This window comes from Chenopodium album, chromosome 14, assembly GCF_948465745.1.
Source record: "Chenopodium album chromosome 14, dcCheAlbu1.1, whole genome shotgun sequence".
Taxonomy (NCBI): domain Eukaryota; kingdom Viridiplantae; phylum Streptophyta; class Magnoliopsida; order Caryophyllales; family Amaranthaceae; genus Chenopodium; species Chenopodium album.
In genome coordinates, this window is record NC_137847.1 from 49,479,394 (window position 1) to 49,551,482 (window position 72,089).

Consider the following 72,089-nt stretch of genomic DNA (forward strand, 5'->3'; position numbering starts at 1 on the left):
CCCGATCGGGCGCGTCTTCGGGCAGAGACCCTTGCACCGGGCGGTGACACTTTGGGGTACTTGGACTCCTTGTTTGGGCTTGTAACTCGGCCTAAACCAAATATCCTCCTTGGGGCTTTAATCATTCGGTCCAATGCCTCATCTTCTCATAAGTCGAGCCCTTAATCACCGGTTCAATGACTCTAACCGATCTTGGGCTACGAAAGATGGTCGTGCTCCTCCAATGCTCGTAGTCGCTCCATAAAATCCCGGGAAAATGCTCCAAGAGTGAAATTCCCTATAAAACTCAACCAAAACTATGAAAACACTAGAAAACACATATTAGTAATAAAAGTAGCTCTAAAGAGCCAAAAGCACTAATAATTATGACCAAGGAATGGGGGTAAAATGCTATATAAAATAGACATATCACCATCCCGGGCATTGAAACGTTTAATGTTAAACGTATCACTACATTCCTGTATGAGGTATACCTTATTCCCCTTTGCTGGAACTAAGTATAATTTATCCCGCATGAATGACACCGTTTGTGTCTACAGGCCATGCTCAGGGTTGATGGACTCAAACGGCCATATGCCCGGAAGAGGGAGGAGGTAAAGAGAACCACTAGATCAGCTAGGGATTCTCAAGATGTTGCTGAATATCAATGTACAATTAAAGAACTTGAAACTAAAGCTGAATTGATGCAACAAGCGGAACAGATTAAGGGTCTTGCCCCTGGCGGCAATTCAGATAGTTTACCGGCTACTCTTGCCCCTGGCGGCTGTGTGGTTGGTTTCAGTACTTTGATTGATTGACTTTGAAATGCTTGATACTTTAAAGAGTATGGAATATTCCTAAGTCAATCAATCACAGTAGTGATTTCCCCAAACCAAGTACACAGCCGTCAACGACAGCCGTTTTACCCAACGGGGTATTCGTATATAACTTTTTTGTGAGCTAGACGGGATATCGCCGCCTGATAGTTAGTGGAGCAAGGAACATATTGTCCGCCTGCCTGATGGACCCTAGACAATTTAATAGTCGCCAGGGATACCTGCAATCCATTGCACCCGATTCGTTTGCCCTATTGGGGTGACTGGTACAATTTCGTTGAACAGCTTAACTGAGAACTTCAGTAATTAACCGGCTGATGTCACTTGACATCTGGTGTTAAGCTTAATCATTCTTTTAGACTGTTTTGGTCAGACAGCTATGAGTTGACCAATTTGGTCGTTCAATCTCTGTCGTCTGCATATTCTTGTAGAGCAAACGATAGGATGCCCTCTGCGACGATAACACCCGGAGGGGCGTTGCTGGACGCCATACTCAAATAGGAGCAGACGAATTTATAAAATAAGTTTGCATCCGGCCATTGGCCTCGGTTTGAATGTTATTTTAGCCACTAAATCTCTTAACTTAGCTTGGTTTTACTTTTTATAGGGGCCGTCTGTGCATTGCACTGGTTGGTCTACCAATTTTTAAATATTAGATTAGCCGCTATATTTTTAACTAGCTTATTCAATCAATAGACCGTTTGTGTTTTCAACAAGCGGTAGCATATTGGTTGTGCATGTATATATACAAAGCAATTAACATTGAAAACAAAAGGCAACTTTGCATTCATAGGCTTTTTATTTACAAAAATTTACAAGTCTTAGAAGTAGTACTTTTTCAAGTTATCTACATTCCAAGTTCTAGGCAGCCGCCTGCCGTCTGGAGTTTCTTACTTTTTCATAGATCTAGTAGGGGCCTTCCCAATTAGGAGTTAGCTTTCCATGCTCATTGGCCCTACCGGTTGCCTCCATTTCTTGTAACACAAAGTCCCCAACTTTCAAGGGTCGTTTGTGCACTCTCTTGTTGTAGGCACGAGTCATTCTCAGACGATAAATCTCATGACGCAAGGCAGCATTGCCCCTGCGCTTCGGGAGTGAGTCCAATGCTAGCCACATGGCCTCCCAGTTTGCCTCTTCATCATATAGCATGACTTGTAAAGTCGGCTCATAATGCTCGATGGGCAAGACAGCTTCAGCACCGTAAACCATGAGAAATGGGGTTTCACCGGTTGCCCCTTTTTCAGTTGTCCGGATGGCCCATAGGACATGAATCAACTCTTCAGCCCACAAACCATCGGCTCTTTCAATTTTCTTCTTAATACCGTCAGAGATGAGTTTGTTGAAGGCTTCAACTTGGCCGTTTGCTTGGGGTCGGTCGACTTATGCAAAACAATGTGAGATCCCTTGATCTTCCAACCAAGTTTTGAGTTGAGGCGTCTCAAATTGAGGTCCATTATCAAATACCATAGACATAGGTATCTCGAACCGGGTGATAATGTTCTTCCAGATGAAGGAAATGACATCTTTTGTCTTGATGCCTTTGACCGCCTCTGCTTCCACCCACTTGGTGAAATAATCCACAACAATAAGAATATAGCGTTTTCCGCCTGTTGCAGGCATATACGGACCTAGAATGTCCATGCCCCATTTAGCAAATGGGACTAGGCTGTGGATTGTCGTCAGATCAGTAGCCGGGCGATGGATTAGCTTGCCAAATCTTTGACACTTGTCACACTTTTTAACAAATTCCATGGCATCTGACTCAAGAGTGGGCCAGAAGTAATGCCGCCTGGCCCTGACAGCTAGGGATCTGCTGCCTGAGTGAGAGGCGTAGTATCCCGCATGCAACTTTTCGAGAACTTCTTTCCCCTTTTCCGGGGTAACACACTTCAGTAAGGGCTTCAGAAAACCCGCCTTGAAGAGCTCTCCTTCTCTTATCTTGAAGTTTGCTGCACGCTTTTTCAGCACGGCTGCCTTCTGGGGTGAATCAGGGAGCGTGCCGTCTGCGAGATACGCCCGGATGCCATCCGTCCAAGTAGAACTGCGGTCCAGAATTCCAATGGGCTCGTCATTAGATATGCTTTGCTTTTCCATTACTTCCCAAAAGACTGATCGAGGCGTATCGCAGGAGGCGGAGGATGCCAACTTAGACAGAGCATCCGCCTGGTTGTTTTCTGAGCGGGGCACTTGACTTAGATGAAATTGTTCAAGTGTCCCGGCTTCATCCTTGATGCCTGCAAATATTTGATCATAGCCGGATGGGTGGCTTCATACTCACCATTGTATTGGCTAACGACCAACTGAGAATCAGAGCAGGCGTCAATTTTTGTTGCCCCTGCCGCCTTATACATGCGGATACCGGCTAGCAAGGCTTCATATTCCACCTCGTTGTTTGAGGCCTGGAACTTGAACCGTAGTGCATACTCGTATTTGTCCCCTTCCGAGGATTCACAGATTATGCCTACACCACAGCCGTTCATAGTAGAGCTCCCGTCTACATGCACCTTACAAACCTGATCAAGGTTATCCGGAGCAACCGGCCTTGTCATTTCGACAATGAAGTCGGCAAACGCCTGACCCTTCACTGCCTTCCTTGGTTCGTAAGCGATTTCAAGAGTTTACATTTCAATAGCTCATTTGAGCATTCTGCGGATGAGTCCAAGGTTTCATTGGCCGCTTGAGCGGTTGATATGTGTAGATCACCACCGGATGTGCCAAGAAGTATGGTTTCAACTTCTTGACAGCTATGTAAAGAGCAAGGCCAAATTTTTCAACCATGGGGTACTGGAGTTCAGCATTTCTGAGCACATGGCTAATGAAATAGACCAGGAGTTGATTGTCGTCTCCCTCAGCAAGGAGAACAACACTAAGGGCATGATCTGAGACGGCTAGGTACATATAGAGCATCTCCTTTGGCAGAGGGCTAACAAGCCTTGGCAAGGAATGTAAGTGTTCTTTTAATTTTTGAAAGGTCGCCTCAGCATCATCTCCCTATTCAAATCTAGTCTTCTTCCTGATTGCTTGGAAGAAGTAAAGGCATTTGTCACCTGACCGGCTGAGGAATCTCCCAAGCGCAGCCAGACAACCGGTAAGCCTCTGAACTTCTTTAACAGAGTGGGGTGACTTCATGTCAATCACCGCCTGTATCTTCTCGGGGTTAGCCTCTATCCCCCTTTGGTCAATCAGGAATCCGAGAAACTTCCCAAACTCAACACCAAAAACACACTTTTTGGGATTTAACATGACCTTATGCCGCCTGAGTGTGGTGAAGGTTTCTCGGAGATCAGCAAGGTGATCCGTCTGTAGCTTGGATTTGACTATCATGTCATCAATGTACGCCTCTACATTCCTTCCAATCTGATTAATGAAGACTGTATTAATCATCCGTTGGAAATTAGCCGACGCATTCTTCAAGCCAAACGGCATCACCGTGTAACAGAATAACCCCTGATCAGTGACGAAGGCCGTCTTTTCTTGATCTTTTTTCCACAGGGGTATCTGATGGAAGCCGGAGTAGGCATCCATAAAACTCATCAAGGCATGCCCGGCTGTAGAGTCGACCAGACTGTCGATCTTTGGAAGCGGGTAACTGTCCTTTGGACATGCCTCGTTGAGGTCTGTGTAATCAACACACATATTCCAGGTACCATTCGGCTTCTTTACAAGCACCACGTTTGCAATCCAGTCAGGGAAGTTACATGGCCGAATGAACCCAGCGTCCAGCAGCTTTTTAACTTCGGCAGCTGCCGCCTGACTTCTTTCCTCACCGTGATTTCTTTTCTTTTTCTTAATGGGCTTATTTTTTGGATCCACGGCGATTTTGTGGACAGCGAGATTCGGGCTGATGCCTGGCATCTCCTCCACTTCAAAGGCAAAGATGTCTTTGAATTCCTTCAGCAGATGGTGCAAGTCTGCACCAAGCCTTTCAAAGGCAGTCGTCCCCACCTTAATAGTTCACTTTGGACGACTGTCGTCCAGAGGAATATCGATGTGTTCACCAGCCGGCTGGGGACAGAGATCGTCTGACCGCTCCCTAGTCAGTGTTTGCTATTTCTTCTCCTTTTTCACCTCCACCAGCTTTTCAGTTTTTCTTTTCTTTGCGGCTGCTGGAGGGGGTGAATCAGGGTCCTTGACATCGTCAAGGTCTATTGGCTCCTTCAATTGACCGGCTGCAGCAGCAAACGGCTTAACGTTTGAGAGATAGCACTCTCTTGCCGACTTCTGATCCCCGTTGAGGGAGCCAACGGTGCCATTATCCCTTTCATACTTGAGAAGCATGAGGGCTGGGATTATGACGGCCTTACACTCGTTCAGAGTGGGTCGACCAAGAATGATGTTGTAAGCGATCAGGTCTTTGACCACCAAGAATCGGACGACCATGTGCCGCCCTTGTCCAATCTCCCCCAGCCGGATGGGAATGTCAATTTGTCCGACTGGGTGCACGACTCCTCCCCCAAAGTCAACTAATGGGTGGGTGACGTCGCGTAGACTGTCCCGCTTGTAATTAAGCCGGGACAGACACTTGTAGCTAATGAGATCAGTGGAGCTACCCGTGTCTATGAGGATCCGACCAACCAGCTGGTTGGCGAACTTGCATTCAATGACGACTGGGTCATCATGCGGTCGGCGAACTTTGTCCCGATCCTTCTCAGTGATGAGGACGTTTGGGAATGTTCCACTTGAGAACGCTTGTCCATCATCAACTGAGTGAATCATCCTCTTCAAATGATCCTTGGTGCCCCGGATGGTCGGGGCACCACTTGCGAATCCTCCTGCTATAGTGTAGGCCGGATCCTTGTCGGTATCCGAACTACTAGTAGGCTGGACAGCTTTTGACGACTGCCCCAATTCGTCTTAGAAGCCACTTTGGATTTCAAGACATAGGACTTCAGCAATCCCTTGTTAGCCAGACAGTCCAACGTCCGCTTAAGGATATAGCATTCGTTGGTGTCATGGCCCACCTCCTGATGGAAGTGGCAAAATTTATTCTTGTTTCGAGACTGAACGGAACTCTTCATATGATTCGGCTTCTCAATGGTCAGCCGGTTCTTCACCTTTGTAAAGATGGTGTAGCAGTCTTTACTGAATTCATACTGCGAGACATATGATTTGAATTCCTTCTTCTTCTTTTTGGACGGCTGATCAGGTTCCTCAACAGCCCAAACTTCTTTTCTCTTTTTGCTCTCTGCAGCTTCCTGAGCCGGCTGAGCAGACCGACTCTCCTTTTCCCTGTCGGACTTCTTAGAGCCCGACTTGTTGCTGGACGAGCAGAGGTCGGTGGCTTGAATAAAGCTCTCCGCCTCTATCAACGCCTCTTGGAGGGTGAAGACCCTCTTTCGTACAAGGTCGAACTTAAAGGTGGACCCGTCCTTCAGACCCTTGAAGAAGTCTGTATAGGCTACCTCGTCAAATAGCCCCTGGATTTGAATTCTCACCAGGTTGAACCGCCTGATATAGGAGCGAAGCCCTTCTCTATCTCCCTGTCGGATGGTACTCAAGTCAAGACTTGTTTTCTTGGCAGGGATGTTCATTGAGAAGTTGGAAGCAAACAGGAAGGCAAGCTTCCTGAAGATGTCGATACATCCGGCTGGTAGGTTGCCAAACCATTGTTGGGAAATGCCCTTCAATGTAGCCGGGAAGCACCGGCACCACATAGCATCCTCCAGCCCCTGCATGTGCGTGAGGTTAGAGTAGGCCATGACGTGGTCCTCCGGGTAGGTGGTACCATCATAAGCACCAACCAACACATTCTTAACCTTGGCCGGCTGTGCCGCCTTGGTTATCTCCTTGGTGAAGGCAGAAGTCTGTTCACCAAGTTTGAGCAGACGGAGCTGCCAGTCCAAAGGCTGGACGTTATATGCCGCCTAACCCCCAAAGAGGGCCGGCTGCATGAAGTGAGAAGAATACAGACCGTAGAGCATATGGGGTACATACGGTGCATTCCCAATCATCCGAGGGCCAAAATGGACGGTATTACCGTCTGTATGGCTCTCATGCAAGGATTGAATATTCCCTGCAGATATGTTTTTGAAGCTGTCTGGAAAGCTCGAAGTAGAGGCTGACTCAGACAGCTGCTGACTTCTCCTGCGCTCGATGATTTGCCGAGCATCAGGGATAAATTTTTTGCTACCCACCGTTTGATTCTCCCGGCGAGGACTCCTTGGACCCTTCTGGGGCAGAAGGATCTTGGACCAGTCAAGGGTTGCGGCTGCCTTGTCCTTTGGATGCGGAGTTGGCTGCCTGTCCCTGATTGGCTTCTTCCTCGTAGTTCGAGGAGACTTATTGGCCGGCTGACCCTTGCTAAAGCCAGCCGTTTTCTTTTCGATCAGGTCCTTGATCTCACCCTTGAAACTCGTCATGAATTTCATGAGCTCGTCTCTGGTGACTGGAGCCTGACCTCTTGCCAACTGGGTTCCCCTTCTGGCTGACCAGGGGACCTACTGGTACCCGCCTGGCTTTCACCACGTTCCAGTGTCTCTCTGGGACGGATGCACTTAGTGATGAAAGAGCCATCTTTGGCTATGTACGTTTCAACCTAAGGATCATCATCCTCATCATCTGTAAAGACCTCCGCCTGGATAGCCTTGGAGTCAGGAGGCGGTACAGACTCTTGAACCATCCTTGAGGTACACTCCCCACAGACGGCGCCAAATGTTTTGGATGTTTTTGTCCCTCGGGAGAGTTACAGCTTGAGGACTGATCCGACTGCGCCTGTACCTGCAAAACAACGGAGACTCCGGGTGGTAGGAGCTCCACCTCCAACGATCAAGTTAGTACTTGAATGTGGGTAGGAAAAGGTGCGGAAAATGAAAAGTGAGATCTTCTCGGATTTCGAGATCAGGTGCTTCTCTGATGTAAGAGAATGTAGGGTCTGTTGTAATAATTAATTCCTGCCCCGAAAATGGGGGAATCTCCCTATTTATAGGGTCATGGGGAAACGTGCCCCTGATTAGGTCACTCTGACCTAGCTCTGCTGGGCTACGCCGTATTACGGCTTTCTCGGGATTTGGGCCCTTGAAGGCCGCTTTTTTCTCCCAAACTCTAGGAGGGACACGTGTCAAATGGAGACTGGTCCAATTCAGACCAACCAAAGTATGACACGTGTCAGGACTTGATTGGCCCACGTGGCATGGGTAAAATTACCCAAAACAACCATAATACTTTTTCCGTTAGGCAAACCAACGGGAGATAAAATATCACACAAATCAAAAAATAAATTCAAATCACCCGACATATGATTTGATGCTCCGGTATCAATTATCCACTCATTCGAACTATACATACATGAGAAGTCTGATCAGAAGAAGAATTAGTGGGCTTTGCACTTTTAATTGCACTCATAAATTGCTGCCACTGTTCATCAGTTAAAGTAGGAGCCGAGCCACAATCATTGTCATTAACATCTTGAGCACCTAACTGTCGATAACCACTCACATTCCCAGCAAAACAACGGCCACCAGAATCTGTCGTACTACCACCACGGCTGCCGCGGCCACCCCCACGGCCAAACCTGCCACCACGTTGACCACCGCGCCCACCGAAAGTGAAAGAATCAGGCCAGCCATTTAAATCAAAGCACTTTTCCTTTAAATGACCTTTTTTTCCACAATGATCACAAGTACGAGTGTCACCACTACTACTACTCGACCAAGCAACTCTGCCTTGAGCAGAACCCGAGGCCGCAAACCCTACAGCCTCTGTACGTGAGTCTTGAGAATCAGAAACGGTTTGTTTTCTCTCATCCGACACCACTTTCGCGTAAGCCACGTTCAAGGATGGAATTGGGTCCATCATGAGAAGAGTCGACACAATACTCCCAAATTTTTTTGAGTCTAAGCCAATACAAAATTGATGAAGTAATTCACTTTCAAGAATCTTGGCATATTCAGAGGCAGCTTCACACTTACACTTAGGAAACTTACAATAACTTGCTAATTCATCTTGGAGTTTCCTCAATTCACCAAAATATACGGCCACCGGCCTACCATGTTGCTTACAATCCACAATCTGAGCCTTCAACTCAAGAATACGAGGACCATTGCCAAGGGAATATCTATCACGTAGATCATCCCATAAAGTTTTGACATGGTCGGGAAAACGAACCATAGAACGTACCGAAACATCCAAGGTATTGACAATCCAAGCAACGAGCATAGAGTTAACAATACCCATTGATCAAAATCCGGAGACTCCTTGCCCAGCACTGCAATAGTTCCATCAATAAAACCAAGTTTGTTCTTAGCACGAAGATTATTGTGCAAAGAACGAGACCACTCCTCATAGTTATCTCCTTTCAACATAATAGGGCTAATCACAGCCCCTGTACCTTCACTCGGATGAAGATAGTAGGCAGAAAACGGTTCATAACGAGGTGTCTTCGGAGGCGGAACATTATCATCACCACCACCAGTCATCACAACACAATAAAAGAGCAACACAAGCGGAAGCACAACAAGAAGAAAAAAAAAACAGAACAATAGGATTTGTGATTAGGGAAAAAGAAACTGAAAAAAAAAGAACGTAGGAAAAAGAATATTCTCTAAATTAGAGGGCTCTTGATACCATGTTAAACTCACAAGAATTTTAGGAGAAAACGGCTTAATGAGCATTTACCATTAAACACACACACACACACATATATATTATACATATATATATATATATATATATATATATATATATATATATATATATATATATATGCTTACAACATTAACCTAACATGTCAAAAACTCCTAACAAGATATATACAAATATATTCACAAAATATATCTTACTTAACATAATTATATCCTAACACCACCGGCCTCCGTTTTACTATGGCATTATAAATGGGCTAAGTTTTAAAGAGGATTATTAATTTATTAGCATATGCATCCATGAACGAATATGAAACAATAAAGTCTACGTGTTCTGTTCACCCGTACTAAATTTGTTTTCTTTGTAAGTTGCCTCGCGCATTGTTATATACTTATATTTTGAATATAATACTGAAATGTTTACACGTATCGGATAGGAAAGTTCTACCTATTTCATTTTATGTGTCTTGTATCATCTTTTTAGTGTTTGTTGCATGTACTTTATTTTGGGGTCATTTGTATTTGTAGAATTACACCAAATATCTTTTATGTTCTATTAATTATTGAATGAAAAACATGATGCATATGTAACATATGGAAAACAAAGATTTTATTGTTTTAAATTAAACCATCTAGTTGTTAAAATAACTTCATAATTTCAATATTTGTAAAGCTATACTATAAACAACTTACCAACAACGGCAACAAGCTTCAAAGCTTGTGTAATACTAAAATCAACTTATGGCCAAACAGTTCATGTGATACTTGGTCTTACGACCGAATTAAGTCTGTGATTTGCATTATACAAATTGTTAAAGCAATGCTATTAGACATTATTATTGCGTCAATTATATTTGCTACTGTAAAAGACTAGTAAACATGTAGTAAAGTATATCCTTAAACACTTGGGATATTATCTTAGACAACTCCCAATCTCCCACCTTATAAGCTACATACAAACTGGTTAGATCAAAGGCCTTTATTTTGGCAATATTAGACCGCAAAACTTTTGTTACCAAATTGATGTATTCAACTTCTACCAGTATTATTCATTGTAATCTTATCATGCATTATATTTAGCGGGCTGATGGAAGGGATTCTGCTTGAAGAAAATGTGTAAACAACGCGAGTGAGCTGCTCGGTTTGAATATAGGCACAGCATGGCCGGCTCCTCTGAACGTAGCGAACGTAAGACCCGTATATTCTTGATACCATCCACTCACCTGTAAACAACAAAATCAATGCATTTTATTAGGAAGGCAATAAATAACTTGTCGAGAAATCTAATCTTTAAAAAAAATGAATATCACAATACTAACATTACAAAGAAATACTACCTCCGTTAAATGTTATGTGCAACTTTAGGGTATCATTTGTGAGATATAAAATATTCCAAAGTTACACATAATATTTAATGGAGGTAGTATAACTATTACAATATTAATTTTACCTGTTTTTCATGGTACCATGGCCTCCAAGGTTTAGTGATGGGTAATCCAAGAGCATTTAGGCTGTATCTTGTAGACAATACCGGAACTCTTCCATCTGTATCTCCACTGGTAAAGCCGACAAATGACAAAATTTATAACTTTGGTTAAATGAGACAAGTAAAATGAGACGGATTAGTATAATATATAAATAAACTATTTACCTATAGACCCATATTCTAAGTCCAGCTGAAATTAGTTTCTTGTAAATGGGAAGTACTGATGGCTTTGAGTCTGCCCAGTTGCTAAATATTGTGAAGCTGCATCAAAGATTAGAAATTATGTCAAAATACTTCATACTTAATTGTATATAATAAGCTCCTCATTTTATGGTAATTAAGAGTTATTATTTGTAGTTTAAGATAAATAATTTTGGTAATTACTTGCATATGCTCCAGTTCTTTAGCTGAACACCATCACTAACATGAAGAGCCTTTTGAACATCTGGTCTATTATAGTAACTTCTTGCATAATCATCCAAGCAAGGATCATAACCACCCATGATTCTCGGCATCTGCAAGTGTATACACCATGAGTATCCTTTAAAGAAAATTATAATGCGGAGTATTCTCTTTCGTTTCAAAATAATCTTAGGATATGCGATTTGGGAAAAAGGTATATATAGTTTCAAAAGTCGACCTATAAAAACCTTATACCTCAAATTAAATTGACCTGAACTAACATTATCCAAAACAAATTGACCACTCGGCTTATTTGTCACCTCTGATCTAGACAAGGTTTTTTTTTTTTTCATTTCGAGATATTGGAAAATCTATTTATAACATCCCAAAATAATTACATGAAGATTATTTTGGAATAGATGAGGTAAAGTTTTAACTTGAAAATATTCATTCTTGTAACTTGGCAAATAATTTTTATTTCAATCTTACCATTTTGGAGCTAGCTTTGAACATGACTTCCATTGACCCTGAACTATTTTTGGTAGATTTTGCCATGCAAACTGCCGTGTACAAGCTGTAAATATCAATCTCTTTGTACTGTTTTAGGACCTCGTCGACACCTTGGCTACAATCGGGGTTGTTCCAAGTGTTATCGCTGTTGAAATCACAAGTCTCTCGTATGATTTTGTGTGTTTCGTCCGACACAACAGCGTGACTCCAAGCATAGTCCACTAACCCTCTCCAATCATCAGGATCTGATGTTTCAGGATTTCCCATCTGCATACATATTCATTTTTTAGTTGTCACGTGTTTAGTTCAAATTTCATTGACTTGACTATAACAACAAAATCCGTATAAAAAGGACTAGAGAGAGTATACATATAATTTTGAAGTAAAAATTAGTCCTGTGAAAATAAAAATATATAAATAAGGGAGTATATATACCAAAATGCCCTTTAGGTCAATGTAAATAGAAGAGTTATTGTTTCTGTCATGAATGAGCTCAGCCAACTCTGGGACATATTTACCTGCCATTTAGTCACCAAATTACAAAAATAAATCAGAGCACATTTGAGATAGAAGATATATGTTACAAGTGAATCAAAGACCAGACAACTCGTAAGCTACTCGAGTACTGCTCGAGATATTCATGAGCTAAGCTTAGTTTGACACAGACTCGAGAGGCTCGATGACCAACATGAAAATTATTTAATTGAAAAGTTATGGTGCACTCCGTATAAAATTTAACAATAGTAAGTTTATTAAAGTACGGAGTAGTATTTAGTTGTCAATACAAAAATAAAAATAAAAATCGGAGTAGTAATTAATTATTTATATGGTAACAAGACTAACAACTTCATGTTTTTCAAATGAGATCGACAAGAAGTTGGAGTACCTGCATAGCTTTCCCCTGCAATGTAAAATGCACGATTTCTATATGTTGGAAACTTGAGGAACCACTTTTGGAGAAATTCATAAGAATCGTTTGCTGTTCGACGAAAGATATAAAGAGATTAATTATATTAGAGTTAGAAAATATATATATATATATATATATATATATATATATATATATATATAAACTTAAATCCGAAATAGTCAAATGATGGAGTCGAATTGAATAGGCTCTGGATTGTACCGTTGGGATAAAAAAAATTGAACTGAAGAGATAAAAGATCAAGAATTATACCAGTAAATACATCCCCAAGATTATCAAAATCACTAGTGGTATGCGTATAGGAGAAACCAACTCCAACAGGAGATTCTAGGAACAACATGTTGGCTTCTGCGAGATTATGTGCATAATACAAAGTCAAGATAATAATCTTATGGAGTTAAAATACATGGTATTCATACATTACATTCGTCCTAATTAAAAATCTTATTTCTCTTGCCACGGCGTAATAGGAGAGGAGTTGTAATAATTGTTGATTAAAGTTGAATTCTATGGAGTAGATTAAAATAAAAAATAAAAAGACGAGGAATATATTATATGGTCATATGGAGTATTAGAGGAACAGACAGAATATATATAGTGACGTTAGACTAATTTGCTAAGTAAAACAAACTAACAAAAAATAGTGAATGACAATCGACATCTTATATTATGTGAGAAATGCGACTTTTAAGTAGAGACACTTTAGAGAATACTTAATTTTAAATTAATTTCTTTAAATAAGCATAAAGAAACATGTTTATTATGAATTAAGCACTTACCTTTATTCCAAGCAAAAGGGTTAAATTTAAGAGCACCACCATCGGTGTCCACTAAGAAAGGACCAATTTCTTGTGTTGCTCCATAACCAACAGAGGAACACCCTGGACCTATGACCAAAGTAGAAATAATATAAAATTAAATAAAATATATAAAATTTAAAATAAATTGGTATAAAAATAATGTAAAATTGATTATTAACATTTACTTATAGTTCAATGACTGGGTTAGTGAGACTTTCTAAACACAAGGCAACAAAAAAAGCATTTTTACTTTTAATTGGAATATATGCTTGCCCTTTTGCTACCACTTCATATATTTGTCTGTGTGTTGAGGTGAATATATTATTTAATTTCTCCACTAATTATAAAAATGTTCAACTTTTCTCCAATAAATGTAATTTTTCAATTAATTATGTGGTCATGCTACCATCTTAGCAGCATGGTGTAATAGGTAATTATATTATCCCACATTCTTTATTATTCCACAAAAGGATTAAACAAATTAGTTTGTCAAAATGTGAAACAGTAATAGCTAGGTTCGCGCTACAAATATTCTTTATATTTAATTAGTATTAGTTCATAGAACTAATAATATATAAATACAAAGTAAGAAATAGAGTGAAAAGATGTACGAATCATTTTGACACATGCTTACCTCCATTCAACCACAATACCAACGGCTTCTCATCAGGTTGAGATGAGGCCTCATAGAACCAATAGAACAACGCCCTCTCTTTTTTTTCATCAACCGTTATATAACCGGCATAGTGTCGAAAATCGACCTCCGGTTGGCCGGGAAGATTTGTCACAAGATGGTTATTTTCCAAGAGCTTTTCCTCCTTGTCATTATTATAAGGCCTTAGTTTACGTCTAGAACCTTCTAAAGGCTCTATACAAAATAATATGGCAATAAGAACCAAGTTAAGGACCATAAATAATGCCCTCATTGCAAAATCCTTGTTAGAGCACCACTCTACAATATTGTTTAGGGACACTTTGAGTTTGACTAGCTACAATGTGAGGAGATGAAGAAGAACCACTTGGGCTATTTATAGTGATATTTTTTGCACTAAAAAAATTCAAAATGTGGGGTTTGCAAAGAAAAATATAGGGTTGGTGAATTCCTGACATGGATTATTATATCAAGGGTCCCTTGCATTATGTAGGTTTATAGGTATGGTAAGTGGATGTTCCATTTTCATTAATTTGCAATAAGGTGTATACTATATATTGAAGAAAATTAAATGAATAAAGACAAATTTGAGGCAGAAAAAGATAATTTTGAAGAGGACAACAAATAGCAATTGGTGCAACATTTTGAGATCTAGGATGGATTCCATCTTTCCTATTGTTTTTGTCTTGTAATTACTACTCATATCGACATACTCGTATCTCTATGGTCCAAATTCATTCATTATTGTAGTGAATCGTAACACTCATCGATCCCTAAAATATTGTTTCTTTGTTCTTTACATAATGTTCATAATAGATTGTCTTATGTTAAGGTACGGTCCAAATTATATTTTCTGATTCTCTTTATTTTAATTCTCTCATGTACAAATAAGAAATTTCCCTATATATTCAATACAAGACTTGATCTAGACCAGCCTTACTTACATACACAACTAATGATAATATTAATTGTGCCAGCTTGAAGCACGACACACGACCTAGTGTGAAAAAGTCACAATATGACACAAGAACATTATAGGTATGGAACATCACGTTATTGTGCCTGTTGAGCCTAAACCACCTTTAATTAGCAAAAGCTTGACAAGGTACAACAAGATGACCTGACGTACAATATATTGTACATATGGGACTTGATGGTGCTAGAGCATCGGAAAACTCACAATTGCTTCAGCTCATGTGATAGGATTGTTTTACCCACTCGGATAAACCCATAATGATTACTTCCTTTGGTTTTTTATACTTGCAACACAGCCTTGTGGCACATATTTTAAGGTCGAGATTATATAATGTAAATGATCAAATTAATTTTTACACATGGTACCTAATTATTCTCTAATCCTAGTGTTAAAATTATTTTGAAAAAGATCATTTGGTTACCTTCACTAATCAACTCCTAAAGCCGTGTGCTTAAAGATTGTGTTGCAAGTAAAAGAAAACAGAGGAAATATTTCCTATATAATTTTTAAAGTATAATGCTATAGTCTGAATTTTATAAGTCTCCAAGTTAATTAGCTCGGTAATTATGTCTTTCACCATTATTAAATTGTACCAACATGCATTTTAACCCAAATTTCAGCAAATTCATGATTGCTTCTCCATCAATAAACCATAATGCTCCTTAGCTTTATGATTGTCTCTTTGTCTTGATCATGAACACATCAATCTTCTAGAGTTCGAGTAATGGATGATTATGACGCACACTACGTATATTGGTGACTCCCTTATTGAGCACCCTTGCAACCATGTTACACCTTACGCACATATTATTTTGTAAAATGTTTCGATGAAATCCCTTAACCCTAGAGAATGTAACAATAAACTTTAGGTATGTTTTTGGTATGTCGTTACTTTATTACTCTTTTTAGAGGTAGTAGAAATGCCTAACGAATAAGTGTCACGACAACAATTTGTGAAATAAAACATATTGGATTATTGCACCTGATACATAATACAAGTATGAAAGAAGAGTACCACCACTTACCAGGTGTTACTTTCTAAAATCAAATGGTGATAGAAGTAGCCAACTTGCACATTTTAATTGTGTGGTGTACTAGTGGTGGTCATACTTCCACTTATTTTTATATATATAGGAAGAATTTTTATAGACGAGAAATTTTATTTTACTAAAAAAAAAAAAAAAACTAGTCAAGTATTTTTCGAAATGTATCGGGCCAAAATATAAGTACGTGACCATCCTATTAGCAATTTCATCTTTCTTTTTGGCTAGTACATGAACAAAATATTATCGATTGAGTTCCCTGTGTAAGTTGAATGATGCTATAGTTTATGCTAGTCAAATCAATAACAGAAAATATATAGGTATATATTCTCACCATATATAATTTCGTACTGCTTTCACTGTCCCCTAAGAAAAGAGGTCATATATAAGATAGAATCTTATGATGGAATAACAGAAATTAATTAGTTTCTTTTGTGGCGAACCTTACAAGTGATTGATAAATTATGATATATATCATAGTATTAAAATCTTTATATTGAAAAAGCGACAAAAAAGATAATTGGCCAATTGGTTTGTTGAATAATGACACGGAATCTAAACCTTGCACAAGTTGTACTATATATGAAATATTGAGATTGATATCATCACACCATTGAATGGATGGAATTGGATGTCAATCATCACTAAATGTCCTTCATCTCGAACTACTTGTTTTAAGAAAATTTAAAAAGTAGAGAGAAAAAATTGGTTGAGTTAGTGAACTTTAGCTAAGACTTGGAGAGATTGTTTATGTTATGCATGTGAAAAAAGTAACTAGACAAAAAGACTAATAAATGATAGAATGAAACTATAAAAGTTGAGAATTTGTTAACTAATAATGTTATGCAACATCTCTATTTGAAACTTTCTTGATCTTTCACTATGCTTAGGATAGAGGAAATTTGATACAAATGGTTCTTATGCTGGTATATAGGTTAAAGCCCAAAATTGAGTTATATGATCTATCAGTATTCATAAAATTTTCATGCATTGTAATAAGGTGAGTTTTGCTTGAGAAAGACGACTTCTCTCTTAAATTTTTGTATTTAAATACTTTATTTATAACATATAATCATGATTACTCTTGTACCAAACTTATAGAATTAAAGCTATTACTGTCATACAAGTTTGTACTGTATCAAATCGATCATGTAAGTTATTCTGGACACGAATGTAGATGATAGGATCTAATTTATAGAATGAAAAAGTCATAAATCATGTGAGTTACTCAATAGTGAGTTATATATTATGCTTACCGATTATAAATCAAAAAAGTGAAAGATTAATTCTAATTGATGAGCATTTTATTATTCTTTAAATGATTTCATTTTATCCAATTCAAAGAATTTCACTCACAACGTTTGTGTTGGCCAACATTGACAAGATCACCCACGCACATACACTTTTTTCTTCCTTTAAGTTCTTCGCCATTAAATTAGTGGGAAATTCTCCATTAATTAATACAAAGTAAAGTGAAGTGACGTTCTTAGCAAACAAACAAAAAAGTACAATTATTAAATTAATGCAAAGCATCAAAATAGTACTCAATTACTGTTTTTTTTTTTTTTCTTTTTACTCAAGCATGAACTTTGCTCACGCCCATTCCATAAATAAATCACTTTAGATTAATGCAAAGAACCAAACTTCTCCAATATATACTGGATAATGGAGAATATATGCTTATAAAATACCATTTGTCATCTGCTAATTTAAATGACGTTCATTTTTATTTTATTTTTGATCCATGTTTGGGTGACAATATTTTGATTAGTGTACATGTCAGATCAATTACGACCATTGATTAGTTGTAATTTTTTAATTTAATAATATGGAGTACTAATTTTTTATTTGTCTTTTGTCTTTTCTTGGAAAAAAATTTGGCAAATGGGTTTTACCGCAAAAGTCAAAAGTCATACTTAAATTAGTTAAATTTTGGAAAATTTTCAATTTATTTGGCCCGACTTTAAGATTGGGTTCATCCCACTTTTGGTTTCCAAGGATTAAAAATGTCTCTTAACTCATTGGGAAAATAATGCATATAATACCTAAGCTTAATTATTTGACCTAAATTGAGGTTGTGATTGAAATGCATGCATGACTCATTATAAACCCAAATTGGCCAAATATAGTCCAATGGTCAAAATACGAGTAATAATTAATTCAAATGACTTGTTTAATGAGGTTTTTATCTAATCGTGTCAATTGAACTATATCTTCATATATATATAACTTTAATTTGATGATGAGACACCATATATGAATGACTCGTTTGATGAGGCTTCTACCCGATCATGTTAATTGAAACTATATCTTCATAAATAACTTTAACATGATGAGACACCATATAATGTAGTGCTTCAATAGTAACACTACTACGTACATGATATAGAGGTTGATTAAAATTTTGACCTTTGGCTTTGAATTTGTAGTGTTACTGTACATGAAAATATGAAATGCATGATAATACTCGTATATTGACTAGATTCTTTAAATAGATACAAGTAACTTGTTTTCTTTACTCTAAATCAAGTGCTGTGATCTGATTTAATAATGTTTGGTTTAATTTGAATTTTCTAATTTAATCTACTAGTCTTACAAAATTTTGGACATACATTCACACTAATAGATAAGGGACAAAATAAATTATTAATTGAGATCTTGTTAGATTCGTGCGCAATTATAAATTTTAAATAGGACATTTTGTAAAAAAACTACCTTATAAAACACTTTTTTTCGAGAAACTAACTACTCCCTCCATTCCTTATTGATAGTCCCTTTTGGCCAAATTTTAGTCTCAAAATGTTCACCCCATTTGCTTTTCTAACAACCATTGATATTAAGTTTTTATCAAAATTCCCTTCAATTAAAAGTCACGTGATTGGCACATGATGTGGTCAACGTCGGAAAATGAAAGCTAACGGTGACTTTCCGACCAATGGTAGTCTCGTACAACATTTACCCTTTTATAAAGTTAGTTTTTTACAACAGTTTTTTTGTTAGGTAGTTTCTCGCAAAAAAAAAGTGTTTTATAAGGTAGTTTTTCACAAAATATCCTTTTAAATATGTAATTCTTAAATTAATTACTAATATGTTATTAAAGATATTTAATTTAGTAATAATGAAATAGATATTGAAAGTGCTACCAGATCTAATCTACTGTAATTAATTCTTATACGAAGTATTACCTCGGTTTTTAATTAGTTGACACCTTTCTCTTTTCACGCTTGCTAACGCACTATTTTAATGATTAATATCTCTAATTCTCGACATACTAAAATTATAAAAAGTGGATATTAATTAAATATACATTGAAACGATTCAAATAAGATCCCACTTAACTATGTTTTGTCGTATGTAACTATAAATCATAAATACTAGTCAAAGTGTAGTTTGTGAATAGTATAAAAGTCAAATGGTGTCAACTAAAAAAAAACGAAGGTAGTTTAAGTATATGATATGATCAAGTTTTGAATAGATGAGTGACATGGGTCAATGTTCAAAGAAGGCCCATTTGACACCGCCCATTATTATATATTCAAACCACCGCACACTGTAGCCCAGTATGGTAGCATGCTTAGTCCCCAACACCTTCTGCTATATTGTCAAAACAAAAAGTATTAAGGTCAAATGTTCTCGTTTTCATGATCAAACATCAAAACACAATCCCCTCTATTGTCGAAAGACTCAAATCTTAATAAGACATTGAGGGGGGTGTTTGGTATAAACATTGTAAATTAAACGGAAAGGATTTAAATAAGTTGGGGAAAGAGTAATGATAAATGTTACCTTTATAATTTGTTTGGTATCCTATTGAAATGGAAACAATTTGAGTAAATTGTGACTGAGTAAAGAAACGTATTTTGTTTCCACTAGTTTGTTAAGAGTAACAAATTGGAGGATTTTGTTACCCTCCAGAAAGGGTATTTGTTATTTTTAACCCATACAAAACAATTAGAAATGAAAACACTTAATTGAATCCGTTTCCTACATCTAAAATTAGTATACCAATGCAAAAGCCTCCTAAGAGCAAACTAAGAAAAGTAACGAGTATTATGTAGTCTCTGTAATAATCAATGCATGGTTATGACTCTTATGAGATGCAATCTTTATCACTAATATTTGACTAGTGATGAGTGTTTGCAACAAGATAAGTACTTCCTCCGCCACGCATTATGTGCAACAATTACCAAAAACGGTTGTTTCACATTATGTGCAACAAAATGATAAATTTCCTTTTTGAGTAAGTTTTTTTTAGTGAAATTACATTTCTGCCCTCACTTTACTCTCACTAAATACAATCAATTTTCATAATTAGATTTACTTAAATTATAACATAACTTATTATACTTAATCATTCCCACCAAAATTAATTCATCCCCACCTAACAAAATCGAATTCAACCGTCAAAACCCATTTGCATCCCACATTCCACAAACCCTAAGTTTTCCCCAAAATTCCAGAAACCCTTCTTTCTCCCTCTTCTCAGCGATTTGCTTCAACTGTTCATCTTCTCCACCCATTTCGTTTCTCACTCTTCAATTTTCTTTCAAACTCTTTCATTTTCCTTTCTCACTCTTTAAATACATAACTCGTTCTTCCCTGTTCTACTCAGATATGAAATTGAGTCCCTAAAAATGGCAGATCTTACCCCTATGTACGATGCCTTTTTCGAAAGTGAGGACGACCATGAAACGAAGGTCCTAGCGAAACTTTTGAAGTCATTGGAGGGTAAATCTTCTTCACCCAAGCGTTTTTACAAATCTGAGGAAGCTAAGAAGGTGTTATCCGAGAAATCTTTCGAGGCTCTTAGTACGGTCCTTAAATCAATTGAGGACGACGAAAATGGTGTGGATGATATGACCGATGCTGAGTACTGTGCTTGGATGAAGACTTTGCCTAGGCCAAAACCTAAGCCTAAAAAATTGAAAAGGGTTTCTTCTGATGTGATGAGGAGATTAAGGGGAAAAGGGGCGAAACTAGTTGAAGAAGATGAAACTTCAACGGTGGCTGAAAAACCAGATGAAACCCCGGAGGAAGAAGAGTTGTACGGCTTCAAATTGTCCGACCCTCCCCCCAAGATGATTTTCCCTTCTGAAGAGGCCAAACTCGGGTCCAAGAGGGTCCGATCTGGGATTGTCGTTGATGAGGAGAAATTTGATCCTTGTCTCCTTGGATTTGTAAAAGATCTGGACCGCAAATTTCATCCCTCCAACTGATTGCGTGCAGCGTAACGGTTTCTTAACCTTAATCTTCTTTTTATTTTAATGTGCAGCGCATATAATTGCTGAAATTGGTTTGTGTTGGTGTTAATTGGTTGAAATATCCATTGCTGGAACTTATTAAGGAGTGTATGTTTTATATGATGTGGGGTGTGAAGTGCTCTTTGTCAGATTGTCTTTGAAGTCACCTAGAATTTTCTTACTTGCGTTTGGCATGATTGTTTTGCAAGTAGTTGGCTGATTTTGTTGGTACCTTGTTTATTTTTTTTGGTATCCTGTTGCTAATGTTATTGGTATCCTGTTGATGGTGTTGTGAGTACCCTACTGCCTGTGGTTGCGTTTTGAGTCCCTAGTTGTTTGAAGGGTTTGCTGATGGGTGAATGATGACTTTATGTTTTTTTTGGGTTGTGATCTCAATGATCACTATTGAGAGATCACTATGTGTGCATCATGTTCCACTGAATTGGAGTCTTTTTGGATCCTATGTATAGAGTCCCCCTCATTTCATTTAGGTGTGCATTGTGTGGTCCATATGATGAAGGGACTCACATGATCAACATATTGCATTATGGATTTGCTCCACCTATGTTGTATGACATTGGTGTTGAGGTAACCATATTTGGTTTGTATGTGGTGCTTAAAGTGTAAACCATCTGATGGAATTTTTTAAACCATAGGTTTTGAACCCTTATTTGAAACACACAATGCAATAACATTAGCAACTCAAAAGTTTTTCATTGAATGATTCATTCTTTTCAAGTGATACACCATAGTTGCCTTACAAAAGGGACCTATTCTAACTGCCTGACATGAAATACATTGACACATAAAAGAGAAAAAGGACAAAAAAAAAAAAAAAAAAAAAAACTACTCAAAAGTTACACATAACCACAAGTGTGTTTGAGTCCCTTACATATGGTTATGTGTGGCAGTCTGATTGTAGGCCCTAAATCTAAAAACTTACTTTGCACTTTACACACACTGAAATTTCCTAATCTGCATCAACTTCCATTTCATGATCATTAACTGGTGGTTGTTGATGTGCAGGCCTGAACCTATCATTCAGGTACTTCACAGCAGATTGAACCAATTCATATGGTACTTCCAACCTCTCTGGAAGAATGCCTTGTCTGTCCAATACTCTTTTCTTCATATGCTGCAATATGTAATTGTTCCCACCATCTTTCTTCAAAATTTCAGTCATACAGCTTTGCAATGACAGCCAAATGTATTTGTTTGCATTAGCATCAAATGTAGCAAATGCCTCTTCAACTTTCTCAATTAACTCATCCACATTGGTTGGAAAATGTTCATATTGAATTGATTGGATTGTGTTGAAAAGACCCAAATCTAAAACATTAAGATCAGGGGATTGAGGGGGTTGGTACTGCATTGTGATGTTGAACCCTTGTTGTGTTGTTGCTGCCATAAACTCCTCATCTTGGGGGATTTTGTGTGGCCTTGCATTGTCCCATTGTATGCATATATTTTTATCCATGCATGAGGGCCACTTTGAAATGATGGCTGGTATGACTTTGTTGAGGAGCATTTCTCTGATTGCATCTTTATTCACATTTTGCATTGCTTTTGTGACAAGAGTCCCTGCTTGCCTATTCTTGCTTGATTTCTTGGCTGGTTCCTTCACCACAAATGGGAAAATCCCATATTTTCCATCATGAATGACAACACCATTTCTGTCACGAATTGGGTGTCCAATGACTGCCATAAACATGACCTTAATCTTAAACCTTTTGGATTGTTGAAATCTGTGTGGGTCTTCTTCTTTTGGTAACAAGTAGAACCTCCTTGTTTCCGGGCTCAAATAAAACCACTTTTCATCTATGTGGATGACATGATGCATGTCCTCAAATGTTGCATTTTCAGTTGGTGTAGCAGGGGTGAGATGGCTTAATACCCATTGCAGCCTTGCCACCTTATGGTTATCACTTAAAGCTGGATGGTTGGTGCTAGTGTGCACTCTGAGTTTCCCTCTTTTTTTCAGCCTATGAATGGTGACATGGGATACTTTTAAGGCTGCTGCATATTTTCTTTCTGTTGTTCTTAGCCTCAGTGGAACTGATTGCAGCCATTCATCAGAGAACTCCCTTGGTTTAGGACCTGTTTTGCCCAATTTTTTGGTTCTGACATCTATCAGCTCACCCTTCTCTTTTTGTTTCTTTACATCTGCATAAACTCTGCTGATTGTGCTTCTGTGAACACCATGTTTTCTTGCTAATTTGGTTTGTGCACCTCTTGGTAAATTATCATCTTGTAGTGTTGATAAAATGTCATCAACAATACTTCTTTTTCCATTTAGTGTTAGCTGTTTTCTGCTACTTACTTGTGCCACATTTTGTGCATGTGTGTTGTTATCTTGATGTTGTAATCCCACTTCTTCCATCAATAATTGATCCAACCCATAAAACTGATCAAAATCTTCTTCTTCCATTTTTTAGTCTTTTTTTTTTTTGCAGTTGATGAACTAAAGAAGCTAAGTACGTGCTGAAGATTGACCCTTCAAATGATGCTGCTTTGACCACCCACTAAACCATGATTATAATGCTGATTTTGTATTTTTGTAAACTGATTGTATTTAATGCTAACTTGGTAGTGTATTTATGGTGGTTGTAATTTATGAAGAGAGAGGGAAACTCCTTGACTGTAGTAGTGTATTTATAGTGCTCTTTTGGTACTTAATATGGCTGGTGGAGCCAAACTTTAAATTTGGCTGAAATTTTAAAAATTCTGAAAATTTAAAGTTCCCTCCCTTTATTTATAAAGCTGTTCAGGTTTTTGCTCCAAAAGTAACGGTCCCACATGCATTTCATTTCCTTAATCACATGGGCTTGTTTTCTCTCTCATAAACTAATTTACACTTAACAAATTTCTTCTTGGAGTTTGTGCAAGCAACTTTGTTGCACATAATGCGTGGCGGAGGAAGTAATTGAAATATTCCAGCCGTTCCTCTAATAAAAATTCCATTTGTACTATTGATTGTGATAGTATCAAAAAACAAATTAAATTTAATTAATGATAAATAATTTTAGAAAAAATGAGAGTTTAATTAGGAGACGGAAGAAGTCGTACTAGACAAAAGCCAGAGTTTAATCGGTATTGTTCATGAATAGATGTTCCACACGTGTACATTAAAACTTTGTCATCAAATTTGCACCCTTTAGAAACCCTTAAAAGTATGCTAACGCAGGGCCAAAGCCGTAAACTTTGCCAGAAGTGACCAAAATAGAGAAGGTACCAATCGTGCATAAGTCGTAAAAGTGTAAAACTAGCTTTGTTTATGTCCACTAAATAGCACGTGTGAATAGGATGATATTGATTATTGGCCAACCAATGCTCGTGTCTTCCTTAGCTTAAATGGATTAAGGTCAAGTCACTAATCTACTAACCCATAATTTTGTCGCCAATTAAGGACCAGTGACATCATCAAGCTTCAATTTAATTTACTTTTTTTTAATTGTCAAGAAGAATCATGACTAGACCTCAACCCTTACAATTTTTTTGATTCATTATTTGCGGGTTAAACACTTGAGTATAAAGAGTAAGGAAATCTCTACCTTCAAGTACCTTTATTTGGTACGATTCAAAGGGTTTGAGGTAAGAACATTATTAATTGAGTCAACACTTTGTTAGTACTTGCATCATTTTAATTTTAATTTTTTTTTTTTTTTTTTTCGAAAAGATAAGAAGAAGTAAACATTGTCTACGTATTTATATTCCTTATTATTACGATAAAATGGGATATTGTTGAGCCATTGGACTCTCAATTTAGATTTTAAGGGTTGCAAACTTGATAACTAAGCTTAATTGCGCCTGCAGAAACCAATCATCACGTTGAAATTATATTTTAGATTCATCTATTCTCAAAGATACATACATAGTGGAAGGTGTAAATTAAACAAGATCCAATAATCTTATAAATAACTACTTGTATTAATTTAATTATCCGCAAATTAAAGTCAGAGGAAGAAAAAGAAGAAAAAGAAAGTTACTTTAGGGGGCTGGGCCTTAATGGATCACCGTTAATCTTAGGCACATGGCAATTACCGAATATTCATTGTATCATACTCCATATTATGGAGGCCAAAGTTGAACATTACAAGGGCCCGGAACTCAATCCGAAATAGGAAGTGACTTAAATCGAACCGTCCCAATTAATTATTCCAAATATTCTTGATACTCATTACTCAATCTCACCCGAATGGAAATTGTTTGGGGTGGACGAGATTCGAACTTGTGACATTTGTGTCACGTTGGCTCTTGATACTATGTTAGTGTACCAACTCAATCAAAAGATTAAGATGATAGTTGAAGTCCAAAAATGTGTTATATACTCTATCACAGATTAATTGATTCAAACAAACCTAAATAAAAAATAACTCAAAACAAACTAGGCCGATTTTATATATGAAAATTATGTATTTGGAGTATTTCTCTTTTTCCTCACCTCTTCTCCATTGAGTTATAACAGCTTGGTGAAAAGTTGAAAACCAACAGCTTCTAGACATACTACAAGATTTGAGATCCTCGCTGCCACAAGATTAAAAAAGCTAAATAAACGAAGAATAAGAGCGAAGTTAAACCCAACCCGAAATGACTCGATCTGAACTTGATCTTCTGTCTTGACTTGAAACTCAAACCGATTTAAATTGACTTGATCCGAACATGACTCGAAGCCTTAACCCGAAACCCAACCCAACCCAACCCAACCCAAATATATATTAACCTAAACATTCTCAAATTGACTCGATCCAAATCTCATCAAATAGTTAACACGAAATGACATGCTCCAAACTACCCAATTGTCAAGCCTAAGCTAACCACATATACTACTCCATACTATTAGTAGTTTTCTAGCTTCTAAATAAAATGGAGATAAAATACACCACTTTTCTCAAGCAATTAGTGGCTCTATTTTTTTTTTTTTTTTTTTATATTTATGCACTTTTTTTTCGACAGCTTCAATATAATAGACATGTTTTCTTATTTGAAATGACCTATCAATCTACCATTAGTCCATGACTAGAAGAAGCATCTTTATCCCACTACCCACTTGTTATTCTATATTCATATCAGTTTATGCCCATTGTCTCACAACATATAATGAATTCATTAAATTTACGTTATACAATTCACTTTATAATTCTCATTCAAATTTTTTTTTAAAGTATGTCAATTATTCTTAAACAAAGAAAGTACCATTTAGGGCCTGTTCACATTTACTTAATTTCAGTTCAGTTCAGTTCCAATCAGTTCAGTTCAGTTCAGCTCTTAATTTCCCTCTCACATAAAATATTCATTTCAGCTCAATTCAGTTCAGTTCAGTTCAGTTCCAATCAGTTCAGTTCAGTTCAGTTTCAATCAGTTCAGTTCAGTTCAGTTCCAATCAGTTCAGTTCAGTTCCAATCAGTTCAGTTCAGCTCAGTTCAGTAAATATGAACAGGCCCTTAATCAAACAGACAAATGAAGCAGTTGATGCACTAATTTACAAAGGGAGTGCCAAACATGGAGTAAAGTATTTATTCTCTCAAAAAAAGTATTCATGAAAATTGTCAACAAAACTTTTGGTCCACATTCTCCAATACACCCCAACAATACGAACACCATCATCGATAAACCAAAACTAAAATTCAACCAACCATCCAAACCTCCAATTCCACCCACAAAATAATAAGGGAAAAAAAAATAAAAAAAAGTTGCAAAAAAAAACCCTTGAATCTTTCTTTCATACCTTTCAATTTTTCATCAATAGCAATGAAAGAAGAACAGATCCAACCCAAAAACCCACTTCCCCATTTCTGGGGCACAACCCCAGAAGAAGACTACTACACTCAACAAGGCATCAAATCAACCCAATCTTACTTCACCACACCATCTGGTCTAACCCTCTTCACCAGATCATGGCACCCACTTTCTCTCTCTCCTCCACGTGGCATCATCTGTATGGTCCATGGCTATGGCAATGACATCAGCTGGACCTTCCAATCCACCCCTATTTTCCTTGCTCAAAATGGGTTTTCCTGTTTTGCCCTTGATTTACCTGGTCATGGTAAATCTGATGGCCTTAAAGCCTATGTTCCTGACATCAATTTGGTCATTAGTTGTTGTACCTCTTTTTTTGAGTCTGTGTTGGAAACCCGTTCGATGCGTAATCTGCCCGCCTTTCTCTTTGGAGAATCGATGGGCGGGGCGATTTGCTTATTGCTCAGTATCATGTACCCTGACATGGGTTTCAGTGGCGCTGTTCTGATCGCACCCATGTGTAAAATCTCTGATAATGTCAGACCCAGATGGCCAATTCCTGAAATTCTGACATTTATTGGTAAATTTGTACCAACTTTGGCAATTGTACCTTCACCTGATTTGTTACATAAGTCTGTCAAAGTTCCTGAGAAGAAAGAAATTGCTCTGATGAACCCTTTAAGGTATAATGGGAAGCCGAGATTAGGGACTGTTATTGAATTATTAAGGGTTACTGATTATTTGAGTCAAAAATTGAAAGATGTTACAATACCTTTTAGTCTTTTACTGTGCTACATGGAGAGGCTGATGTTGTGACTGATCCTGATGTGAGCCGGGCTCTTTACGAGGCGGCCGCGAGTGAGGATAAGACGATCAAGATTTATGAAGGAATGGTGCATTCTATGTTGTTTGGGGAGACTGATGAAAATGTGGAGATTGTTAGGAATGATATATTGTGTTGGTTGAATGATAGATGTAAAAGGGAAGATTGATGAGGTTTAAGTTATTAGAACATTGTGTTTTAAATTGATTTGTGAATGTAGCAAAATTGAATTGTAGATGCATTGAAATTGAGCTACAGTGTAATTTGTGTTAACTTTGATGATGGATTAAAGAAAGAATTTGGAATGATTTATGCAATTTTTTGAATCTCATATTAACATGTTTCCTGATTATTTTTGTCTGCTGGGCATTATAGGCTATGACATACAGTATTAGTTTCATGTATATTACTAGACTAGAGCTTGGGCATTATGTTACTTACGTACTCGTGTGAGTCGTATTAACACATGTATGTATGTATGGTCCGAAATGATTTGTCAAATGACCATACTCCGTATTAATGTACGAGTACTTTGTAATAGAAAAACAGACTTGAATCGAATATCTTGAATGCAAGGAAAGTATCGAGTAATGTAGTTGATTCAGTTAGAGTAAAGATTGCTGATTTTTGCTGTTGACAATTGACAGATAATTTTTATTCTGCAGTATGTAAAACATGTATTAAAAAAAAATAAAAAAATAAAAAAAATAAAAAATTAATACATAAAAAAGGTCCTACCGAGATTTGAACTCGGGTTACTGGATTCAGAGTCCAATGTCCTAACCGCTAGACCATAGGACCGGATTACTTAGAATTAACAAAGCAAATTATTTAATTATTTCGTCAACTAACTAATGCTTTTTCCCTAGTATATACACCATATTCATTCACCCATGTCCCTTGATACTTAAGTATGACATTTTTAGTATGTACTTTAGCATGTCAACTGTCCTTGAGGGTTTTGGTTCATTTGGCAGTCCAGGAAAAGGTTTGGTTAGGTCCGTATGGCTATCTAGGCTCCAAGGTATTTGGTATGTTACAAGGCTTCTCTGCTTTAATCATTCACTTCGTTCCTCTTCAACTCCAAAGTGGCGATACCCTGTCTTTAGGATTGTTTGGACAGGTTACCTCAACCACGTTACACAAGGGTTTTCGTTTGATGTTTGTGTTTTATTTAGGTTTGTTTTTTATTGCTTATTAGCTCTACGTTGTAATTTGCTCTTTATTTATATTGTTCTCTTTGTCAAAAAAAAAAAAAAAAAAAAAAAAAAGAAAAAAAAAATTCTTTAAAATTAGATTTAGAACAAAGTACATTGATTATAAATTTAACATCTCACATGTTTTTCTTACATGTGCAACAAAAAATAATAATGATACAAAAAACTATCAAAAAGACGAGTATGTTAGCAGTACAAAACGTATGCAACTATGCATAGTTAGGTACTTAAGTTGAGGTGTTATCTTATTTGGTATGGACTTATAATTGCACATGATTATTCATCTTAAATTATTGTAATGATATACAAAGACACAAAGTATGCCTAGCTAGGTTATGGCGGTATCTCTTATGGATATAATTTTGATAATTCGGTAATTAATTTGAATTAAACTAATTAGAATGTAATATTATTATATTAACTTATCATAAATTCTTAACCTTTGCCCTTAAATTTAACTTCTTTAAACGCATTGTGGTATTACCTTCATACTTAAACCAACTCATCCTTATTGGCCATAAATTATACTCATCTAAATTTCTTTTCTTTTTTTTTTTTTTTTAAAAAAAAAGACAAATTTCATGTATTTCATTGAATTTAACACATCTCTATGTCGAAAAAAAAAAAAACCTTAACACATCTAAACTTGATTTGAACTTAGCTAATCTAATGCGAACTTCCTCTATTAAATAATTGGATGTAAGCTCAACAATTGTGCAGGATGTAGCAGAAGAAGCATTAGACGCCTTACATCAAGGCCAAACGAAAAAAATCAAATAGTGAAAAAAAAAGGTCCTACCGAGATTTGAACTCGGGTTACTGGATTCAGAGTCCAATATCCTGACCACTAGACCATAGGACCAGAATATTATGACTGATTTAAAATATCAAAAACTTACTTTTCTGAATGACCAACTTTATATTACAAGCATCTTTGTAACTTTATGATAGGAAGCTACTAATTCACAATATTATCGTTTTTATACTTTTTAAATAAAAAAAATTTAAACTACTGAAAAAATATATATATACTTTTGTATATAACTAGGTGAGGAGAAAATATATGCAATTAGTCCTTTATTCTCTCAAATAAATCTTCACAATTTAGGCACCAACCAGCTGATACAAAAATCATTAATATATCAATTCCCATAGCATCGGCTAGAATCACACAAGCTAGTTGTTTAACTGATTTTCAAAACAAGGTTGCGTACATTTGAACCTCCCCAAATCCCACCTCGACGAGCTTCATATCAAGCTGCTGTTGATGCTACTACTGGGAACTGGTCTTCTGATTGCCTTTTCCACAAAAAGTTGGCAGCTTCAATCCACCGAGGATTAACTAGAAACTTTCCCTCTTCAACTGCCCTACGAGACTTCTCTGCTGTGGCATCTTTTGACACAACATGTGTTACGCTGGAGTCCAGTTCAGTTGAGCATGTAGCTCCTAACTGTTCTGCCATCCTCCATAATGGCTGGTCAGCAGCTTGCGTTTTTTTCTTAAGCACCCAGCTGAACACTATCTTGCAATCTTTGAGGACTTCCTTCCGAACTATTCTCAGTAACTGCATGACCAATTTGATACAATTAGTATGATACAAGTGCAAAGATAGCAGGACCTAACCTCCCTCACATCTCTGGAAGCATAGTCATCTCCATGCTCCTACCAGGAGAGCACGAGTCAATACGAAAGCAGAACAAACAAGGTACTAGTATAGTAGCCATGAAGTAAAGAGTCAGGCTAGATATCTAACATTGAGGTGAATAACAGCATTTAAAACGACTGCAATACCCATGTTAGTTATTTATACATTTTCTGAAGTAAAGATTGGGAATTAACTAACAGGATCAAAGAACTTGTAGTATATACTCTTAAGGACTCTCAGAATTGCTGCAAGTGCTCCATCTGACTTGTTCTCATCAAGCTTTAACTCAGCAAGAGACTTGCATTGTTGCCTAATTGACGACAAGTATATGAAAAGAAGTGGTATCTTTCCATCAATATCAAATTGTCCTTGTGCCTCTCCCAGACCTAGAATGATACAAAATTGCAGACATATCCAACTTCAGAATTTAGTAGTAGATTCTCTCAATGAAATGGAAGGATTTAGTAGATGTAAATACAATATCAGGAAAAACTCCATTGTCAAGAAATCTTAGTGCAATAGAAGTTATACATTGAGGAAAAACTGTAATCATTGCTCATCTGTCCATCAACATGGAATATAATTTGTGAAGTCATATACTGTCATAATTTATAAACTTAAAAAGGAATAGGCAAAAGATATGCATAATAGCATCAGTTACTGATTGAGTAAAAAAAATCTCAGAATAAATCAGCAAAGAATCCAGTTTCTAATCACCAGAGAATTTACTTACAGATTCTGTGTCATCAAGTATCAGAACAGCACTCTCAAACCCCAGTACCATGTCTAGTCCTTTCAGGTTTCTGTTTGTGCAATCGGCTCCGGAGATAACTTTTGAATCAAAATAGAGATTTCTGGGATCAAGAAGCTTTGCCATTTCGCGACCATAAGCTGGCTCTCCCATGGTGTAAATGTACATCTCAAACATCTTGCTTGCTTCTTGCAGAAATTCACGGACAAAAGGCCTCAACTTGGTTATCATAGGCCTCGTATCAAATTGAAATAAGCTTCCACTTGAAGTATCTGTTCATTGTTAAATATTAGAGCAAGGAAGAATAGAAAGTATACAAAACCCTGATGGTTAAGAGTCGGGAGAGCTTAGTACATACTTAAAACATAAAGCAATACAAACTAGGATAAATCTGGACTCCACTAATTTTACACCTTTGGCTTAAACACCAGATGACAAACTCAATCATAATTCATAAAGTATAAAAGAATTAAAGTACACTTGCTATGGATGAGACAAACAGACGAGAAAAATTAGAGAAACAGCAATTTGATGAGAGTGGTGTCAAGCAAAACCCAAGATCAATTAACTCATCGTTAAAATTAGAATGGCTTCAAATTTCTACCAAAAATAAATTTTATGACATTGTAAACCGTAGAACTTTAAGTTCAAATGATATAGAAACACAAAGTCAAGTTGTACTGTATCATTTTATTCCATAACCAATATAGTCTAAATGATAGAGTGATATACGATGAAAATTGTTCACAAAATTAAGTTTAAAAAATTAATCAGAAGCAGCAAAGCAGATAATTAATCATGTAGGAATTTAAACAGAACAACCTTTAAAGGAGCATGTTTGATTCATTAGATATGCCTCTTCCGGACTGAGAGAATCGATAATAGCTGTATGCAGCAATGTCTGGTCCAAATCGAGAACCAGGAACAATTTTTTCTGACGTAGGACATTTCCTGCTTCAGCATTACGTAATCGAGAAATTTCTCTGCTGCCAAGCCTCAAATCCTGCAAATTGCAATTGGAAATTATACCAAAATCTTATCAGTCCTTCGAAAAGAGAACTTGACTGAACAAGCTTTGCAAATGCACTAACATCACAATGAAGATATAGCAAATTATCAATTGAATAACACAACAGTGACAGTTAAAAACTATCACGAGATGCAGACCCCTTCCGCCCACTCTCAAGTCTCAATCAACCACGGGTGATTTGAAGAAACAAGTTAGCCAGTTATGCAGCAAATAGTTGTAAAATCCTCGACGTTGACAACTCGATGACTAATAAGCTTCAGTCTAGTTCTATACTTCAATCTTTTATTGAGCTAAACAAGAAGAGTTTGAGCACAATTGAGTTTAATTAATGACATAAAGCATACTGAGCATATTACAAGCCGAAATTAGCACATGATAACTAATAAAAGAAGCTAACCTACACATACCTTATGAATATATCTAAACGGAGTACTATCTCCATATCCATCACCAACCAATTTCCCACATTCTATGCACATATCCTTAAAAAAACCAGGATGTGCACACGAACTTGGCTCCTCGGCCACCTTGCATTGCTTGATCCTTCCAACAAAAGCACTCCATAATTGACATGTACAAAGGCCTTGTTTCGTAATTGGCTTTTAGTTGGCTTTTTGGTTGGCTTTTGGCTTTTTCTTTTGGTCAAACAACCAAAATACTTGTTTGGTAAATGGCTTTTCAGCTAGGTGAAAAAGCCGGCTTTTCCGCCAAAAACAAAAAGCTAGTGTTACTAGCTTTTTGGTTTTGGCTTTTGGCTTTTCATTAAACAAATTACTTTTTATCTAATTAATAATTAATAATTAATAATTAATAATTAATAATTAATAATTAATAATTAATAATTAATAATTAATAATTAATAATTAATAATTAATAATTAATAATTAATAATTAATAATTAATAATTAATAATTAATAATTAATAATTAATAATTAATAATTAATAATTAATAATTAATAATTAATAATTAATAATTAATAATTAATAATTAATAATTAATAATTAATAATTAATAATTAATAATTAATAATTAATAATTAATAATTATTAATTAATAATTATTAATTAATAATTAATAATTAATAATTAATAATTAATAATTAATAATTAATAATTAATAATTAATAATTAATAATTAATAATTAATAATTAATAATTAATAATTAATAATTAATAATTAATAATTAATAATTAATAATTAATAATTAATAATAATTATTAATTAATAATTATTAATTAATAATTATTAATTAATAATTAGTAATTAATAATTATCAATCAATAATTATCAATCAATAATTAGTAATTAATAATTAATAATTAATAATTATCAATCAATAATTAGTAATTAATAATTGGTAATTAATTAATAATTAATTATTAATTTGTAATTAGTAATTGATAATTGATAATTAATAATCAGTAATTAATAATTAATAATTATTAATCTATAATTAATAATTAATAATCAGTAATTAATAATTAATTATTAATAATTAATAATTAGTAATTATTAATTAATAATAAGTAATCAGTAATTAATAATTAGTAATTAATAATTTATAAATAGTAATTAATAATCAATAATCAATAGTTAATAATTTATAATTAGTAATTCATAATCAATACTTATTAATTAATAATTTATAATTAGTAATTAGTAATAAAAAATTATTAATTAATAATTTATAATTAGTAATTAATAATCTATTATTAGTAATTAATAATTAATAATTATTATTTAATAATTAGTAAATTAGTAGTTATAAGTACTTAAAAATTAATAGTTAGTACTCCGTAATTAGTAATTATTAGTACTTAATTATTAATAACTAGTAATTAACAATTGTTAGTAATATGTAATTAATATTAAGTGCTTAATAATTAGTAATTAGTACTTAATAACTAGTAGTTTATAATTAATAATAAGTAATTATAAATTAGTAGTTAATATTTTGTATTAGTAATTAATAATTAATAATACTGATAATAAATGTATAAGAATACATAATAATGCCCTTTAAGGTTGTTTTGCATAGTTACAGCCAATATCTAACAAGTGATTTTACCAAACATGTTTACATACAATAAATAGTCAAACAGCCAATACTAACAGCTAGTCAAACAAGCCAAGTTAAACAGCCAGCAGCCAACAGCCAACAGCCAATTGCCAAACAAGGCCAAAGTGTAAGTACATAAGTATACTACATTACGATATTCATAAGAAAAAAAAATGTCCCGATTCGATTCTAATGGGTTATATGTACACTAATTATGCTAAAAATTGTTACATGAAGAACTACCTTTTACACAACTCATACTTATTGATCTTTTTTCACTTAAAAAGGCGGTCATTCTAAGATTCCTAACACCATAAACAAGAAACTTATTCATCAATGCATACATTTGAAGATCATTTGCCAAAACCTTATAAATTAATAAGTCTAGTTCTTGAAAATCCAAGTACAAATAAAAGCTACATTTCAATCTTCCCATTTTCATTCCATCTATACTCTGAAATCAAACTAGGGAAATAATTTTTCTTCATCGTAATGGTTTAATTGCATAAAAAATCAAGCTTTACTGGTTCAATTTCTACTTATATCAGTTCCAATTGAGATACATTATTGAAAATTTCATAATTCAAAACTATGATCAAGAAAGAAAAAAAAAAACATTAGAAGGGGACAGAACTAGGGTTTCCGAAATCAAGAACATGGAATTATTTGTATCAATAAAGAATCAAAATTAATATCAATAATTTGGATTAAAGTATAAGCGAAATCCAATTATACCTGAGAGGTTCAGGTTGAATTTGGAGAGCCATCTCAGAGAAACAAAAGAGAACACACTCAAGAAGAGGAGGTTTGGTTTGTTCATGTAGAAAACAAGAATTCGGCTTGACCGTAATTTATAAACGTGAATCATCCGGAAACATGCAAGGGGCAAAATGGAGAAAACATATCATATATCACGACGTGTAATTAGGAGTGTCTATTCGGTGTTAAGTTTAAATTTGGGTCAAACTTTTATCTGATTTGAATTTAAAATTCAATTTTGAATAATTGGGTCAATCCGGTTTGAATTTTTCCTAAATCCTATCCATATTCAATTTTGGTAGTTTTGATTTAAATCGAAATTCAAATGATATCTTATTTTAATTAGGATTAAAATAGCTTATATCAAATAATCAAGCTAAAAAAAAATCTCCACTCTCCTCCTTCGTCTCTCCAAAACCTAGCCTCCATTGTTGAATTTTGAAGGGGCTTCCATCGGTTATAAACCTGTAAAAAGCCCTAATCCTTATTTGTTTAAAGTTTTTTTAGATTTCATAATAATGCTTCCTCCTTTTATAAGGAATTTTTAGGTTTTATAATAACATCATGAGCCCCATCTTTAGTTTAGGCTTGAACCTTTAGTTAATTTTTAACAAAGGACAGGTGACAAACTTTAAACCTTTCTGACGTATTAATTTCAATAATTTGGTTTATTAGCTTACAATAATTTGGTTTATTAGCTTACAAAAAGGTTGAAGTTGTGACTTGTGAGATTCAGAGACAGACACCACAAAACTTCCTCAAACTAAGTATTTTGTAGGGCATGAGGGTCTGCAACTACAATTTTAAACCCATCCGCAAATACACAAAAAAATGAAGTAAATAATAGTATAATTTCAGACTGTTTGATATTACAGTTATGGGATATTAAAAAAAAGAACCAATTTTCTTAGCAAGTAATCCAATACTCCCAAAGAACCACAGCCTTCGAGCTTGAAACAGCAAACACTTATATATACAATAGCACGAAACCAGAATCCTGAAATAACCATGGCTATGAAAGAATGCAACTTAGAGCTAATAAAAAAAAATATATAATGTACTAATAGACAAAAAATAGATTTCATTAAATGTAACTCCAAACTATCCCTGTGGTCCGAAGCTAAACATGCTAAACTATGCTGCTATACAAGGCAAGTCTATCGCATGCTCACGGAAGCATGGTCATTTGACCAATCAACTGAAAAATGAATCATTTCTATCCTGTACTATACCCTATATTCTTTAAGAACCAACTTTCTACTCTGTTCATTGATGTCATCTATTGTCAGGGGTTCTTGAAACTAAAAACGAATGCGCTGGTGTTAGCAGATCGACATGTATAAGATATCCAAACAACTCTACTGAGGTCACGCCATGAAAAGGTATGTCAAGTCCTCCACTGTAAGACGACTTTGGCGACTACCCTTTTCATCTTCTCCAAAAGCAGAAGCAACCAACTCTCTCTTCTTTTGCTGTACAAAAAAATTCACATGGCATTAATAAAGGAATAAAATTAAAGCATTTTACTCAATATGTACAATGACTCATCTTGCAAATAAAATGATTAGAACTGAAATCTTCTCCCATTAACGGTCACATGAAAAGAAAGATACCCCACATCAAAGCCAATCCCCAAGTATCAAATCCATATGTTGGCCTAGATAATCAATTGTTCCAAATAATCCAATATCAATGCTGAAACTAGAAGTTCAACCACGGATTTGTAATGCCTACCAGAGCTATGTTAATAATTTTTAAAATAAGATAAAATTGGGCATGTCATAGATGCAGAGAATGTAACAATGTAAACAATTAAAAAGGCAAAACATCCTCAGCCCCTTCAAAAGCAATTTTGGAGGCAATGAAAATTTTAGCAACCTAAGTACGGCTTTGATGCATCTTTATAAATCTTTATAATCAGCATGTCTCCAACTAATCAACCTCATAAAAGTCTTTCAACTAGAAGATGGCACACAAGTGTCCTCACTGCGACCAAGCCTTTGCTCACAGAGAAGCAAGGAATGTAGAAAGAATAAAAAATTCTTAAGAGATCACTGCTTTGCAATTACAAACGGCTAACAATGTAAAGGCTCCAAATGAGAATGAGATGCCTAAGTATGCAAATCTAAATTGCATGTCACCCACCAATTTTTTATTTTTTATTAGGTCAGGTACATATCCAGAAGTATCTTGAGGTACTGAACAAGAAAACTTACCATCAAGCCAATTAAGGAATTATTATTCATCTTCTAGAGCACATGAAAGATGTGTGATCTAATCATTTAGCACATGTACATTTGTTGGTAACATTGAGTTCCAATATGAGCAAAATACACTGTAGGAAAATCCTTTTGCCCAGAGAAAAAACAACATACAGCCAGAAAAGACAACAGAGAAGACAGGACACGTAACAAAGAAAAATAAAGCCCAAAATTTGCAAGGAATGAATTATAATAGTAAACAAAGTTGCTTTTTAGAATGCATCCACGGTAAAAGAAATTTTGGAACGTTACAATTTGGAACGCAAAATAAATACCTGAAGTGCTAATATCCGATCTTCAACTGTATCCTTCACAGTCAGCCTCACGACAGTAACAGGACGAGTTTGCCCAATCCGATGCGCTCTGTCAATTGCTTGGTCCTCAGTAGTAGGGTTCCACCAAAGATCCAGAAGAACAACATGAGAAGCTGCCACCATATTTAGCCCAAGACTTGCTGCCTTTAAAGACATTATCATAACAGATACCTGCAAATATTGACAAAATAAAATATTACAAATTGAAACCAGAAATTACTCAACCCCAATAATTCAGAATCTAGAAGAGTGAGATCCCGCTGAATGTTGATGATTAAGAATTGCAGACTATACATGTGATTATACTATTCATTTCCACAAATGACAAAAAGAAAAAGTTCTTAAAATTGCACTGAAAGAGCATACAACCAATTCAATTTGGGTCAGTTACTTTCTAAGAAATTTATTCACTTTAAAGCTAAAAAGTCAATTTTTGAAATAGACAAAAAAGATAGAATTGAGAGAGCATATAAAAAATGAATGATCCAGATAGTCGCAAACCTCTGGAATAGTGTTAAAATCTTGCACAGCTTTATCACGGGCAGCGACAGACATAGTTCCATCTAACCTCCTGTACTGTATAGAAGATTCCTTCAGACAATCTTCAAGCAGATCCAACATCCTTGTCCACTGAGAGAAGACAATTGCTTTCTCCTTTATGACAGATTTGCCATTACCCAAACCATTGGTAGCATTGGTTATTTCACTGTAAGTGGCAAAGGGTGCAGAATTGGATTTGTCCAAGAGACTGGTATCAGTAACAGGTTGGCTTGGAACGTCACTAGGAACAGAAACATGGGGTTTTGAAAGTGAATTTAAAACTTCCAAAGCTGCCTTAATTTTAGATGACTCAAATCGGCCAGGTGGTCCAAGTTCAATCAACTCTTTTTGTTCTGAGGATTCAGCAACAGGACAAATATGAGAGCCTTCCTGACAATCCTGATCAGACAGGCAGCTGTTCAGTGTGCCTTTGGAGAAGACATTGGAGGCACTGAGCTCTGATTTGCAACTTGCAGAAGGACACACGTTGTCATCAGCTGTAAAACGCTCAGAAATACACTGATTGCAGAATACATGGCCGCAGATACTGACAACAGCATCCTCAGGTGGATCCTGCAGATTTTTCAATGATTGGTGGCATCAACAACTAAAATTTTGTCAAGCACTTGATTTAAACACATAATTAGCTACTGCACAACAAACTTAAAATGCAGAAAATCAAAATAAACCATTTTAAATTAGTCTAATATTACCTATAGTAAACAGAATAGTGGATCTGTCAGCTACATTGGAAATAAATCATTCAAATTAAAAGTGATTAACTACGTAAAAAAAAAAAAAAAAAAAGGTATTCAGGATTGGGATTTGGGAATGAAATAGACCTAAGAAAATATATATGATAGGCGAATTTCTATGCCAAAAAACTTGATCATTGACCATATAAATCAAGATACAACACTTACCACAATATTTTATTAAAATCAACAAAGAGCTTTGACTCTAAGAACACAATAAGAGTTAATCAATCTAAGCCCATATAGAGCATATAGCTCATCAATTTCTGTCTGGAAAAAGGCATACATCCAATATGTTCTTAACTTTAAGTATTTCCTACCCCATCCCGTTTCCATTTCTAGTCATAAGTTTATCTTTGTTACCTTGCAAAAAAGTTACTCATCCCTTTAAATACAAATCTCATATCTGATAAAATGGGCTACATGACTTGAGGAAGTTTACCATAAAGTATGGCATGCATAGTAAAAATCCCTCTCTCACTTCCTCTCTTTCTCTCACATACACACATAATTGAGTTTGGGCAGGCATCTGAGTAAGAGTGCAGTATGGAGGGTCAGCTACAGTAAATTTGAAAACACAAGCAATGGAGGTGAACAATTAGCAATCTAACCAACACTTGTGCTCTCAGATAGTTGAGGACAATATCTCTCAAACTATTAGTATCCAACAGTTGTCGTACTACACAAGTAGAAAAAGATAGGCAACAAAATTGAAAAAATACCCTGCATATGCCACAAATTGCTTGTGACGCTTCCAAACAACTCAAAAGAGATATCTGTCGATCTCGAGGAAGCTTCTTTGCTGTATGAATGGAAGACTTCAAAACGGAGCTAGAATCATAACCCTTAACAAGAAAGGGATGATCACATGCTTGTCGAAGCCGTAAGAGCATTAACAATATGTTAACATAATTTTGCTTAACAGTTCCAGAGTCAGCGTAAGCCTGAAATCAAGAATTCATTATTACAAAAATGGATAACAGCAACGCAGAACAGTGAAACGTGCAAAGATAAAAAGGCTACAGCCTATGCAGCAACAATTTATTAATAATAACACTAATATCTTCAAAGGCAAAAAAGACACTTTTATACTTACAGTAGAAAAAAATTAATATACCCTATTCTACTCTTAGAAAAATGCTCTCTCTCTCTCTCTCTTGCAAAGTGCTATAAATACAATTAACACACACAGCAGATAAATGCCTTTCAGATTGTCCAAACTTAAACTCATTGCATGAAGAACTAATCCCACAACACATCAGAGCCAAAAGCCCTCCCTCTATCAAGAATTCAAGACAACAAAAGGTGTGCCGCTCACACGATGAATAATAATCCAAGAGAGTGCTTGAATCATGAGAACACTCAGAAGAGCATTGCTTCAAAAAGACTATGCAAAAGAGAGCACTGCTCCCGCTAGGAATGCACAATTGCAAATCTCTTAATCATAAAATAACTTATATAACAAGCTTGCCAGCATATTAGGGAAGAGCTCAAGGTTAGCCTAAAGAGCTTATTTGATGTTTTTTAACCATCACTACTGATATTCAACCAATAACAACTTAAGGACAGTAGTCACAAATTCACAATGCCCATAATGATGACTAATGAAACTAGCAACAACTGGAAAGAATTGTGATTCCTGTGAACCATGTCAAGTCACCTTAACTTTACAAATACAGTTTAAAGTTCAAACTTCAAAAGACCGAAGCAAGGCTCCATTTAAAGATTCTAGGGTGAATGAAATTAAGGGTCTTTAAGGCGTAGCCTTTTTCTCTTAAAATTAACCGCCTTATAGAATTTTAAAATCCACATCTTGAAAACAACCACCTTGTAAAATACTTCCTCCGTTCTATTAAAATTGCAACAATGGACTTTTTGTACTATTCATCACTCTTGTTTGACCATATAATATGATTTATACGTTAAGCAAAATATAGTCATGTGGGATCTTGTTGGATTCGTCACATAAAATACTTTCACAATATCAACTTTTTTTAATTTTTACTCTTACACAATTATAAAAATTTAGCATATAAAATGTGTTTTGGGATGCGTAATTTCATCCTTGTTGCAATATTAATAGAACTGAGGAAGGAATTTTCTTAAGCTAATATCACCTGGTAAAAGAATCCATCGAACTGTTTGTCAAAAGTACTACGTAGCAATATAGTCTCTCACTCTTATATTCTCCTCAGAGCAATGGTCAAGAACTAAACTTGAACTTCGCCCTTCATTAATAATTAATGACCATTTTTTTTATTGGTATTTCAAGGATCTCAATATCAAGTGAATGAGATTAGGGCATTACTTTTTATTAATATTAACACTAAATTTGTTATCGACAATTCGACATATGATAGGTTATAAATAAATTGCTGCATGCTGCTCAATCAATATAGGCCTTTTTGTTGTAGAATCACAACTCAAAGTGAAAGAAATAAAAATCAGGGGAAGGAAACAAAAGGAGCTATTTGACGGAAATTTAAATGCAGTCCATTACAGCATGGTGTAGACTTTAAACATGGTGGTTTAGACCAAAAATAGATAAATATATATAAGGTGGTAAGTGTTAACTATGAAATGCAGATTTTAAAAGGCTGTTTGTTTACCCTGAATTTTCCACAGCTAAGACAACAAGATAATGAAGACACTTACTATAATTCTACAATTGCAAACACGTCCATATTCTCCATGGTTAAAAACTACTTTGTATTTAAATCAATCAGTTTTCTTAAAACGAACATTCCATATTAGGCGATACCTTAATAGTTTTTTTATTTTGCGTAGTAGTGAAAAACACGAAATGGAGTATCATATGAAGCTATACATGCAAAAGAAGAGTTTCCTAAGCATAAGCTGACTGGTAAAAAGCAACAAACTTGTGCTTTTATATGTTAGACAATAAACAAAAAATTACCATAAGTAGAGCTCTGAGATTATGCTTACTTGAAATTGGGCCCGTGAATCAGCCTCCAGCTTGCTATAGAATTCCCTTTCCTCTTCTGAAAATTCCACTTTCTTCAGCTTTACAGATTTAGGTGGCAAGTTTATAATTGGTTTCCCATCAAGAAGTGTACCTAGAGAATATAATAGGCAATACAAGATGCTCAGCTATACACAAGCGAGGATTACAATCAGAACTGTACGGGAAGTAAATTTTCAGAAACTTGCTAGTCCCTTGATATAATACTTGTCAGATTAAGCTACAAATTCAATATTACTTGTAAAGTATACTCACAATTAATATTACTCGACATACACACAGAGCTGTGAAGTATACTCTCTAAATCTACCCTTTTTAATGCAGTACCCCCTGGAATATTCAGCTCACTTTTTGCTACATTTTTAATATGTATTTAAAAAAAACCTCACTTTCTATTTCCTTTTTATAAACTCTATGCACTTTCCATTCAATTCCTTTTTTAAAAAAAAATCTACTAACTTTTACTTTATTTACAGTTTGGTAAAAACAACTTTCCTCTTCTACACTCCAACGTCGCACCAAGAGGGATCACATAAACCCACTAACCATTTTTCTCAATCTTAAGTAAATTTGTATCCATCACTCCACACCCTTTCACCTAAGGACCCCACCATTTTTGGTTTATTCTAAATTGCATAGATCTTTGAATTACTAAGCAGAAGTGTACAACAGTGGAAAAAAGAGGGAGGACATGGGAAAGAGGCAGTAGTATTTTAACGAAATTAAAAAAAAAAAAAAAATTAAAAAGCCAAGATAGGGCAGGCAAAAAAACATGCAGCATTAGATACTCCCTCTTTAGTTACAATTTTCTTTTTGCTTACACCGTGACAATTGACAAAAGCAAGAGAGAGGAAGTGATGAGCAAAAGAGAAGATATTTGGGGTGGATGATGACAAAAGAGGGTAATTGGGGGCCCAACTGAGGGGGAACTAACAAATCATGATACAGAAAATATAGCAGCAAGTAGTTCGAAAAAATTTCCCAAAAAGGAAATTGTAACTATCAGGGCGGGAAGAAAAAAAAGAATGACTGAAGAAGTATTTTCGAGCCATTACATTTATTTCTGTGTATACAGATTGACAGTCTGAACCTCCCCCCCCCCCCCCCCCCCTCTTCCCTTCTTTCGGTGTCCCTTTGGGCTTAAGAACTTATTTTTTTTAATTGTGGCAAATAACAGCCAGCATATGCACACCCAAAATTGTGGTTAATCAATAAATTCACGATATCCTTACATGCAAATTCAACATAAATAACATTAATCCGAATTGCCACACATTCTATTTCTGATAAATATGCAAATAGACTTTAACTGACTGGATGTTGCATCATGAACAAATATTCAAGAGAAAGTAAAAACCAAAAAGTATACACACATGAACGCCTAAGTTTCTTTCTAAACCAGGCAGCAGCTATGTGTAGAAAGACTAAATAATATTTCCTCCACTTTTTCTATACTAGCACACACCTTATTGGCACATGATTTGAAGAAGTGATTGAAAAAAGATAAAACGGACAAATTAATCTAAAATTTTCAATGTAACAACTTAACACATTTTCTTACCAAAGGTAAAAATAGTTATATTAAATTAATTTGTCTGTTTACTTAATCTTATTTCTTTCTAAAATTCCCTGCCAAAATGGTATGTTGCAAATAAAGAAAAGGCGGAAGTATGTCATTCAAAATAACTACAACCTATTCCATTCTAATAAAAAAAAATAAGTCAAAGAGGAGTTAACAAAATCAATATACATGAAGGCTAACCTTTTGTGCGGCGCAACATTATATTCTTTAAGACAGCCTGCAGCTTCTGGTAACCTCTAGTCGGATTTTTACTGATTTGGCACTTAACCATGGAGCAGAACGAATTATACACAGAATAAGGATCATACTTGAGAAATCTGAAATAACTGTAGAGATCATCTACTGCATTTTGTATAGGTGTCCCAGACAAGCACCACCGACGTTTTGCACGAAGACCCCAGCAGGCCTGGGCTACTCTAGTCCGGTGATTCTTGATGCTCTGTGCCTCATCAAGTACAACTCTAAACCATCCCACCCTGGCAAGAGGATGAACAGCGGATTCAACCAACGAATTGTCTGTTCCTCTCTTGGAACGTTTTTTATCAGATGTTGAAGATTGCTTTCTCTTCCTATTAAATTGAGCGGATGCATCTTCCACCTCTGATTTTCGTCCATCACTACCATTCTTAAGGACCACGGGCTGCTTAGGGACCTCCATGCTTACGATTGAATATGTTGTAAGAACTACATCATATTTGGCCAGTTCATAGGGATCCTTTGTCCGGTTACTCCCATGGTAAACATGCACAGAAAGTTTGGCCTTGCTAGTTACCTTATTGGCAAGCTCCTCGGCCCACTGCCTAAGGACACTAGTAGGACACACTACAAGGGTTCCTGCAGCAGGTCTCCCCTTAACTGAAGAAGACATTACACTATTCCCCTTTTTCTTGTCATCGTCATCATCCAAATCCAATGTTTCAGGCTCACCTTGTTCCTTTACCTTCAATGTCCCAGCAGACACAGGTCTTTCTGTAAGAATTAAAGCGATAGTCGATACTGTTTTCCCCAGCCCCTGGTTGACATATAGATACATTTTCAAAACAGATATGGCTCATAACTGCCAAGAAACTGGCACATATACTATCTTCAACTGTCATCCACAGAAACCAAGGACTCACCTGATCATCTGCCAAAATTCCTCCGGAGCAATGCAAGCTGTTTGTTTCTTTTTGCACCATCCAAGACAAAGCAATTCGCTGCAGGGGGACACACCATTGTAACCAATTAACCATACTACATACAAATACAACATAAAAAGATTTTTATAAAAAAAAATTAAAAAAAAAAAAAAAAAAAGGGAGGGGGAGAACAAAAAAAAGATCGTAGCCACTAACATGATAAAGAGCAAGATCGTAGCAGAGTGAATATTATTTAGATATTAAATTATTGTAATTAATTGTCATCCTTATCAAAGTATACTTTGTATATACGGTGTGTTGTATATGTTTCGGTTTTGAATTAGTTTAAAAAAAGTGAGAGAAAAAAACAAAATAAAACAATAATTAGCTATTAGTTTTACAGAGACAAAGAACTGAAAATTGAAAACAATGCCTTAACTATTTATTTGTAATTCAAACATAGTCATGTGGGATCTTACTAGCTTCATCTCAATTTTTAGTTTCAAAAGATGTAATTTTACAACATTGCATTGAAAAGTGCGTAAAAACAAATACTACCTCCCGATTTTTTTAGTAGCAACTTTGGAATATTTTATATCTCACAAATAATACCCCAAAGTTGCAACTAAAAAAAATCAGAGGTAGAAGTAAAAATGAAAAACCGGGGCCCGAGGGAGTATACTTCAAGAATAAAAGAAATAAATAATTAAATAAAAAAGAGGTTTTAGCTAAGATAAACAATCTTTAAGATACTAAATATTAACAAATACAAGATATATTCTACCTCAATCACATCTTAACCTTCCCGGATGATGATGTCACATGTTAGATATAGAGTTCATAAATCTAAGAAAATAAGTGCAGAGGGTTTAAAAAAAATTAATAAATAAATAAATAAGCACTGCAATGGAGAGTGAAAACAGGCAAATTAGAAAGCACAAAAGTGAAATGAGGGAACATAATACATCTCTAAGGTATCATGCACATCTCTATGATTAATCCTTTCAAACTTTCATATATCAACTGCTGAGGAGATGGTCCTTCAAAACTCATGTAAATAATTAAACATATTTCAAAGTTTCAGAGATAGACATAATGAAAACTCTAACCTGGTGTCTCAGAAGAGGTACTTCAAAATTCATGTAAACAATTAAACACATTTCAAAGTTTCAGAGATAGACATAATGAAAACTCTAACCTGGTGTCTCAGAAGAGGTACTGCTAAAGAGCCATCTGGAGCGGACGCCTCTGACTTTGGTTGTGAAAGATCCTGTGGCATATTGAGAAGGGAAGACAATTTTTTTTAAAAAAAAAAAAACTTCAAATTCTGCTATTTTAGCAAGGATGCACAAAATTAATTAAAAGCAACATGCATACAAAGTGTATTAACAGCATTCAATTGTGGACATTAGGGGGTTTAAAACAATAATCTACATTTGCTTTTAGTCAGGCTTTTATTTCATAATTTTATTTGCTGCAAAAGTGAGCACAGGCAAACAAATCATATCAAAGTTATGCACAGAACAAATAACCATATTTACACATATCATTCCACAGAAGACGGCTATTGAAAACAAAATAAATGAATAAAAATAGACAGAGACTAATACAACTGATGATTCCAAAATCCAAATCAAAAATTCAAGTAATTGGGGATTTCATGACTTAAGTAAACCAAAGCAAATAAGCAATGTGGATTTCGTCAATCCATCCAAACAGAGAATCATCTTAACGTAATCCAAAGCAGACAATAACCCAAGAAACGAACCAAAGGAGCATCCTGTGGTAAACAATATGGGGCACTAATTTCAATCCATAATGAACATTACATCAGTCTCATAGCAAACAGGAGCGAGTCAGAAAAAGGCAGAAAATACCTGCACTAATGATTGAAAAATTAAGCGTTCATCACTTGCCCTCGATCTTGTTCCACTAGGAACTATTTGATGAAAAGGTGCGATGGATGTTGAACACTGCGAAGGAAATGTTGTGGGCTGTGGGATGACAGACTTTCCATGTACAGGATAAGGGTGTATCCGTGCCGGCTCACTCATATTTTCAATTATGCACAAATCATTGCTGTCATCAATGTCACTTCGTCCTTCTGACAAACAAGTTTGGCTTGCCTCAAGAGTGCGTTCCAATAGATTAAGCTTTAAAGTGGCAGGTTGAACCTTAGCAACCTCTCCTTCAGTGTTGTAATAAGAACTGTCAATTTTGGCAAATATATCTGCATGATACATTGGATCATCAAAAAGCTGCACCTTCCTAGGCTTCCTTATATCGCCACCACTAGAGAGATTTTGATATTTAACAGCGGGACCACCAGCTACAAAGCCAGAGTACTGAGCTTCAGCAGAGCTGAGGAGCTTCCCAGAACCAGAACCAAAAGAAAATCCACTTGATGGACCTTTGTTTGCTTCAGAAAGCTTGAACTCAAAACCATTGCTTGTAAGTAATTTGCCGTTCACTTCATCCTTTGTAACAACTGTTTGATTCAGACATGACTTGTCCATCTGCCTCCAATAATATGGCTCAGCTGAAGTCTCATCAGTAGTCGTGCTACTACTACTATTATCAAAAGTATTCATGGTGTCAACATGCTGAACAGGACGATTACTATAGAAGATTGATTCAGGCCCCTTGCCATCAAAAAAATCATACATACGGACTTCTGAAGCAGTGACATCCCCAACTCCAACTTGAGGTTCTAAAGCTATTTTAGTATCCGGCCATGGATGTGAAGACTGAGAATCATTTAAATCACTCTTCACGATAGCCCTCGTTGCTAAGTTTGTTGACATCATGTCATAGTTTACACCACCAAGGGAATTCTGATCAGGAAATCCCGAAGACATTTTATATATGCTGTACCAATCCTGTGCAGAAATCGGAAAGCTCTCTGTCTCGACAAAGGTGGGCAATTGGCATGTATTAGCTACTGTAATATCTTTTCTGAATGAAGTGTCATTAGCTTCACTTAGTACCATCTCAGGAGGAGACGAATATGGAAGTTGCTCCGAAGCCTCCACTGTATCAGCACTATTTTCACTTGCAGCGCCATAATCTACACAATCAAACTTCATTAGTATGATTGGTTAATTGAAATTACATCACTATCAAACATAAAAACAAATTGGAACCAGTCAACACCTTAATTTGAAATATCTACCATCCTACAGCAGTTCTCAAAAACAACAAATAAAAAAAAAGCGAGAGAGAGAGAAATTAGCAGGGGACCACTTAATATTTAACATTTTGCAGAAGGCACCTAATATTGTTCTCATTCTCAAACCACCTTATATTTTTACTTTAGCAATTTGTCTGGTAAAATTATGACATGAACTACCATAAATACCCTTTGTGTGGTTCTGTCCAAACCATAATTTGGAGACACAAATTATCCTCATGCCCCGCAATAGATAACACCCTTCCCATTTTTGATGGTCCCAACATACATTATAAAAACATCTAAGGATATGGATCCATCAACGCCGAACACATCTATTTTTTCACTCTCCTGCATAGAGATTATCCACAGTGGCACAACCTCCAATCACAACAACCTTTTCACTCTCCTCAATTAAGAAGTTCCTATAATCTCCAATCACACCCATTTTTCACTCTCCTCAACATAAAATTTCCCATTATCTCCAATCACATCTGTTTTCTTTCTCCTCGACTTAAAAGTTTCCATTTTCTCCAATCACATCTTCATTCTATCTCATCAACCAAAAAAAAAAGACATACATCACCTAGTATCTTCCATCACATCTTTCTCATACTACTAGTCTATTACCAAAACAATACCCCAACATTATAACTGCCCTAAAACACTGTGACCAACTTCTTCATGTTATCTATTGCAGAATGGAGGGAGTAGTTCCACTGGACAACTAAGCATTTAGAGCATATGAAGTCATAATGAGCCTATCAAACCATGATTCCAGTAAAATAACTTGACATGAACAGATTATAGAACTGCATGAGAAATTCTAGGCATTTAAACTCTTTAAAGTAAAAATAAGTATGTTCCTAAAATAAGAAACAGGAGAGCTAATTTGTTTGTGTGTGCACGCGTGTATGCATGTCAAAATACATAATTGATTAAAAAGTTTTTCCAAATATATCCCTAAAAATACTGTGGCAATTGCCATGAAGTAATCAACAACCACACAATAGCAACCTAAATCACACTTAGTTTCTGAACAAAAGACGTCAAGATAAAGGTAATGTACCAATTACAACAAGATTAAAATGTACACAGCACTAGAGAGTTTACAAATTTGTGTTAACAATCATCACCCCTAAATTAAAAGTTTTGCGTAAAATAAATAAAAAAAATAAAAAAAAAGAAGACCATGCAGCCCCATAATCATTGATCATGTCCTCCCTTGAACAGAAAAACAGGTCATGAGAACATAGAAAGGAATGAGAAGAGAGGGACTTATTTGCCTCTTCTGTTGAAATGATTTCTTTTGTTCGTGGAAGAGAAAAGGTTGATCCAAAATGGATTATAAATAAGGATACTCTAAGAAATTTTCGAAACATAAATTTAGTAGATAAACGTTTCGAACAAAGAAAGCATCCATGCTATGACATATCAAAGTAGAAAGTTTGTCTAGATCCAATCGAATATATACCGGATCAAAATTGCAAAAACTGCTGGTCAGAACAGATGTTGACCAGTCAAAGAGGTCATTGCATCTCTTCTTTAGTATGGTGGAAATTATTAATCACAACATACTTGAAAAGGAAGAAACACCCAACGATTATCTCAGTTCATAAAACCAATTTGCAGTAACAGTGATTTACATATTACACAAATGCCGCCCAAAATGAAGCATTACACATTTTATTGATTATATCTCAGATCATATCAAAATTGAGTTTCATGGAGTAAAAAATTTGATGATTGTAAACAAATGAGCTATAGGCATACAAGTCGAATAACTCACCTCTTAATACATCCATACAATCGTTGGCAAGTACAGCTGAACCACTTTCCTGGGTATTATCAGTTGATGGATAAAATGGATCCACCTGCACAGTAGCTCGCGGTTAGATTTAACAACTATCAGAAGGAGGTGGATGCTCCAAAGAAATTTTAACAGAAGCTACTTTGGTTCTGAAAAAGCATTACACATTTTCTCTCAAGCCAAGAGTCAAAGTTCGCCAACTTCGACACTAAATAATAAAAACAGTATTTTGATGCAAAACATGCAAATATACTATCTGAGTTCCTTTCAAAAAATTATTCGTAATTTACTTGTCTTTTAAATACTAAACTATAAAAGCAAAGCACCCAAACTGTCAAGGTGTGGCTTTAAGAGCCACAAAAAATCAAATGTAACGCTCAAATCTGAAGAAAGTAATAAATTGCAAATACACCTTGGAGCAAATTGTGACTACATTATACGTTTATTAGTTAATTTCAATTAAATTTTTACACAAAAAATTTTCCACTTGCATTAATAATCTTTTAGGTAAAAGTCATATATATTCATTAGGTTATACAATAATTCCATATAATCATTAGGTAAAAGTCAGCCTAGAGTAGCACATCAGAATAGATTACAAATAAATTAGTCATCACATAACAATACCAATCTACTAATGTCAAATTTTCCTATTATGTACTTTATTGTAATTAATTTGTCTGTCAAACACTTCCTCCAATTTTTTAAAAATTGATCCAGCATGACTTTCACACTATTCTCATACTCACCTCTCCTCAGATCACGTAGAAATGTAGAACGTCTCATAAAGTAGTAAAGTACTACCAAAACACCACACATTCATATATTCTATTCACTGAAAATTACAAATTATAACGGTTGAAGCTATGCATTGGCAACCGAGATGATTGAAAAAGGTCAAGTATATCATTACTCAGCTTTCTGACAATGTTTTAAACAAGGGCTATTAAATCTTTTTCTTCAGCTCCTTAATTAGAGTGTATAAGTTAAAAAATCATATTCCAAACAATAATAATTCCCATCAGCAAATCTCCTCAGTGCAAAAAAATACATTCCAGAGTGACTATAATTTCCTTGTCTCGATGTCTCAATCCTACACTCCCCAGCAACACTAGTATGCAATATCCTAATATCCTTCACCACAAGACCACACTGCTTTCAATGACTAAAATCTATATAAGGCCTAATTGTTATGATGTGTGTTTAGGCCATACGTGGACAAGTTGGTCACCACCATGGCTAGATTTGACCACAATAATGTCAATAAAAGAGCCTTATCAAACAACAGGGGCTTCCACAATGCTGAAGGTGATAACAAGCTTGTTTTTTAGAGTTGAGGAATCTGAAGAATATTTGAGAGCAGAATGGTGAAAGGTAGGAGCCAGGAAAATGGAGTTTGTGTGTGTGTGTCAGTGTTCAGAAATATACTAGAAGGGAATCACCAAGAAAAAATTTTGCAATCTTTCAGGTAAAGATTAAACTACTAAATGGTTGTGATTATAATATTGAAAACATTTGATGCATATATCTTGAGGCAAGGAAATATGATATCTACTTTTTGACACTTGGATGCGCATCATTATTGAAACAAGTAATGTGGTGACACCAAAAAATGATCATTGCTTCTCTTGAATAAAATTAGAAAGTAATCTTACATAGCTGTGGAAAAAGACGAGAACTAGTTCGCCGGATAAGGAAAGTTTCTAAATAACTATTATTTCCCTCACCTAAGAAGAGAGGATAAGAAAGAAGATTTAAAATTCTCCTAAAATTAACAACACTATATTGTACAATCTAGATTGCAGCAAAGATCAACAACACTATATTGTACAATCAGGTAGCTTTGTACAATCCAACCTGATTCTACGAATTCTTCAAATAGCTACTCTTCTCCTTCCATGATTCTTTTAGCTAAAATCAAGTATCAATGCTACTGATCGATTACTGCATATCATCAGTTATTTTTTTAGTTAATCTACTAAATACAGTAAGACCACAGCACTTACTCCATCCTTAAGTAAAAGTCTTCTCCTCACTAAACCATCATGCCACGAAACACTCGCCTTCTATTATGATGAAGAGGAAGCTTAAAATGGCTTAAGCTTTATAACAGGCGTGATCCTTGTACCCCCAATCACTTCAAATTGAAATCACCCAAGATTATTGCACAATTTGCACCTCCACTAATCATATTCACACAACTGTTACATGGACACTGATCACAAACCAGTGTTCAGCAGCTCCCTCGTCCAATCAACTCAAAATTCCCCTCTTTAGAAGCTCATACGACAGATCCTTAAGCATTCTCACCCAAATCACAAATTAAATTGCAAATGCTCCACGCGAATAATTGGTCCTCGTGGAACGAAAAATCCACCACTCCATGTACGCTCACCTTAACCGCATTCCAAATTATATAGCAGACCCACCAAAAATCTCATACCTATGTCTCTTACCAAATTCTCCCACTACATCAAACCCTCCAAAAAAACAAACTTTTTCGATTCATACTCAAAACCAAGCAACATTAAACACTATAAACAAAAAAAAAAAAAAAAACATAAATATTCCTAATTATAACCAAAAACACTATAATTCTATAAAATTAAGTTCTCCAAGGGTCAAAATTCCACAAAATTAATCAAATCAAACAAAAAAAAAACCCGAAAACTCGACAAAAACGTACCGGAAAAGGTAGATGATCGGAATTATCATCTTCATCAAGAATACTAAAGAAAGCATCAGCATCAATAGCAAAATCATCATCATCATTCCCACCACCACCACCACCACCGACACCACCACCGGCGCCGCCGCCGCCATGAGAGAAATCGTTGAAACTGTTATTCATCAACCCAAAATTAAAACCTTCTTGCTGCCCTGCTGCCGCCATCATCATCGGAAAATCATACAACAAAATTCTCCGACGCAAATCCAATCAATTGTTCAATCAATCCAAAATTCCCAAAAAAAAAGTAACAAGAATTGATAATCATGAACAAAATTGATTAATCGAAATCAAAATTGTATTTCCATAAGAATATGACGAAGAATTTTAACGCGGAGTGTGAGAATTAGGGTGGGAAATTTCTTAGGGGTTTCGGGTAATTTGAAGAGATATACAAACTTTATTTATTTTTTTGTTTTTATTTTTATTTTTAGGGGTTAGTGGGGAAAAAAATAAAAAAGGAAAATAAGGCGTTGATTTTTGAAAAAATAAAAATAAAAATAAAAATAAAAATAAAAGAAAAAAGAAGAAGAGAGGCGGAAATTAAGGGAGATTAAAAAAAAAAAAAAAAAATGATCAAAATAAACGAGAAGTCGGTCTTTAATTTTTGGTTGAGCTCATATTGGCTGGCGTGTATATGATAGTAGGTTTTTCTTTGGTCAAAGTGTTTGTTTTCACGTGATTTTTAACACTCCTTTTTTAGAAGTGTGTGTTCATATGGCGGAAAGTGGAAATTGATTGATTGTGGCCTTGTCGGATTGATATGAAATTTTAATGTTGGATGAGTTTATATAGAATTATGGATCATGGATCAACCCGGTTTGATTAGTGGGCAAGATTCGTATGGAATTGAGAGAAAAATAAGGAAAGTTGTAGCCGTAATGAGTTTCTGGTGGAATTTGATCTCAAGTGTGACTGTGTGAGACTTGGTGAACAAAGGAGGATATATAATGGAAGAGGATATGTTGCCAAAAAAAAAAAAAAAATGGAAGAGTAAGGTATATGTTTCCCCACAAAGGATATATAATGGAAGAGGATATGTTTTGATTAATTAATCTATCTCTCGAAAATTGTTTGGTAGACATCTTGAACTTAATTATTTTTAATTAATATGGGTGTTTAAGAATTCACGAGTAAAAGAGTTATTTTGTTTGTCTTTTAGATGTCTTCCAATAATGTATCAATTAGTGGTCTAAGAAATAAACTTGATTCACCTCATTAGAGAATTTAAGTTTTTAAATTTTTTAAAGGTCCAAAGAAGGACCATAATCATTCATCGACTTTCACAGTTTTTTATTTTTTTAATTTAATATTGTTTAAATACATGGAAGTATAAGAGATAGATAAGGTGATTAGATAATTGGATGTACGAGGCAGAGGTAGTAAGGGGATTTTCACTAGGCCATCTCCAAGTATCCTTATAAAAAGATTTGTATCCTATGCCCCTAAGATCTAAAATAGAAATTCTTACCGGATGAGTTAAATCTTGCTTGGTAGTTATAAAGTACTTCTAATTTGTATTTCATTTTCTTACTAATTGGAAAGTATAAAAGAATAAGTTATTATTTTATTGAAATATACAATACGAAGTATAAAAGCAAGACAATTTCTAAGAAAATTGACTGAATAATTTTATGGAGTTGATGATAATATTTTTGTGAATCAGACACGTTCTTTTTAGTATACCATAAAAACGACATGAACCACATGTGTAAAACTAATTAAAGCCAAACACTTTTGATGGAATATGTTTATTTAAACGAGTTTATAGAGCATGACATTTTTTTTATATACATAGATAATTAAGTGTTGAGGTCTTTGAGCCATTTGTTTTTGAACATGAATCCGACACGACATGACATGACACAACACAATACGGTTGGGAACCTTATCTCTTCCATCCCAATTTCCTTCACCAAGTTATCTTATCTCAATTTAACAAATACGAACCAAGTCTAGTTCAGGTGGTTCAATCCTCATTAATGATAATAAGGCCAGATTGACTAGTCCGTTAACGTGAGCCGGATTGATCTGCAAGAGATTTTAGTCCGATAAGGCTCTTAATCTTACCTAAAAAAATGTGATCTTATTTTTTGCAATGATTAAACACTTTCCACTAACACTTTTGCTTTGTTTTTAGCTGAATATATTAACTGGTTTGACTACCCGGTTAAATTAACTTATTTGACTAGCTAGTTGTAATAGTTGATTATATGAATTTGTTTGGTAAATAACTATTATATTAGCTATTTCAGTGTATTTAATTTCCAATAACCTAATTGTAAAAAGCTCTTATAATGACTTTTTCTAAAAAAGTTCTTCAATAAGCTATTTACCAAACACCCAAATTAGTCTTTTAAATAGTCAATTAGTCAAACCTCCAATAATGTTCCATAAGCTAAAATGTTTCTAAAAAGCTCTTTATCAAGCAAAACTTTTAGGGGTTTTCTAAGTTATACACCCATAAGGTAGTCGAGTTTCTAAGGTGTACCGTACTTTTTCAAGTTTCTAAGCTATGCCCTTAAACTGCTTATATCAATACTAAAATATACCCTTATTAGTTATTTTAAAGTTAAATGAGAGTGTGATTTCGTGGCTTCAGTTTTCATTATTAGAGTTGCAGTGGCCAAAATTTCTTTCTCCTATCATTTTCTTACCTTTTATCATTTTATTATTTATTAAATTTATAGTTAACTTTAGGTGATGTGAAAGTTTCTAGGAGGGTACTATACATTAATGATAGTGAATTAAAGGGCACAAGTTAAAAATTTAAAAAAGTATGATTACACCTTATAAACTGAATTACCTTAGGAACATAGCTTAAAAAAAAACACAAATTTTTATTCAAATCATTGTAAATAATATGAGACGAAAATGTTAAATTACTCCAACCAAATACGGAGAGGAAAAGGATATCAACGATTCCGATTATCAAACTTTGCCGACGAAATCGTTCAGAAAATCGCCGAATCTCCCGAAAGTCGAATAAAAAAATCACTCACTTTAGGTAATTCTCTCTTCTTGCATCTTCCAACTTTGAACTAGGGTTTGGTTTTACTCGATTAATTTTTCGCAATGCATCTGCTAATTACACTAGAAAATCTGAAAAATCACTGTTCATCCTAATTTTTCATGTTTAATTCTCACAATTGAGTCAATATCAATGATACTAGTGTTTTTCTTGATATGATATAGGGTAATTAGTAGGATTAGTTCTTTGATTTTCAGATGAATTTGAAGGTATTATAACTGATGTCAATATTTTGGGTTGTTCGTCAGCTTGCATACATCCAGGAATCCATGGTAATCATCTACTCTTCTCTTTTTCCAGTATTATGCAGTCTGAATTGTATTATGATAAGATTCTGTTGTTGTTTTTGGTTTATCTTGTCGATTGATTTTGATTGATAAGATTTTGTTGTTGTTGTTGTTGTTGTTTTTGGTTTATCGAGTCGATTGATTTTGATTGATAAGATTTTGTTGTTGTTTTTGGTTTATCGAGTCGATTGATTTTGATTGATAAGATTATGTTGTGTGTAGGCGACATCGAAAAAAGTGATAACAAAGGAAGAGTGGGAGAGAAAGCTTAATGATGTAAAGATTAGAAAGGAGGATATGAACAAATTAGTGATGAATTTTCTTGTTACTGAGGGTTATGTTGATGCTGCGGAGAAGTTTCGTTCGGAGTCCGGAACCGAGCGTATCCTTTCTTTGTGTTGTAATTTATACATTATGATGTTGTATCGGTTCTGTTACTTTTTCCTTTTTTGTATCATGACATTTTTTCAGTTTGCATTTCCTTAATGATGCGTAGCGGATATTGATCTTGCAACGATCACAGATCGAATGGCGGTTAAGAAGGCTGTACAGTGTGGAAATGTAGAGGACGCTATTGAGAAAGTTAATGATTTGAATCCGGAGGTTAGTGCACCTAAATAGCTGTTATAGCTCATCATTTTGATTTCTTTTTATTTCTTTGTTCTTCAATAGAAGGATATCTTTAGTTTAAACCCTGTCTTTTCAATTCAGTGTGTCAATTTGCGTGATAGTTGGCGGTGATGCTTCCCCCATGTCCTTTTAATATATTGTTATCAAGATCTGTTAGTTCATCTGTACCTTCATCTTCTTGACTTACACAAGGTTATTGCTTCGGGATGGCGTGATTGATGAGATCCTTGAGACTGAATGTGGTTAAGTTAAAATTTTGTGCCTAGTGGTTTCATATAGCTTAAATATTGATAAAATTGATAATCTAAAGTAAGTGCTTATGAGAGCGGTGTGATAGCTGTTAGCTACCAACGGCCTGTTGCCCATACGGTGTGTATCAATCTAAAATAGAACTTGGTCAGGTACGGGTAATGAGCTCACACGCTGGTACATATTTTGTTGCTATTTTGCACCTGCATGGCTGCACCAATTTATCAACTAGCCTTTCATTGGTCTCTCTGCTCTCTATCAACTTTGTTTGATGTTTTCATCTATTCTATAATGTGTGTCACCAAGTTCAAATTGAACTTCTTGCACATTTGTGCCACTATTTTTGTATAATGTAAATGGTACACCTACTTGGTCTTGTACTGTCTTATCAGTTATCAGTGTATTCGTAAAAGCAAATTGTTGTTGCAAATATAATTAGTTTATTGAAGACTAACTTGTAGTCTTTACTTATTGTAACAAGCCCTTCTATCATCCTGTTATATAAGCTGGTCCCACTGACTTCCATAGGCCATTTGAACATGTTTCTTCCACTTCTTGCACTCTCTTAAGGGTTCTTGGGCATTATGGCAAAGCATGGTCTTAGATATTTTCACTTAGGCTTGCAATGGAAAAGAATTCCTTTGAACACTTGCCTTGTATTAATGGATAAGTTGAGGCACTGGCTAAGTGTCTTTGGTTCAATTGTTCAAAATTTCCCTTCTTTCATTTCGTTTTTCATGCAGCTTTTAAATTGCGATTATCAAAGCGTTTGAGTTCTTGCCCATACCCTTGGGGCGATTGTGACCAAGTATGTAGCATGAAACTGGAGAAATAATCATAGAAATATAGAAATAGCCTTTTTTCATCTCCAATGACTTTAGATTGACCCTGGAATATCGAGTAAAGAATTCTGGGTGTTTAATACCTAGACAACCTATGTACCTTATCATTTAGCACTTATTTTACTTAAAGCCTGTCAATAGTTTGGCTGCTCAATGTTAGTTCTTATTAATAAAAAGTGCGATCATCAAGACAGGGACAAGTTTTTCTATGAGTGAACACTAGACCAGAATATGCAGCATGAGTCTCGACACAGTGCTATGTCCTTGAGGGAAATGATAGTGGAGATTTGGATGTATCCTTTTTGTCCCTAGGAAGTATTACTTATATGCTGTTATTAGTTGGGACCAAGTGGTGTGCATTCCATTCACCAGACATTATTCTGTAGATGCTATTGGTAGGACCATTGGGATGTACGTGGGTGATAAATGAAGAGTGTGAAGTTGTTGATTCAAAATTAGATTTATATTGGGTTTATTTTTATCATACCTGAACTTGGATGTTTCCCCATATCTGCTATGAAATGATTCTTACAATCATACTTCCAGCATCAAAAAATTTGGATTAGTCAGGTCTGCAACCCTTATATGATATGTAATACTTAATTTTGTCTTTATTCTTTGAGAAACTTTTTTACTGTTAAAATATTTTCAGGAAAATGGTTGGGATTAGAGCTCTAATTCCAAAATTTGGAAATGAGGCAAAAAATAGTTCTAGTTTGTATGCATTTTTACTTTTTTGTTTGTTAACATACCAACAAAAACCAGGGAGGGTAGGAGAGGGATGAAAGCATGTGAGGTTTGTGTAAGAAATGGTAGGAAAGAGAGTAAATCATGAAACTTTATCGTAATATATCCGAGTCGGTAATTGAACACGAAACTGTGTCAGAAATGGGCTCAAAATCAACTCGATGAAAAATCTGCTTATCCTAAAATAAGCGATTTGTCATCTGCCAAACTAGAAGATCCTGCCGTTTAACAGGTGTGCTAGTTGATGTTCTATCCTTCTCTAGCTTGTATCTCGGAGTCAATCTTATCGCTTATCTCTTGGATATATTGTTAATAGTTAGGACCATTTTTTCCAATCTCTCTTTAAAGCTTTTCAGTGACTTTTGAGCCATTGCACAGATGATAATTAATTAATGTCAGTGCTTTTAATTTTTTTTGGTGCTGTTCTGTGGAAATTTACTGGCTTTCTTTGGAGATTTATAATGTATTTGTTTCTAATAACTTCCTAAATAAACTATTAGTAATATACGAAGTTGCTAAATGCTATTAGTGATTTTTAGTGATAAAGGAGGCCATTATTATTTCTGCATAGGAGCTTATTGATGTCCGTAGAAAAATCACCTTTTTGGTTGATGACATTCCCATACTTCTGAAAATACAGTTGCGGCATATACATCCCATGCTTTTAAACTTGAGGTTAAATGAATAGTCAAGTAACATATTTCACTAGGCATGCTCACTTATTTAGACTTTAAGCCCTAATGGCTTCTCAATGGTCCAAGACCAATCCAACTTTTATGTGCTTGTAGTTTGTCTTCTCTCTCATATGGCAGACCTTACCTTCCTCTCCGTTGTATGTAATGTATTATTGTTCATTGCTGCTTTCATTTTCTTTGTTGCTGTCATCAACATCATGATTGTATTTTTTTAAGGAGAGAAAACTAGGTTAGACCTGAATGTAAGCCTTAATTGAAAAAACTCTTACAAGTGATGGAAACAAGAATTACATCTGTCGTATCAAACCAGACAGTGAGGGAGGAACATTTGATGCCCATAATAAGCCATAAATCAACTACTTTGTTGGCCTCGTTGAAGTGATTGGGGATAGCCAAACGTGTAGCGATTCATTTCCATTAGGTTGTTTTTTGTGTCAGAAAATATATTAAGCATCTCACCTTGTTTTCTTTGATGACACTGATGTAATCCTCTTCAATTAAGTATTTTATTTATGAAAATCCTAGCTATTTAGCCACAAGAATGCAATCTTTTCCTGATTTTTGGAGCCGGGCATGACCACTTTCCCATCTCCATCTCTACTCACAATTTCAAATGTTGTATTACCTTCTTGAAGTTTTGACCCATAAATTCTTTATCTTAAAAATATATTAATGAGATTGCCACACTATGTCTATCCTCAATAGAATCGGTTGTATACTTATTTCAGACTCTTTAACTTGGGTGGATTGCCTGAATCTTAATGTTTTAGAAAAGACTAATCTTAGTCTTAGTAAGCGTTTTAAAGCAAGATTTTATTATAAAGTTTTTTCCCCCTTGCATACCAAATGAGCCTTTGTTTTTGTTTTTTCTTTTTTGTTTGGGAACCCTCAGTTTCAGTTTGAATATCTTTTACTAATGACTAATCCCCACAAGTATCAGTGTATGAGTTCCCAGACGTACAGTTAATGAAAAATGTCCAGACTTACAATCTTTTTAGCATGCATCAGTGATCATATTAGGTAGATGGTAGGGTAGCTTGAATCATCTTGTGGAGGAGTGTGAGCTTGAGTCAAGCTTGATTTGAGTCGAAATTTAACCAAGTTGGTAGCTTTGCTTGAGTTTTAAGTTAAATCAGGTCTGTCCTCAACTTCCAAGTATTTCAGTCTAGCTTTATCATCAGTATTCAACTGCTTTTGCTCTATGAATCTTACCTGTAAGTGCTCGATAGCAGTAAGCATTACAAAAGCACTTAATTTATTCAACTAAGTAACTAACAAGTCACTACCGTTATACCAGTAGCAGGACATTACTAGGAATGAGCAGCTTATCATTACTATTCTGTTTCTTCATAGCTGCTTCACTTCCAAAAGATTTTGCTTGTTTTAATTGAAAGTAGAGGTAGATGGAGGACATGCTTTAGGTGTTTACTCCATGTGTTTGGTTAGGGCCACTGGGCCATGACTTTTCTGTTTTAGATAGCATGTCGCTGCCTGCTTATATTGGACTAGTGGACATCACATAGTTTTTGCCATATATTACTCAGCACGTATAAAGTACTCCATACTAGCCAAGTTGTCTTCATGAGTACCTCTGCTGCAGTAGATTGTTTGGCTATATGTTATATTTCCCAAAGAACTCTGCCTTCAGAGGAGCCTCACTGTGATGTTGATCACTGACAAACATAAAGAAAACCCGGAGTTGGTGTTTGGCAGTAGACTTGTACACACCCAATCCAAGTAATCCATATTGTTTGTTTAATGATAGTTAGAAACGACTAATTGTTGAAATTTGTATATGATCATAACTCACAAGCTTTACTTTCAGTCATTTCCTTATTCTATATGTTGATCTGACTGCTCTGCTTGATAATATCTTGTGCAGATACTTGATACAAACCCACAACTGTTTTTCCATCTTCAACAACAAAGATTGATAGAACTGATCAGGAATGGGAAGATAGAAGAGGCTTTGGAATTCGCTCAGGAAGAGCTTGCTCCGAGGGGGGAAGAAAATGTACTACTTTGTCTCCTTAAAGCAAAATTGTCATCTGTGCATATTTCAAATAGTCTTTTTTATACATTATAGATGTCAGAACTGCATCTTTTTCTCTTTATATATAGTGTTGTCATTATTAATGGTGTTAATTGAATTATGAAATGTATCACAGCAAAGCTTCCTAGAAGAGTTGGAGAGAACTGTTGCACTCCTCGCCTTTGAAGATGTCTCTAACTGCCCAGTTGGGGAGCTTCTGGACATATCACAACGTTTGAAGACAGCCAGTGAGGTAAATGCTGCCATTCTCACAAGTCAGAGTCACGAAAAAGGTATGCTCAAGTTTGCTCATCTATCTCTCTCTCTCTGTTTTTACAAATTCGATACTTTACTGCCATCATGTTATTTCTTTTCAATTTCTGATTCATTGTGTTTGTTTGATATACCTGTTACAAATAATGGTCTTCACTACCAGATCCCAAGCTACCAAGCTTATTGAAAATGCTTATATGGGCTCAAAATCAACTTGATGAAAAAGCTTCTTATCCTCGAATAAACGATTTGTCGTCTGCCAAGCTGGAAGACCCTGCCATTTAACAGGTGTGCAAGTTGATGCTCTATCTCCCTCTAGCTTGTATCACAAAGTCAAGCTTATCGTACCTCGGATTCAAGCTTGTAATCTGAAAAGACTTAGTTGTTAGTCTTTCCTCTTGGATATATTGTTAATAGTTAGGACCATTTTTTCCATCTCTCTTTAAAGCTTTTCAGTGACTTTTGAGCCCTTGCCCATTGCACAGATGATAATTCATTAATGTCAGTGCTTTTAATGTATTTTGTTTCTAATAACTCCCTAAATCAACTATCATTTCTAAATAGGAGCTTATTGATGTCCATAGAAAAATCACCTTTATGGTTGATGACATTCATCCCATGCTGCTGGAAATTACTGTTACGACATACATCCCATGCTTTCACACTTTGAAGACGTTTTGAGTTTATCATGAGTTGCAAATTGGATTGCCAACTTGAGTTGTTCAATAAGGCTGAGTTTTTCTATGTGACAAGGAAAGATTAAAAACCTCTCGCAGTTCAATCCAACGTCAAGTAATGCATTGAATATCATGCCCTAGATGGCAATGAGTTGGCTTGAGCCAAGCAAAAAGTCACACCCAATGGCACGATCTGAGCCACAAGGATATGGAACACTCTTCAATTGTGTAAGAAGTGTGGTTACAAAGTACGGTGTATACTTGTATGGTTGTACCCTTGAAGTAGATTACTAGACCGGAGGAGGAACCTATTTTCGATGTTATGACATAAATCCTTCCGTCTCTTAGGGTCTGTTCTCATTTACTGAGCTGAATTGAATTGTTTATGAGAGAAGGAAATTAGAAACTGAAACTGAATATAAGAGATCCTTAGTTTTAGCCTTATTTTATTTTTTTGAGATAATCATTGTTCAAATAAGAATTAAGAATTACTCCGTATTAAAAGTACTCATATTAGAGACGGAGTATCTTTTACCAAGAATTAATGATCACTGTTGATGATGAATGATTTATTCAGCAATGATAAACTTCCAGGTTCCCATAAAAATAATGATGAAACCTGTCATTCGAGCAAGAAAACATGGATTCCTTGTAGATTTGGTGATGGATGAGATCATAAGACATACTTACTACAGTAGAAACTAGAGACTGTTGCTGTTCTAGTACTACTTGTCCAAATATTACCCGAGTTTTATGCGGTAAAACAATTGGCAAAAAAAATCCCAATTAATGCTTTTTAGCACAAGGTTGAAAGTAACTTAAAACCACCACAAAACAAACCACTGAATTCTCAATAAGAGAATATATAGAGGGCCCCACTACCCAACTGATTTCTCTGCTTCTTCACAGCTACTCACCTGTGTTTGTTGTAGACTACCAGTCGGTCACTTCATCAACACTTTTACCCAAATGAGGTAAAAATTGAACAGTAAACCAAAATTTACTGTAGTAGACAATTTTCTGCAAATTATTAGAAATTCCACTCTCAATTCTGAAATGTAAACAGCAACACACCACTAAGGAAGGATAAATCCACATCCAACCCCTTTTACTAGGACAGGAAGGACAAGCAAATCCGATTATCTGATCCGAAATCCAATTTAATTATCCTATATTTCTAACATTTGATCCGAATTACAGAACCAAACCCGACCTGATATCCGGTTTTGCTCACCCCTACTTATTAGTCCCTCGCCAACTAGTACAATGACACTTTGTTTTTGTGGATAGAATAAGATGACATTTTCTGATTTTTCTTATTTGTCAATTTATTCTGGTGGGTCTTCTAGGAAATAAGAAAATACAGTAAAATATATACGAAGTATATTAAAAAAAAAAAAAAAAAAAAAAAGGGTAGAAAACCCAGAAAAATATACCAATAACCCAAAGACAGAAACCCCAATTGGATTAATTTAAGCATAAAAGCTAATTTTTACTAACTTATATGCAAAATTTTTGCAAACTTCAGGGAAAACATGAGTCAATTCACTAAGTACTAGACTACTACTACATTCAACAAACCTTGATTTATCAAAGTCTGATCAAGAAAACATAAACTAAAGTAGAATTAGCAGCTAAAAAGAAGAAAAATTGAAACTTGTAATAATATCCTATCCCATTTTCTTCTCCAACAATTCTCTCTAAACCTCCTCTGCTCCTGAATACTCCATCAATGGAGTTGTTGCTGTTGCCATTGTTGCCGCCATCATCGAAATTAAGAGCATAACTCGAAGGATCATAATGAAATGTGACCTGTTTTTTCTTGTTCTTTTGATTATTACTCATAACACTCTTCTTAACTGCTGCTCTTACTCTCCAGAATAAGCTTCTGCATTGTTTTTTACAACAATTTCTGTTAATCCACCCAAAACTTCTGGCAAAACCCATCAATAATTTCGATTAAACTTGATGATTTGATGGGTTAAATGTAAGAAAGATTCAATTTTTAGGGGTACCCACTTCAATTTAAGTAAAAAATATTGAAGGGAGTTTGATGTTATAGAAAATTTCTAGCAAAACCCATAAATAATTTCGGACAAATTTGATGTTTTGATGGGTTAATTGTAAAAAAGATTCAATTTTGGGGATTACCCACTTCGAATTAAGCAAGAAAAATGAAGGGAATTTGTGTTCTTTAGAGAGAGAAAGGAATTTTTTTTTTTCTTAATATTTATTTATGAGGAAAATGAAGGACGAAGTTGTAGAAGGGGAGTTATAAATAAGAAGGAATTAAATTATGGAAAAGAGTTTTTTTTTTCCTTTTTTTTAATTTTTTTTTTCCCGGAAAATCCAAAGAAAGGTTTGGAAAATTCTTTTACTTTAGAGGTAACCTAAGTAGTAACTGTATATTGGGACGCTCAAATTCCATGTTTTGAGAGAGAGAGTAGAGACTTAAGAGAGAGGAGATGGAGAAGAAGGTGGATGATACAGTAGGCAGAGAGAGCACCTTGCCTTCTTTTATGTCGTATCACTTTCAACATGGTTGTAACAGAAGGACAAAAAGTTAAGGGCTTGTTTGGTAAATGGTTTTTTATTGGCTTTTTTTATTGGTTTTTGGCTTTTGGGTTTTTCATTTGGTCAAACATCTAAAATTTGTGTTTGATAAATAGCTTTTTCAGTAAGCTGAAAAACTGGTTTTTAAGCTCAAAATGAAAAAACTACTTAGAGTAGGTTTTGGCTTTTGACTACCTAACTTACTAATAACATCCAACAACCAATTTTATCAAACATGTTTTTAGACTAATAAAAAGTCAAACACCCAACAAAAAAGCTATTTATTAAAGTTAGAATAAACTAAAATCACCACTAATATAGTAGTTTGGAGTTTACATAATTTAAACTATTGCTTACGTAGTTGTCTCTTAAATTACGAGTACAAGTTTTAGGCGCATGTAGGATCTAATTTGTTATTCAGGCCTTGTTTGGTTGGCTAAAAATTTTGTGAGAAGTCAAAATTTCCATGAATTTCATTTTCATCTTCTTGTTTGGTTGACACAAAAAAGTGAAAATGGAGGCAATCAAAATTCATGGGAATTTTGACTTCCCACAAAACATGGGATTCACTTACCTTACTCCCCTTGGTAAGTTGAAATTCCCATGGAAATTTACTTCCTCCATTTTTAACCAAACAAATTTGTTGAATTTCCATGATTTTGATGATGGAATTTACACTTTCCAAATGAACCAAATGACCCCTTAGATTACTCAATTAAAAGCTTTAGTTGAATTTCACATAGTAAATCTCTTTGAGTTTAAAATGAGTAAATTTTTTTTTTTTTCGTGTGATTTGCTCCCTCTATTCCTATTTTTTTGCCTTATTTGACTGTACACGGTCTCCAAGACGCATCTTGAGACATTTATATCTTCATTTACATAAACGTTGAAATTATAAAAATGTGATATTAATAAAATATACAATGAAACGAATCTAACAAGATCACTCATAACTATATAATCTTTTATAGATTAACGGTACTTTATGGTCAAATTTTTCAAAATTTGACCAAAAAAATTGCTATAGGGCAAAAATAAAGGGACGAAGGGAGTATTAAGAAGTGTTAAGTAGTTAAATGGTGCATTTTAATGAACTAGTGATAGATCAAATCATGTTGAGCTTTGAATCATCATAAATCACCTGTTGCTATCGGTGTATCATCTTGACGTTTTCAGTTATAATACTCGTATCAATTAGGGGTGAGCATGGGACGGGTACCCGTACCGTTAGTACTAACGGTTCGGGTACCCGATAACCAAAATCACTAAAAGTGATACCCATAACCGGAACCGATAAGTTCGGGTACCCGGACTTCGGGTACCCGGAATTTCGGATCGGTTATCGGGTACCCAATAAGATATCCAATAATTATGATTAAACTTAATTATGTAGTTATTATGATATAATTTACAACTAATTAACAACAATACCATATGATCTTGACCAAATTATTAATAATATTACTAATCATTGATATTATAAAGTGATTATGAAGTAAAGTAAAAGTTTAGATTTATATTAATAGATTTAAGTAGGGAAAAAAAGCAAAAAAAATGCTTATCGGATCGGATCGGGTAACCGTTAATTTTATAATGATACCCATAACCATACCCGATAACAAATTATCGGAACGGGTACCCGAACCGTTATGGTTATCGGATCGGGTACCCTAATTTTCGGAACGGTTACGGATCGGTTTTTCGGGTTTTCGGTTTTTCGGGTACTTTTGCTCAGCCCTAGTATCAATCATATACTTCGGCCCCGTTCTTTAGAGCTGCTCTGCTGTGCTGAAATCTGCTCTACCGTGCTCTGCTTAAAAATAATACTTAATATTGAATTATTATAATAATAATTAATATTTAATAATAATAAATAATAATAATAATAATTATGATAAATAAATAATATTTAATAATAATATTATTAAAAATTAATATTTAATAATAATAATAAATAAATAAATAAATAAATAAAAATATTTAATAATAATAATTAATTAATTAATTAATTAATATTTAATAATAATAATAAATAAATAATCTTTAACAATTATAATAATAATTAATATTGAATTATAATAATAATAATTAATATTTAATTATAATAATAATAATAATTATTTAATAACAATAATTAATATTTAATAATTATAATAATTAATTGAATTATAATAATAATAAATATTTAATAATAATAAAAAATTATTAATATTTAATAATTATAATATTAATAATAATAATAATAATAATTAATATTTAATAATTATAATATTAATAATAATAATTAATATTTAATAATTATAATATTAATAATAATAATTAATATTTAATAATTATAATATTAATAATAATTATTAATATTTAATAATTATAATATTAATAATAATAATTAATATTTAATAATTATAATATTAATAATAATAATAATATTTAATAATTATAATATTAATAATAATAATAATTAATATTTAATAATAATAACAATAATAGTAATAATAACAGTAATAATAATAATGATAATAATAGTAATAATAATAAATACTTACTATTAATAATATTAATTATAATAAAAATAATAATTGATTTTTTATAATAAAAATTAATATTTAAAGATTATACTAATTATTAATTTTTAATAATAATAATAAAAATAATAATTAGTAAATTTAATAATAATAATAAAATAATATTTAAATAATATTTAGTAATACTATAATAATAATGAAATCTGCTCTGCTCGGCTCGACTCTGCTCTGTTGAAATATGCTTTGCTCTGCCCAGAAGCTCAAAAGAACAGGGCCTTCCTTACTTTCTACCATGATAATGAGGTAATAAGTTATACTTATACCTTCTTTATCTTGTACACAGTCACACAGAATTAGGGCCTATTCTCATTAGATTATTTTCAGTTCAGTTCAGCTCTAATAAGTTTATGTCTAATGATATTGCTAATGATTTAAAGCCAAATTTCATACTTTTAAGCTTATATTACAACAACGACAATAATAATAATAATAATAATAATAATAATAATAATAATAATAATAATAATAATAATATAGTATGTGTTTTTAAAATGTATTGGGGTTCCATGTTTTTAATATATTTTTCATAAATATTTTAATTATATAGTATATTTTTCATAAATATTTCAATATGCATATTTGTATATACACACATATATAATAATAAATAATCAAAGATCATTAATCCGTAGTTAAAAATCACTAATCAATAAGTTCAGTTCAGCTCATTTCAGTCGATGAGAACTGACCCTTAGTATAAGTGATATGTTTAATGTGTAATATTGTTGTGCATGTAACTCTTAATAAAAAGGAGAGCTTATATCAAGATAAAGGGTGTTTCATCTAGTCTTTGAGGAATGTATGCTTAAATTGAGCTAATTTATGGAAAACATTGAGACAAGAATAATAATTAGAAGTATGATGAACATCATTATCATCATCTAAGCAAAATTAGCAACTTTCTACTAATATACGGAGTAATGGTTTTTGAATTTTGATAGATGACTATATGTCCATATGCATAATCAAGACTATAAGAAGTGGTCCAACAAATTAAAGGGCTAGGTTGCTAGATCTATCTTACAACTCATATATCAATTAAGACAATAATCAACACTCTAATAGATGGACATGGACCTAAAAAAAAATTGTATTACTTGTATACGGAATCAAATAATAAACTTTATAATTTTGAATTAAAAATGGCACAGTACAACTGCTTTTACTTTAAGAATAAGGTAGTATAAACTATAGACTATAGATTATGGCCTTGTTTGGTAAATGACTTTTGATTGGCTTTTGGCTTTTTCTTTTGGTCAAACAGTCAAAATATATGTTTGGTAAATGGCTTATCAACTAGCTGAAAAGCCGGCTTTTTCGCCAAAAACAAAAAACTAGTCTTACTAGCTTTTTGGTTTTGACTTTTGGCTTTTCATTAAACAAATTACTTTTTTATCCTTGATTAATAATTAATAATTACTCCCCCCATCCCCAAAACTTCGACCCTTTTAGGTTATTTTGCGGTTATTAAGAAACCTAAATAAAAAGAAATAAAAACATATTGAAAAGATAAATTTACATGGGGTTTGTAAAAAAGTAGAGAGATAAAGTATTAAAAATACATGAAAAAACAAAATTTTATATGAGGAAGCTAATTTTTGCACAAATATTATTGTAAATTGGTGGGTATTTTAATGCAAATGAGTCAATCATTTTGGGACTAAAATTAGGCCAAAAGGATCGAAGTTTTGGAGACGGGGGGAGTAATAATTAATAAGTAATAATTAGCAATTAATTTTTAATAATTATTAATTAATAGTTAATAATTATTAATTAGAAGCTAATAATTAATAGTTAATTACTATTAATAATTAGATTAAATAATTAATAATTAGCAATTAATATCTAATAATTAGTAATTAATAGGTGATAATTAATAGTTAAGAATTAATGATTAATAACTAATAGTTAATAATTAATAACTAGTAGTTAATAATTAATAATTAGTTATTATTAGTACTTAATAATTAATAGTTATAGTAGTAATTATTAATTATTAGTACTTTTTTTTTTGAGGAAATTAATTATTAGTACTCAATAATTACTACTTAGTGTCTAGTACTTAATAACTAGTAGTTACGAGTAGTAATTAAAAAATAAGTAATTAATAATTAATAGTTAGTATTTGTACGTAATAATTACTTTCTCAGTCCCTATTTGATAGTCACTTTTGGGCAATTTTCACGGGAATTAATAAACATGAATAAGAAGCAGCAAAAGTACATTGAAAAAGTAAATTTACATTAGGTATGCAAAAAAGTAGAGAGAAAAAGTAATTAAAGTACATGGGAAAGCAAAATTTGCACAAATATTTTTGCAAATTGGAGAGAATTTTGGTAAAAATTAATATTAATGGTACTTGAAAAAAGCAAATGCGACTAACATTTTGGGGCACCAAAATGGAATAAGTGACTATCAAATAGGGACAGAGGGAGTAATAGTTAGTAATTAACAATTAGTAATTAGTAATATAAAATTACTCCCTCTGTCCCTTAATTACATCCCTATTTCTAACTTTACGCGGGAATTAAGGAACCTGGAGTAACCTTAAAACCCATGATTAGAAAGTACAATGGGAATTACAAGACATTTATTGTTGTTTTTGAATAAAACAAAGATAGAATGATTTTAAATGAAGCACATGTCATCAATCCTTTGAAAAGAAAAAGGACCAATCACATTTGTTTATAAAAAATAAAAAGACCAGTCATATTCAATTATAGTGGTGCACATGGATTCAGAATGTTCAAAAGGTGAATGAAAATTATGGTTTCTATGCAACCATTCATTGCAAAACAGAAAAATAATTAAAGTAATGCCACATCCCAACTATTTAGAGATAATTTGGGGATATTTGGTAAAAATTCACTTACTAAAAAGAGAAAGTAGGAATGTAATTTTGAAACACCGAAAAAGGAAAGCATGAATGTAATTAAGGGACGGAGGGAGTAATAATCAGTAATTAATAATTAATAGTTAGTGTTTTGTAATTATAATTAAAAATTAAAAATTACTCATAGTAACTCGTAATAAGTAATTAATAATAATACTAATAATAAATTAATAAGAATACATAATAATGTCTTTAAGGTCATTTTGCATAGTTGCAGCCAACAGCTAACAACTAATTTTACCAAACATATTTACATACAACAACTGGTCAAACAACCAATATTAACAGCCAGTCAAACAAGGCAAGTTAAACAGCCAGCAACCAACAACCAATTGCCAAACAAGGCCTATAACTAAATTAACATTGTGCTTGGAAATTCATTAGCTTTTTGCTTAAACAATATAGTGTGAAATTATATGGAGAAGTAAATCTATCATAAAATCTCCAGAAAAAATAAAATATACGAAGTAGTTCATTAGTGTAAACCATAAAAATTCAAACCTGCAATATATAATTAAAGAGGTAGAAAATATACGAAAACAATTACTTTTTATTGATAATTTGTGGATTATAACTCTCGTAGATTTCTTGATTCCTCTCCCCAAAGGGCTAGAGTTTTGATATTTGTTTACAGTACAGGGCCTTGTCGGCTTAATCCATACTATGTACCTACAATGTTTGGTAGGAGATGGGGTCTTTGTGACTTGTTTTATATGAGCCTAATTAAACCCTAGATTCGACCCTCTTTATATAGAGAGTCATAGAGTAGTTAACAAGATAATAATTAAATATTCTACGAGATCTTGAAGATAATATCTTATATATTTTTTTTATATTATCTCCTAATTTACATATATTAGACACCTAATAATCAATCAAATTTGGTGTCAACAAATGCCCCCTCGAGACCTGTTGTGGAAATTTGATATTGGATGCAACTTGGTCTTGAAATTTTCTTGTAGAATTTGAAAGCAAATTTGGATTGCCCCCATTAAATCTTCGAGTTTTGAAACTTGGAGAGCGGAGATGAAGAGCGAAAATTGTCCCACCGAGCGTGCCAAATTTGTAAACCATAAAAATTCAAACCTGCAATATACAAATAATGAGGTAAGAAAATATACGGAAACCATTATTTTTATTGATAATTTGTGGATTACAACTCTCGTAGATCTCTCGATTCATCTCTTCAAAGGGTTAGGGTTTTGATATTTGTTTATAGTACGGGGCCTTGTCGGCTTAATCCATACTATGTACCTACAATGTTTGGTAGTAGGGAAGAGATGGAGTCTTTGTGACTTGTTCCATCTGAGCCTAATTTTGGATTCGACCCTCTTTATATAGATAGTCATAGAGTAGTTAACAAGATAATAATCAAATATTCTACGAGATCTTGAAGATAATATCTTATATTTTTTTATATTATCTCCTAATTTACATATATTAGACACCTAGGGCGTGTTCGACGCTAGCATTTGAGTAGCTTTTAGGCAGTTTTTATTGGTTTGACCCAAGTCAAACCACTATTTAACAAAAAATGTGAGTGTTTGACAAAGTAGTGGTTATGGTAGCTTTTAGTGGTGGAGGTAACTTTTATGAAAAATTTGAAATATTTGCTTTTGAAGTTAAAGATAGCTTTTGAGGTAGCGGTTGAAAATTTAATCTATTGTTTTAAAAATAAAATATTGATTTTTATATGTAACAGCTAGTCAACCGCTACTTTACCGAACACTTATACCTTAATTTTCTATTTTCACAGCTAACAGCTAAAAGCTACCTACACAGCAGCTACCTTCACAGCTAATAGCTACCTTCACAGCTATATATTGCCGAACACACCTCTAATAATCAACCAAATTTCAGTGTCAACAATTAGTTTTCACG

The 72,089-nt window shown here is 34.3% G+C and overlaps 4 protein-coding genes, 2 non-coding genes and 2 pseudogenes across 9 annotated transcripts; 2 read left to right on the forward strand and 6 right to left on the reverse strand.

Moving 5' to 3' along the window:
- Positions 1-10,156: 10,156 nt before the first annotated feature.
- LOC145579444 (serine carboxypeptidase-like 31) lies at positions 10,157-14,670 on the reverse strand. Its single transcript, XM_081636691.1, has 10 exons — positions 14,155-14,670; positions 13,500-13,607; positions 12,973-13,068; positions 12,679-12,771; positions 12,228-12,310; positions 11,772-12,059; positions 11,265-11,395; positions 11,046-11,141; positions 10,845-10,950; positions 10,157-10,617 (listed from the first exon to the last, which is right to left on the reverse strand). Exons 1-10 carry the CDS (start codon positions 14,444-14,446, stop codon positions 10,471-10,473), a joined length of 1,440 nt encoding a protein of 479 aa, XP_081492817.1. The 5' UTR covers positions 14,447-14,670; the 3' UTR covers positions 10,157-10,470.
- A 7,731-nt stretch (positions 14,671-22,401) lies between these two features.
- Positions 22,402-23,859, reverse strand: LOC145578239 (uncharacterized). Its single transcript, XM_081635595.1, has one exon. The coding sequence runs from the start codon at positions 23,857-23,859 to the stop codon at positions 22,402-22,404; it is 1,458 nt and encodes a 485-aa protein (XP_081491721.1).
- A 3,195-nt stretch (positions 23,860-27,054) lies between these two features.
- LOC145579445 (caffeoylshikimate esterase pseudogene) lies at positions 27,055-28,308 on the forward strand (annotated as a pseudogene).
- Positions 28,309-28,719: 411 nt separating this feature from the next.
- TRNAQ-CUG (transfer RNA glutamine (anticodon CUG)) lies at positions 28,720-28,791 on the reverse strand. The gene has a single exon. It is a non-coding gene; the product is annotated as a tRNA-Gln (tRNA).
- A 1,206-nt stretch (positions 28,792-29,997) lies between these two features.
- On the reverse strand, positions 29,998-30,069 carry TRNAQ-CUG (transfer RNA glutamine (anticodon CUG)). The gene has a single exon. It is a non-coding gene; the product is annotated as a tRNA-Gln (tRNA).
- Positions 30,070-30,283: 214 nt separating this feature from the next.
- LOC145579446 (RNA polymerase II C-terminal domain phosphatase-like 4) lies at positions 30,284-35,499 on the reverse strand (annotated as a pseudogene). Its single transcript, XR_014099145.1, has 6 exons — positions 35,431-35,499; positions 33,042-33,177; positions 32,427-32,607; positions 31,587-31,876; positions 31,052-31,239; positions 30,284-30,772 (listed from the first exon to the last, which is right to left on the reverse strand). The product of XR_014099145.1 is annotated as an RNA polymerase II C-terminal domain phosphatase-like 4 (transcript).
- A 1,016-nt stretch (positions 35,500-36,515) lies between these two features.
- On the reverse strand, positions 36,516-53,228 carry LOC145577422 (helicase-like transcription factor CHR28). The gene is made up of 11 exons (XM_081634847.1): positions 52,673-53,228; positions 49,966-50,050; positions 46,885-48,074; positions 46,206-46,277; positions 45,008-45,085; positions 44,070-44,901; positions 42,271-42,401; positions 40,047-40,268; positions 38,531-39,142; positions 37,991-38,200; positions 36,516-36,926 (listed from the first exon to the last, which is right to left on the reverse strand). The coding sequence occupies exons 1-11, from the start codon at positions 52,883-52,885 to the stop codon at positions 36,822-36,824; spliced, it is 3,750 nt and encodes a 1,249-aa protein (XP_081490973.1). The 5' UTR covers positions 52,886-53,228; the 3' UTR covers positions 36,516-36,821.
- Positions 53,229-55,594: 2,366 nt separating this feature from the next.
- LOC145579447 (protein GID8 homolog) lies at positions 55,595-62,021 on the forward strand. 3 transcript variants are annotated; one of them, XM_081636693.1, is made up of 7 exons: positions 55,595-55,721; positions 55,943-56,017; positions 56,255-56,414; positions 56,529-56,635; positions 61,078-61,209; positions 61,364-61,520; positions 61,664-62,021. In XM_081636693.1, exons 2-7 carry the CDS (start codon positions 55,967-55,969, stop codon positions 61,783-61,785), a joined length of 729 nt encoding a protein of 242 aa, XP_081492819.1. In that variant the 5' UTR covers positions 55,595-55,721; positions 55,943-55,966; the 3' UTR covers positions 61,786-62,021. The 3 variants fall into 3 exon arrangements, with proteins under 3 accessions (XP_081492819.1, XP_081492820.1, XP_081492818.1); XM_081636694.1 differs by having other exon boundaries at positions 55,596-55,721; positions 55,994-56,017; XM_081636692.1 differs by having other exon boundaries at positions 55,706-55,721; positions 55,928-56,017.
- Positions 62,022-72,089: the final 10,068 nt, after the last annotated feature.

Coding starts and splice junctions, on each gene's coding strand:
- LOC145579444 (XM_081636691.1), bottom strand. CDS start 14,446: ATGAGGGCATTATTTATGGTCCTTAACTTGGTTCTTATTGCCATATTA. Junction 11,396..11,771: donor TCAAAGCTAGCTCCAAAATG/GTAAGATTGAAA, acceptor ATACACTTGCAG/ATGCCGAGAATCATGGGTGG. Junction 11,142..11,264: donor AAGAACTGGAGCATATGCAA/GTAATTACCAAA, acceptor TCTTTGATGCAG/CTTCACAATATTTAGCAACT.
- LOC145578239 (XM_081635595.1), bottom strand. CDS start 23,859: ATGGAAGAAGAAGATTTTGATCAGTTTTATGGGTTGGATCAATTATTG.
- LOC145577422 (XM_081634847.1), bottom strand. CDS start 52,885: ATGATGATGGCGGCAGCAGGGCAGCAAGAAGGTTTTAATTTTGGGTTG. Junction 45,086..46,205: donor TACCTCTTCTGAGACACCAG/GTTAGAGTTTTC, acceptor GTCCCCCTGCAG/CGAATTGCTTTGTCTTGGAT. Junction 36,927..37,990: donor ATCGGATATTAGCACTTCAG/GTATTTATTTTG, acceptor TTTTTTGTACAG/CAAAAGAAGAGAGAGTTGGT.
- LOC145579447 (XM_081636693.1), top strand. CDS start 55,967: ATGTCAATATTTTGGGTTGTTCGTCAGCTTGCATACATCCAGGAATCC. Junction 56,415..56,528: donor TTCGGAGTCCGGAACCGAGC/GTATCCTTTCTT, acceptor AATGATGCGTAG/CGGATATTGATCTTGCAACG. Junction 61,210..61,363: donor CTCCGAGGGGGGAAGAAAAT/GTACTACTTTGT, acceptor AATGTATCACAG/CAAAGCTTCCTAGAAGAGTT.